Below are 72089 nucleotides of genomic sequence, written 5' to 3'. Positions count from 1 at the left end.
CCATTCTAAAAGATATTATGGGATATGCATTACTTCATGACAATAAAGAAATTAGTGTGGTGTGAACCAAGGACAAATATTCTTTCACAAACATATGATCTCTCAAATCCCATGTACATGTTGCTCACGCATAGGTGGAGGTGCCCTCCCTCACTCCCCAATGAAGCCCGCCCACATGGTAAAAAAGGTTAGACTTAAGCATGCCTCACATTATCTGAGAATCTTTTTTTCCTTATAAATACTCTCCTTTGCTATTGAAGAGGCACAATTTATACGCACTAGTTTCTGTTGTTGTTATTTGCCTGAATTTTAGTCTCAGAGCCACAGAACCCTTTACCTTTCCCAGTATACGTGATGACTCTATTGTTAAGCTCTCTAGCTAATTCATACTATTGTCTTACTAAATCATTGTTACATTGAGAAAGAGAAACATATGTAACCCCAACACCCAAACCGATCATAAAGCTACCCAATAATATGTAAAGACGCATTGCTGCCATTTCATCAAAATTGATAAAGTTGGTTTTATTTGGTAATAAAAAGGAACAATTAAGTAGTCATCAACTTCATATTAAGTTAAAACATATATAAGAAAATAAAATAGACATTTCATCAGATAGCTAGATAAAGTTCTTCCTATACAATACGAATAAAATTAGAAGCAAGGATTCTAAAGAAATTATGCTGTGATCGTGGTCGAAGAGAAAGTTCTTAGCCCTTTGCTTCATGAGAAAGTTAGCTCCCAACAACGCAACAAGTAAAATTAATGTCGGGTTGAGTGGGTAAAACTGCAGACAACATATTCCGCTAAGTTGAAAATAGAGGGAAGAGTGATTTGAAGCGGGACACATTTTGATAATAAATGTATCCATCTGCGGAAACAACAGATAGGGCGGTCCCTTTTTCTTCATTTGAATGGTCCAGTAGTCTTCTTTTCACATTTAGAGGTGCCCAAGTCTTCCAATCATTCTAAACACTAGACGGGAGAAAGCCATTCTGGATTAGTATGAGTTGCCTTCGCTAAATTGATGTTACATATGATGGAGATGGTCCACCTTTTCTTCACCGAATGCCGCCGCCGCCACCCATTACCCGCGCGCGCATATATATATATATATATATATATATATATATATATATATATATATATAGATAGATATAGGATGGTCTATCTTTATCTTTGACACTGTATCTGATATAGTCGTTACATCAAAAAAGATCAATGGTTCGTTAGATAGAAAAAGATCAATGGTATCATAGGCTTACAAATCAGAGTCGTTGATCTTTTTAATCTAACGATTATCAGATGAGGTGTCAAATTTAAAATTTAACGTGTCAAGGGATTCTACCTCATATATATATATATATATATATATATATATATATATATATATATATATATATATAAACTCAAAATTTAATAATAAAGTTTAAATATAATAATTGATGCACTTTTAACGTAGAATCTAGTGACAACAAAATATAATATAGCTTTAACAACTTTATCTCTCCCTAATTTTAAATATAAGAATTGAAACATGAGAATAACTAATGTTAAAAGCTTCTTCAAGTGATTTTTTAGTGATAATTCTTTAACAGCGCCCGGGAATGCAAATAAATATAAGGATGTACATTATTTAGCCCAAAAAATTTCATAGATCCACCACCGATAGGAAATATATGAATATGATATTCTTTTAGCATGGGTTTTGTTGCCTTGCTAACATTTGTGTATGCACGCAAGTATACGCGACAACAAGTAATATAGGACTTTTTATGGTTTCCGGTTATCGTTCCCACAAGGATCTTTGGCGTTTTTGACTTTGAATAAACTTTTAATTGCTAATCAGAACCAAAAATAAAATCAAATTAAACGTTACTGCTATTCTAACTCAAGTATACTGAAAATATTTTTGTGGAAATTTTCTCTTTTTAAAACAGTGATTTTGGTTGGTGAAAGAATCTTTACTTACTGACTATAAAATTAAGTAAATGGAAAACTTGTAAAATTTTTATGATTTTCTTTTAAGCTTTAAAAACAGAAAGTTAACTCAGATTTGGACGAAAATACAGAAGGATAACAAAAATCGGTTTTGAAAACAGAATTTGGAAGCAAGTTGGGTGTCAATTTCCCCTTCCTTCATTTGCCATTAGGATGCTTTGACAGAAAATAGTTATTGCTTCCAGCTTAACGAAAATACTAAAATAACTATTGCTTCCCAACAACAGTTTTCTTCCACTAACAACAGATGACATATCCCTATGTCACTGTTATCATAGGACCTTGAAGTACCATTTTCTCAAGTTACATGGGGGTAACTTCATCCCTGGAGTCATACCCATTGAGAGATCTCTCTCTCAACTTTCCATGTGCTCACAGTGGGGTCTAGTGTGAGTTATTTCCCAATAATCTCACACCACTAGGAGTACCCTATGTGTGATCATCACATAATAAACTCAGCATATAAAAACGCACAGTAAACAAACTGGAATCAACACTTCAAACTTCAAAACATCACTAATAACAAACGAGTTCCGGGTACACTTTCAACCCAACTCTAAGAAAGTTAACTCATCACCACAGGTTGAAGAGCTAACATACAACAAAGGTTCATAATAAAAAAAAAACAAATTATAACGTACAACTAACAAAAACAAACGCAGGAACTATCAACAGCAGATAGCCCTGAAGCAGTGCTTACAAAAAATTACAAATAAAAATACTCAAAATAAAAATAGAAAACAGTAAAATGAAAATATCCAAAGAGCAACAATAAACTCAGCGAAGGAAAGAGAAGAGAGAGTCCTACAAATGCTTTTATCTCCTCCTTTATAGCTGAACCCAAATCACCTCCTCAAAACGTACGTATGCTCCTCGCTCCACTCGATCGTGGGTGTCCCTTGCACGATTAGCAACGCACCACAAAAGCATCTCCAGCCACCACTACTAACAACCTCCAGCTCATCAAGTCGATTGAGGGACTTGTTTGGATGTTTTTGTGTCGCACAAAAATCGGGTAGGGTTTGTGTTGTGGTTGGTTCGATTCAAGAAATGAACCGTGAGTACGGTTAGGGTTCTGTGTCTTGAGCGAAAAATCAGAGGGTGTTTCGGTTTGTTGGTTCGATTCCAAGAAAGAACCGTGATGGAGGGCTTGAGATGGAGGTATGATGGAGATGGGTTCACTTGAACGGTCTGTGTGCTAGGGTTTTTTTTTCTTTCAACTCTTTCTTCACGATTCTGAATTTCTCTTTTGTTTCCCTTCTTTTCTTTCTTTTCTTTCTTGGGCCACTGGTTGGTTTTGTTTCATCTGGCCCATTCTTTTCTTTTCTTCTTTTCTTCAATTCTAATTTGGATTCTCCCCAATTTGCTTCTTTCTTTCTTCATGTTGGGCTTCTGATCAAGGAAGGATCGGCCCAATTTTTTCTTTATTCTTTTTGCTTGTAGAAATAACACCAATTGGGCCTGAAACATACAAAACCAGCCCATTAGCACTCAAAATCAGAATCCTTCATTTCTATGCAATATTTGGGGTTTTTATTAACAAAAGATATCCCTTTCATTTTCATTTTAACATCAAACCACATGTTCTAAGTCACAAATTATGGACTTATCAGGTTTAATGCATAGACTTCGAAAAATTATGTGAAATAAAAAAATATCTTATTTAGATATTTGAGTCAAAAGTTATAGCCTTACAAAATTTTACGGTAACAAAACTGTCTACGGGTAATGAGATTGTGCCACTTGGCACAATCGTGTGAATGCCCCAGGGAGTTGTGACACTTAATGCCCCCGAGGGAATTTGCGAAACTAAAAAACCCTTATTGATAAATATCAGAAATAAAATATCAAATTAGAAAATCAAATGGGTAAAAAACCCTAATGGTCAAAGAGCCGAGTTATTGAGGTTACAGCCAACATTGAGTCAGTGCTATCTTTCTACTCCCTTAACCACCACTAATGACTATGTCGTTTATTCACAAAGATCCTTTTTTTCTATAATTTCAGAACCATAAAACATGTAATAGATTCAAATTAGGTAATAAATTTTGTCTCCTCTTCATCTTTCTACGTGGAGCTTACTGAGAGCTCTAGGCCCAAGTTACAAGTCATCAGCAAAACAATTGTACTAGAGCAAATCTTGGAAAGAATTGCTCAGTTAATGTGCATTGGAAAAGATTTTTCAATATAATGCATAGTCAAAGCATGTGTCTCCAGTCTCGTATCTAACCAATATGGTAACCATTGCCACATCATTGATCCCACACTTGAGTTGTGGTCACTAGTCTTGCATGATATACAGCCATACAGGCAGAGGAAGTCTTGCACCAAAATTATGCGTGACTTGTTTTCTAAATGAAAAAAGTGAAACATGTCATGTTTTGAGGCTTGCATGAATTGAATGTATTTCTAGATCACACCATGTCTTCTTTGTTACTATAGTTGCATTAAATATTGGATACGAGTATTGTTCTAAATAAAATTACAAATTATGTATTCTACGAAATATGTAAATATAAATTTTTTTTTTGTAAATAAATATAATTTTTTTTATTCCCCTCTCTTCAGGAAACATATTACCATATTTGTTATATTTTTATTGGGCGTATATAAATAGGACGATAATATATTAGAAATTTAGCACCTGCGTGATCCTTTGAGAAGAACCACTGTGTATAGCCGGTGCTACTTGATTTTATTATGACTTTTTGAGTTCCAAGATATTTCCACCCTCTGTTATTGGCTATAGGTATTCATCAACAATCCAAATCGATTCAAACTGTTATGATCGAATCGAAAAATCGATAACCGAATTAATCAAAAATCTAAAAATTGAAAAACAAAACTGCATATTTTAATTGGATTGGATCGATTTTCGGTTTGGTTGGTGAAAACTGATCTAATCCAAACCGATACAATATATAATAACCCCCTGTAACACCCCGTTCTAGAACCGGTTTGTTAACATCGCATTATGATATTAAGCGCAGTTACAATCACAATGGTTCAATTAGAAATTCGGATAAATTTTTCTTTTTGAACAAAGCCGAATTTAAAATACTCAATTGCGTGATCATAACCATATTACGTTGCGGAATAAAATAAACTAAGCTTAACATCATATTCTTATTTCATTAGACCACGCGTTGTTAAATGTCTTAATCTCTTTTATTATTATATGAATAAAATAATTCCTATATAGTTCTCATCTTCTACAATGTTGTAGATCTCTTTGTTAGCTTCGAGTGGTTGTTAGCTTCGAGTGGGTTCAAACTGCGCTCAAATCGGAGCTCTGTAGCTCGAGTTATGCTAGTTTTACTAAACTAAGTTTTTGCTGATTTTTCGAATTGAGCGTTTTGGCACCCAACTGAGCGTTTAAATGCCCAGAGGCAGAAAAATTTGCCTTCTCCAGGTCTCCAAAGCGTTTTGGGCGCTAAAACGCTCAGCCCCACCTTCCCTCATTTCTTATTCTTCCATGCATGAAACAGAGAGAGGGAGAAGGGAGTGAAATCCATTGATGAGCAAACCCTACCTTTCCCATTTCTTGGCCAAATTCATCCGTTCCAAAGCCAAAAACGTAGAGAATCCTTCCCTCATTCCAAATCCTAGCTTAGTTTTGAGTGAGAAGCTGTGTGGAGAGAGATTTCTCCCTCCAAAGATTTTGACCCTTTGAAGATTTGAGGAGTTTTGTGGCATCTTCACCCATGGGAGCTTAGGAGACCTCTATTGCTTGGTTGTGTGACCTATTGTGGTAAGTTTCCACTTCTCCAATCTTGTGTTCATGGAGTTTTCTAGAGGTTGAATACAATCATGTAACATCCTGAGCGCTGACAAGGGCGGGGAGTGATCGCCTGTGCAAAGAAGCACGAACAAGGAGCGGCTCCTGACAGGCTTCCAGTGGGGGGTTACATGCATGAATGAATCGAATTGACACCCGAAAGAGAGGGATTCCAAAGACTGTGCAGGTATGAGACTGCACAGTTTGGGATAGCTTATAAGAATTAATTGGTACTACCTATACTAACAAGATGCATCTGCTTTTCGGTAGCCCGGATCGGAAGAACTCAACAGTTAAGCGTGCTTGTCTTGGAGCAATTCTGGGATGGGTGACCTCCTGGGAAGTTTTCCTGAGAAGTGTGCGAGTGAGGAAAAAGCACACTGAAAAGTCTCGTGTAAGTATGTGGGGATAATCATTGATTCTTGAAGCGGTCGGGCGTTACACCCCTTCTCTATCTACTTGGACCTATACCTCAATCATACTCCAAAATATTCTAAACCCAAGACCTATTTACCCATCAGCTAAACCCAAGAAAATTCATTGGTACATTCTAGCAAGTTTTCGTTATTACCGTCATTGTAATTTCAACCTTTGGACAAGATACTACATAAGTATGAATTTTTTCGCTACATAAATATAGCATTTGAATTGAGTTAAGGATTTATTTTTATTTAGTTTTATAATTTTCACGTGAATGTAATATTACTATAAACTTATGCGCCAAAATCTGAAATAAAAAATTGTTTTAAGATCTCTCTGTATTAGTAATTGAGATTAATTTTTCTTACTTTGTTGTTGTCTAATTTTCTTTCGTATCCAATAGGTGATAAATACTTGAAACCGAGTTTACCCAGTTTCAACTTTTCGTTGTACTATATTGAAAATTAAATTATCATTTACTGATATTTCTAGATCGCACCGTAATCATATACAAATTTTGCAAAGCCAATACATATAAAAGATATGTTATTTGCACAATAATTATCATACAAATTTTAGATTTTTCAAAAAATCAAAAACTGATTCAATACAAATCGAATAAAATTGGAACGGATTGGATCAGATTTGAAAAAAAAAAAATTGAATAGATGATTATATGATCAAACCGAAGGGATTAGATCAGATGATTTTTGCTTTCAAAATCGATCCAATCCAAACCACAAACACCCCTATCATTGGGAAATATTTTTTATGGTCTAGGACCATCCTATAACTTGGTGCTCGCGCTCACAACACTAATTTTTTCTTTCCCTTTTTATCCATGCTATTTTTTCTCTTTTTCAATTTTTCTCTCCCATTTACATTAAGGGACCATCTAAAAAATGGTGATCTCGAAGCATAATAAATGGCAGTGTTATTATACTCGACCCGGTCGGGGTACTGGGTCACTGGTCGGACCGGTGGGTCACTGGTCAGACCGGTTGACCCGGATATATATAGATATATAAGAATATATATAAATATGAACGTATAAATTCAATTATATTCTATATATCTAAAATGAATTAAACAAGGTTCATTAAATAAGTTCAAAAACATGAAGTATAAATAAATAAAAATGCATTCTATTACTATGTCAATTTAAATTGCAACCTAGAATCCCCATAAACATATCTCTCAACGACATTGAACTCATATTTTTGAAATTCGACTACATTAAAAATGACATATGTCACATTTTCTTAATTTATTATTCCGCAAATCGCTTCAGTATTAGAAGCTGAAATTTGAGGTAATGGTAGAAGAGTATACTAGCAAATAAAATTACAAAAAATAATTAAAATGAGTTATACATTTTTTTTGACAAGATGAAACAATTTTGGTATTTTAGTTTTTTTTTTAAATGCATGACCCGACCGGGTCACTGGGTTATCGAGTGACCGGTTTTGATCGAGTTTGACTGGTTTTGTCTGGGCTTGACCTGATCGATGCATGACCGGTCCAAAGCTTGACCCGATCCGGTCCGATGACCGGGTTCCGGGTCGACCCGACTGGGTTGGGCCGGATTTTACAATTACGATAAATGCTCTCCTATCATTGACTACCGCATTAAGTGAGCTGGAAAATAGGCCGAACAATTAAGAATAAAGTACTATTTAATAGCATATATTTCTTTTCTCCATGAGTTAAATAAAAGGTAACTGAAAATATAACCATACTTAGTTAAAAACAGTTACAGCTCAAAGATAATTATTTTAATACTTTCTGGTACAGACATTATCTCAGAATATTTGGAAGCAAAAGTTTAAAACACTTTAACTAATTTTCAACTAATTGGCTACCCTTTAAACGTTCAGAGTTCATAATCAAGCCTTCAGAAGATACAACCCACATTATCCTGTGTTTTTGGACCAACTTTTATCCTCATATGGATAAAATAATTCACACAAAAAGATCATTCCAAAATCATTATGGAAAAAACAATTATAAAATGATGGGCATATGAAGTATATTGATAAAGGTAAAAAGATATAAGTCCCGCACTGTTTCACTTTTCCATTTAGAAAAAAAAGTCACGCACAATATTGGTGCGGGACTTCTGACACATTGACTACAGTACATTGAAAAGTCTTTTTCAATGCTATTTAACTGAACAGTTTGTTCTAGTACGGTGTTTTGCCATAAGTCCTCCCTTAAACTTAAAACAAAAAAATAAAAATGAGAGAAAAAAAGAGAAAGAAAAAAAATGAACAATCTTGGGCAGCAAGTTTGCTACAGTTCTGGTTTCGCGTCCCTTACCTTCTTTCTATTTATAAAAACCTCACTCAAATCTCCGCTTCACTGGAATCACTTACATTAAAACTCCAAAGGTTCTTATTCTTACTTTCTGATTTTCGTTGCATCTTTCAAAGTTTTTCTTTCCCAAGCCCTGACCTTTTTATCTCTATTCAATTCCCCTTCCTTCGCTCACTTTTTTCTTCGAACCCATTTCACTGCCAATGGATCTAAGAGAAGACAAACCGAAGGGCAAATCCACACGGATGATCCCTCCGAGGAGAGGGCAAATCAAGATTAGAATATTCAAGACCATTGCGGCGGCGATGTCGTGTTCCGGTGGTGGGAAGCACAAAGGAGATGCTACTACTCCTGCTCCTTTCAGTTCCACTTCCACAACCCCACCAATTCCAAGTGGATACAGTTCAGAAACATAACACCAGGTCCTGGTCCTGTTTTGGATTCTATGGACTCGAAAAGCTGTTTTTTTCCCCTTTGTTTAATTTTTTTTTTTTTGTTTTGTTCAGTGATATTAGTATACACAGAAGGCCATAGAGAAAAGGGGAAAGTAAATAATGTCGATTTAAGAGTTTTGGTGTGATTTTTGCTTAGGGGAATTTGCAGAACCCTGGTTGTATATATATATATATATGTATGCCTATAATTGTTCCCTATTAACATGTAATCTTAAACATGATCCCTTTCTATAACAACTTCTTTCCCATTTTCCGATATAAAATTTGGAATGTAAATTTTCGTTGTTTCCCGGCATCTCTATTTTGTGACCCTACTAATTGTTGACTATCGGGGCATGCTAATTAGCATACACTAGTTTGTTGTTACTTGAACTATCTTCGTTCCGTCTTCGAGGAAGCAAAGCAAAGCTCTGACGAAGTAGGAACATCAATTAATTAGCTATTAAGGAAGTATTAATGCAGATTCCAGACTTATGGTTATCTTATTGACCCGTAGATCGTCGAATAAATCTCATTTGTATATCAGTGTTTTGCAACATTAATTAAAAAAATTTATCTTTAAATTTTACTTTTAAAGTTATAAAATATTTGTTTTTATGAAATGATGATTTGGATAATTAATTTATGTTTTTTAAAAATTAATCTAGATGAACTTTTAAAAAAATGTGATAGTTACATGTTAGTATTAAGTATATATTTTAATATTATTTTACTTAGCATAAACGGGTCAGCTGGAATTAAAATAAAAAGTAATTAGCGAAACTCATAATTTTTTACCAAAATAAAATTAAATCAAGAAATTGCCAACAAAAATCGAAATGGTTCCAATTCCAACTAGGGGTGTTCGCGGTCTGGATTGGATCGATTTTGGAAGCAAAAATCATCTGATCCAATCCCTTCGGTTTGATAATGTAATTATCCATTCGGTTTGAATTTTTTTTCAAATCCGATCCGATCCAATCCAATTTTTTTCGGTTTGGATTGGATCGATTTTCGGTTTTTTGAAAATCCTAAAATTTGTTTCATGATTATCGTACAAATAACATCTTTTGTATATATTGGCTTTGTAATTTCTTTTTTTGAAATACAAAATCATTAGGAAACAACAATATAGTTTTTTTTTTTGACAATGAGATATGAAGCTTTTCATATATGAAATTTTGTTAATGAGATGTGACTAAGTTTTTTCTTGAATTTAGTTGATGGGTTAGGGTTTAGAATTTTTTAGGTTATGATTGGAAAAAGACCCAATTAGGAAGAGAGAAATTAATATATTGGATCGGTTTGGATTTGATCGATTTTCATCAACCAATCCGAAGTCCGATCCAATCCAATTAAAATTTGCGATTTTTTTCGGTTTTCGATTTTTCAATTTTAGATTTATTCGGTTATCGGTTTTTCGGTTCGGTTATTGCGGTTTGAATCGGTTTGGATTGGTTGATGAACACCCCTAATTCCAACCATCTTTTATGTATTCATGAAAAAGACAGGTCCATGCAAGTTGTTTCTTCGACCAATTATTATTGCGCATTGTTGACGACAAAACACAGAAAAGTGCACAGCCTTTATTAGAAGTTTACCAATAATTTGTTTTTAATTTAATTTGTCTAGATTCCCCTTTGATTGCTTTTTATTTTTATTTTTACTTTTTAAAAAGTTAACCTTTTTATCTATTTAATCTTTATACATTCTATCACGTGTTCTCAAATCAGCAATATGATTGTACTTTAACCCATATCCTCTTTGCGCTTTATTTGATTAATTATGCATGCCATTTGTTTTTGGGAAAAATTATTTTTATGATACATAAGATAAGTTTTGCTTCTTACACTTTTTCATAATTGTGTCACTTTTTTTTTTTTTTTTCAGGAGGTGGAGCTCATAAGTCTATCTCTATGACATGAGATAACTTATCTCCTTTAACATTAGATTAATAAAATCTTTTATTTTTACAATAAAAATGAGAATGTAACATGACAAAAAAAAAACAAATTTCTTACTGATTTATGGATAAACGTGTAGACATTTCTTTTGTTTTTTATTTTTCTTTGGGGATTTGTATTTGTCATTTAACATGACACAACAAACTTTTTACACACACAATATTTTGTGGGGCTCACACTTTTTGAAAAAAAAAAGAAAAAGAAAAAATTATGACGAATGTCTATAATATTACACAATCACTTTTCCTATAACATAACTCTTATAAAACTCTTTTCTTTTATAGTAGAATCCACAAAAATCTTTTTGTCCAGAAAAAAAAGTTTACTAAAGTTTACTATCATGTTACATGACATATATATTCCCCAATAAAGATAATCTCCGCCAGGTTGTTAAATTAACGATTAAGTTTTTTCCTTAACAACTTTGAACGTATTCTCATGTTTTTTTTTTTTTTTTTTTTAAAGAAAATGATTATTTCTCTCGTATTGATTAAAGTACGATTTTGAATATGTCATAGCTAAAAAAATACATTTAATTCAACATTATATTAACCTTTTAGAATATTTATGTCTGACTTTGAAATTAAACTAGATAAAAATTTGAAAATGAAAGTCATTAAAGTTTCGTCTTAGGTATACGTGTCACATATCTGATTTTAACTAGCAGTACAACTGTATAAGTCAATTGAATTGACGCTGTCATTATATGAAATAATGAGAATAGATACGTTGGAATAATAAAAATAATAAAAAAGACAGTTGTTACTTGTTACATTAACGATTAAGTTTTTTCCTTAACAACTAACTTTGAACGTATTTTCATGTTTTTAAAAGAAATTGATTATTTCTCTCGTATTGATTAAAGTACGTTTTTGAATAAGTCATAGCTAAAAAAATACATTTAATTACACTTTAGATTAACCTTTTAGAATATTTATGTCTGACTTTAAAATTAAACTAGATAAAAACTGGAAAATGAAAGTCATCAAAGTTCCATCTTAGGTTCACGTGTCACATACCTGTTTTAATTAGCAGTACAGCTGTATAAGTCAATTGAATTGACGCTGTCATCGTATAAAATAATGAACATAGATACGTCGGAATAATAAAAAAGACAGTTATTACATTAACGATTAAGTTTTTTCCTTAACATCTTTGAACGTATGCTCATGTTTTTTTAAAGAAATTGATTATTTCTCTCGTATTGATTAAAGTACGATTTTGAATAAGTCATAGCTAAAAAAATACATTTAATCACACATTAGATTAATTAACCTTTTAGAATATTTATCCCTGACTTTGAAATTAAACTAGATAAAAATTGGAAAATGAAAGTCATCAAAGTTCCATCTTATGTTCACGTGTCAGATACCTTTTTTTTTAGTAGGTTCAGATACCTGTTTTTAACTAGCAGTACAACTGTATAAGTCAATTGAATTGACGCTGTCATTGTATAAAATAATGAACATAGATACGTCGGAATAATAAAAATAATAAAAAGACAGTTGTTATATTAACGATTAAGTTTTTTCCTTAACATCTTTGAACGTATTCTCATGTTTTTTAAAGAAATTGATTATTTTCTCGTATTGATTAAAGTACGATTTTTAATAAAACGTTAGATTAACCTTTTAGAATATTTCTGTCTGACTTTCTAATTAAACGAGATAAAAATTGGAAAATGAAAGTCATCAGAGTTCCATCTCTGGTTTACGTGTCACATACCTGTTTCTAATAGCAGCACAACTATACAAGTCAATTGAATTGACGTTGTCATTATAGAAAATAAGTTTAATTAACATAAGTTTTGAGGTTACCAAAACATGACCTTTCAAGTATAATAATTGGCCTAGCACGAATTTCATCCAGGTGAATTCTAATTGTTTTTTTTTTTTTTTTTAATAATAATAACGATCCTATTTTGAGTGAACACCAACTAGGTTAATGGGTAAGTGTTTAGGTCAATGTTATGGTGAACATATTTGACATGAGTGCTTCATATTTCCAGTTCTTCGTAATGAGTTCCCTTTATCATAATGTGTGTGTATTTATAACAGCCATTATAAACAATTACGGGATAAGATCGTGGGTGGAGAACAATTATTCAGCAATGTTTGTGACAATTACAAGTAGTTGCCGATGATGTGTGTTGGGCACAAAGTTGGGCTCCACGCTAGATATGGGCAAGTTCAACCATATTTAGATCGGAAGCAACTACAAGTCCAAGAAGTAAAACAGGTTGAACTCAGAACATATCATAATTATTTCTTTGAGACGAATTGATTTTAAATATTTTTACAACTTTAATTCTTTGAGTCGATTATGATATAAATTCCAAATCAGGACTAAATTAAAATTAAAAGTTTTCTTTTACCCAAAAAAAAAAAAAAAAAAATTAAAAGTTTTCACTCCAAGGATGTATTGCCTTCTCTTTCTTATTATGCGGAAAACTTAGTCAGATGCAGAGAGTTCCTCGTATTTCCTTGGTGTGAACATAAACTCCTACTTTACCTCAATATAATGCCAATTATAGGCTGCAATCGTCGACGTGTATACCTTGCCTAGCTATCCTCCTTCTAGATCGAGCGTAGGCATATGCTATTTGACCTTCAATCACTTCCTTCTTCCCTAAGCATTTGCGTTTTCACGTGAGGGTCGTAATCACTCAATGATATTATTAAGTTGGTGAGGGTAGTAGGACTCGTGTGAACTTGACTTTGTAAATAATATGTGTATGATGATGTGTCGGCCGGCCAAGTTTTATTAATCGTTCCTTAATAATATATCATGTTTTTTGGGTTACATATTTCTCTGTTAAACTTCTATTTATTTAATTTTAATTCTAGTGGATGTCAAAACCGCTTAGTAAAATTAATTCATTCTTCCTCTCCCCAAATTTATATGTAATTGCAGTGCTATTGAGAAGCCAATTTGGGCCTGGTATGATGGGCTAATTCATTTTGAATTACACTTTTATGGGCCAAGCCCAACACAATCTTCCATTTATGGGCCAACCCATATGACACACCTGGCCACAACCGCAAGAGCAACTCTAACTAGCTATTGGAGGGTAAGCCAGAAATTATGAGGAAGTGAGTACCAAACTTTTGCTCTCGTTCTCCGCTGATTCTGAAGTTGCGAAAAAAATCACTGAAACGATGAGCTTTCATCTCATAACCAAAGCTTGGCGGCAGAGCCAAGCTAGAAAGCCAACCACGTTTTCCTATCTAATTTTACGCTCATTTTCTCAGCGTTCGGAACGGTTTGTGATTCGTGAAACCTCATATTTCTCATTATTATTATTTTATTTTATTTATTTTTTTGCATTGGATGATTACACTCGGCTTCGATTTTGATAACTGATCTAGCACTAACAGGCCTTCATTCGGCATTGCTTTCGACATCGACGGTGTCATTCTGCTCGGAAACACTCCCGTCGGTGGTTCTCCGGTAGCCCTGAGAAGATTATACGACGCCACTGGTGAAAAAAAAAAAAACTCTGTATCCATTTCCGTCATTTCTTTTTCGCCATCAGTGACTCATGATTATTATTTTATCTGTTTACGTTGTCAGGTAGACTGAAAATCCCTTACGTTTTCCTCACCAATGGCGAGTTCTTCCTCCAATTTTATTTGTTCCTTTTACGTTTGCTCGAAATTTCCCCGTTCTGTGCCATTAGTTTGAGATGGATCTTTGAAATTTCCTTATTTTGTTTTGAAATAATACGGTACTTATTTTAATGTTGATTTCATTTTACCTTTCACTCAGGTGGTGGCTTTCCTGAAGCTAAAAGAGCCTTTGAGCTAAGTCAACTTTTGGGTATAAACGTCTCACCTTCACAGGTATGATGGTAGAGTTTTGCTATATCGTCCTAAAACATCACCCGGATACTTAATAAAGAACGCATTAAATGAAAAGAAAATAGATACATTTAATATTTTAAGAACGTAAAAAGCATTCGATACTTTCTTCATTTTGTGATTGGGAGGATAGTTTAGGACCAAGGAGGATTTCAATTATTGATTTTGGAAATATGCAGTAATCTACAGTACCTGACAATTCTCTTGCCCTGTATAATGATCTATACGTGTGTGGTTCTATTTTCTGGTATGTTTGCTGCAAGCACGTCTCTCTCTCAAAAGCCACGTGTGACTGCATTTTTCACATTGTTTCCCTAAATTCTCTTTTGACATTGCTGAGGTTCTTCCCTTAACCAAATTGTGATCTTTATGCAGGTTTTACAGGGTCATTCACCATTTAAACAATTGGTCAATAGGTATGCATATGCATCTTATCTGAGCTGGTTGCGAGTGAATTTATACGCTGAAACCAATATGGTTAACATGCATTTCTTCAGGCCTAATTTATAGTATTATATTTATCTTATAGAATTTTCAGTTCACAGATTTGAGAATGAACTCATTGTTGCTGTGGGAAAAGGGGAACCTGCTTCTGTGATGTCTGAATATGGTTTTAAGTAAGGTTTTTGAGATATTTGTCTGGTCTTATATTTCATGAAAATGTTGAATAAGCAATCCATCATCATCTTTAATGTCTTGTTTTTTTGTTCATGTTGATTTTTATCTTCAGAAATGTTCTTTCAATTGATGAATATGCATCATGCTTTGAAGATATTGATCCACTAGCACCATACAAGAAATGGACAACCAAGTTGGCTGCTACTCAGAATGCAAAGTTTAATGAGAGTGCTCCAAGGAATGATGTCTTCTCTGAAAGGGTTCGAGCAGCATTCATAGTTAGTGACCCTGTTGACTGGAGCAGGGACATACAGGTTACAATGATTCTATGGTTATTTGTATGAATCACAGGTTATAAAGAACAATAATATAATTAAACAGCTTGTACTGTAAGCATTGAAAAGTTAATGGAAAGCTTAACCATTGTGCATCCATTTCTTTCCCACAAAGAAGCATGATTAGGTGGTATTGGTCTCTCCCTTGATTGGGATCTAAACTGTTCATAGCTTTTGGTTCAGGGCTCAAGGTCATCTACTTTGGTGGATGTTCAGTAGAGCAAAATGAGCAGTGTTAGGTTACTTCTATGTTTAGATTTCAGTATATTAGATATAATGTCATAAAAATATGTCGTTCGGTGTGAGAATAATAGCGAGTGGTCTATGTTTGGGCTACTTGAGATCCATACCTCTGTCTTCATAGCAAGATCAAAAGAAATGAAGTGAAATAAAAAGAAGAAAATAGAAAGAAGAGAAACAGGAAAAGGAAATGCTATAATATATACAAGGATCCAGAGTTGAGAACAGAAGCATTCAACTAAGTTTGACACTTCATGCTTTCAAGCAGCTGTCTACTTTACTAGTTTTAGTTTAATCATATTTGAATTATAACTTGGCTTGTGTTTCTGAGAAGTGAGAAAAAAACAAAATACATTCTCTACTTCTCTGTGTTTTTGAAAAGTTCTTAGATTTGATGTTCTTAGCATGGTATTGGTAGATCTGTGAACTGATCAAGGCATTTCATTCAGGTTCTCTGTGACATCTTTAAAACAGGAGGCCTTCCTGGAAGAAATGTTGGACCACAACCGCATTTATATTTTGCAAATGATGACCTTGAATACCAGGTTGGTTGATATTTGCTACAGATAAGTCTTGCAGAAAGATAGGAACCCTTTTGATGTACTATACTATTATACTTACTAACAAGGTCCCACAAAAGGTAGACTAAATTTCCTTCTGAACGTCTGGGCATGGGAGCTTTCAGGATTGCATTAGAATCCATCTTCAATAGGTAAGGGTGCCTATTATCTACATACATACATGGAAACATGAGAAGCTAATTAAGCATAATACCAAAACTGCAGTAAAATTAATTTAGTGGCTTGGTGCTGATTTAATTCATATTTAGGCTTTTAAAACCTTACCTTTATGCAGGATTCACCCTCATTCCCTGGAGTACACTTGTTTTGGCAAACCACATCCATCTGTTTTCAAGAATGCAGAAATTGTGTTACAGCAACTTGCGTCACCTCTTTATGATGATTTCTATGATATAAATCACAATAATGCTCAATATTTTAAAACACTTTACATGATTGGAGATAATCCTGTAGTTGATATTAAAGGTGCACGGCAGGTATGTCTCTTGGAGTTAGATTTCAAAAGTGTGATAAGTAAAGTTGTCTGCTGACAAATTATACTATTAATGAAAATATTGCATTTCAGACTGGGCATCCTTGGTTTTCCATTCTTACGAGAACTGGGGTTTTCAAGGGGAGGGAAAATCATGACAAATTTCCAGCAGATCTGGTAATTCCTTTCACATTCCTCTGGTAGAATCTAACAAGTGGTTATTCCTTGTTTCCTCTCACTTTCTTAAAATTCTTTGGAATTGGCAGTCATGAATAGTTGGAGACTATGATAGAGAAATGCATCTTTTTCTTTTCTTCCACTGTTAGTGCTATCATGGGAACTAGTGGTAGCCTGATCAAAACTAAAATGGGTTAGCAATCCTTAAGTTGGACATATATAATAAAGAACCAGAATGATCTATACTTTTTATATTATTATTATTTGTTTTGAAAAAAGGACGGAGGACACGTGGTTATTACACACTTACATTATGTCGCCATATCCATGGAGTGTACCTGTTTTAAGGAAATGTGGCCATGGTTATAACGCAGCTTGGATTCAATTGTACAAATCGTAATTTTGTGTGAAAATTGTGGGGGGTTGTAATCAAGGCAACACCACCCTATATCGTAGCCTTATTACTATTTAGATTTAGCGACCAATGTTACCATTCTGAAGTGAAATAGGGTGATTATAATTAATTAACTTCGCTTGTGCAGGTTGTTGACACTGTAGAAGAAGCTGTGGACTACATCTTGGCAAAGGAGAGTGCTTAATGGGTCCCGTCCGCTTTACATGGCGAAGGCTCTATTTCTTCAAGGAAAGGGTTCTCAAAAGAACATTTTGAAAGTTAGAAGGTGATTCTGCGATCAATAAAACAATGTAATAATTAATGGCTTTGTCCTGCACTCCTGCCATTCATTTGAAGCACATATAAGTTACGTGATACACTGGGTGAAATGTTTTTTTTTTTTCATATATATTTTCACCCGAGAATGTTTGCTTGCGTTTCGGATAGGTTGAGAGCTTTAAGTCAGTAGCTTTTTCCAACCTTGTTGAACGTAGACATTCTTGAGCTAGTAAATTCATTTCAAGATTGGACGGGAATTTCACTATTAAATAGTAAATACCTCAGCATTACTTCGGCTAAAAAAAATTATGAATAAAAATGTAGTAACTAATGCAAATTTACAAAATATGGGTGCATATAAGTATAACCGTCCCCATTCAGTTAATAGAAAAAAAGTGAAGAATAATATTACAAGGACGTTCTTAATAAAAATTATTTCGGGTTTAAAATACCTTGCGGTTATGGATATTATGGATATTTATCAACCAATTCAAATCGATTTAAACCGCGATGACTAAATCGAAATACCGATAAGAAAACCGAAAAACTAAAAACAGTAAAAAAAATTCGTAAAATTTAATTAGATTGGATCAGATTTCGGCTCGATTGGTGAAAACCAATCCAATACAAACCGATCTAATGATTTCCTAACCTTACACTCTACTTATTTGGGTCTTTCTCCAATTATAGCCCAAAAATCATATAATAAAATTCTAAATCCAAGACCTATTAACCTATCATATTGAAGAAAGTGGATTGTACTTGATCTATGTTATGATTTTTTTTTATAAGATATATCACATTTTTATTGCATGGGTTATTGTTTTACAGCAACTCCTCTATAGAATGAAAATTTGGACTGCTTCATATCTCAGACAACCACATTCTAAATTTTTTATTGGAAGTAAAAGATGATAATTCAACTTTTTGTTGTACTGTATTGAAAATTAAATTATCGTTTACTGATACTTCTAGATTACACATTAATCATCATACAAACTTTACAAAATCAATACATACAAAAGATATATTATTTGCACAAAAATTACCATATAAATTTTAGACTTTTCAAAAAATCAAAAACCGATCCAATCCAAACTGAAAAAATTGAATTGGATTGGATAAGATTTGAAAAAAAATCCAAACCGAATGGATGATTACATGATCAAACCGAATGGATGATTACATGATCAAACCGAAGGGACTGGATCAGATGATTTTTACCTTCAAAATCGATTCAATCCACACCGCGAATATCCCTAATTGCGTCTTTGACAAAAATAGCAAATAAAATTAGGACAAAATATTTTAGGAGACAATAATAGTTTTACCTGAATAAATACAGATACACACCGCGTTTCATGACAAGGGCTTCAATTCGAGTTTCTGAAAAACAAAAATATATTGGTTGTATCTAAGAGGTAGGATCCTTTGACACCAGTGTCAAATTTTAAATTTGACACCTCATCTAAGAGCCGTTAAATCAGAAAAGATCAACGGTGTCACATGCTTGCAAATCAGAGTCGTTGATCTTTTTTGATCTAACAGCTCTCAGATGAGGTGTCAAAAGATCCTAGCTGTGCATCTAATGAAAGCTATACATTGACGTAAATGTGCATAAGGTTTCAGGCAATATTTTTGCTTCAAACGCATTCTTCACTCTGCAAAATCTATACCAAACATGCCCGTGCGTAGCTTAGCCGAATTCCGATAACAATTATTTGGGGATTATTCTTTTTGTGTATTTTACAAATGGGGTTCTACATGATATGTGATACTTAAGAGTGAGACAGAAGTAAAAGATAAAATACAGAACACCCTCTCCACAAAAAAGATATAGGGAATACTATTTCTACAGTGACGGCACATATTGTTATCTACAGTGACCGCCAAAATGTCACCGTTTCATGCTTAAACAATTAAAAACATCTAATTGTGGTTTTCATTCTCTCTCCACTACTAATCACCATCCCTAATTGTTCCACAATCCATAACATCGAAGAAGGCAGCGGCAACGGTAAAAAGAACCAATTAGATGGTACTTGTACCAACAACATTTGACTAATGTCAATGCCTGGTTTATTGGGAAGGAATGCATGCATTGCAGATACTGATCAAGTACCAACATAATTGTTATATAAAACGGGCGAAATTATTCAAATGTGTTAGGTACAAGTACCATCTAATTGGTTCTTTCTACAATTGTCGCTGCCTTCGTCGATGTTATGAATTGTGGAACAATTAGGGATGGTGATTAGTAGTAGAGAGAGAATGAAAACCCCAATTAGATGTTTTTAATTGTTTAAGCATGAAACGGTGACGTTTTGGCAGCCACCGTAGATAACAATAGGTGCAGTCACTGTAGAAATAGTAATCCCAAAGATATAATTCCAACAACCACATGCCTTAAAGCCATAACCCACATATTTAGAATTTGATCACTTGCTTAGGTTGGCTCCCGAGTTTTCCCAGAGCTTTATCCAATGCTGTGTTGAAATCGTTAAAGGGAGCCAATTCCATTCTGCAAACATGGTGACCAGTACATGAAATCAACTGAGAAACAAAGATGAAAGGATATATAACAAATTTTACAATTTCATGATAGGTAGAAGACATACTTGTATTTCAACTTTCCATCTTGTGCAAGACCCAAAAGCCTGTCTATCATTCTTCTGCTCTCTTCAGCTTTGTCTGTGCTCAACCACTTCTGCAACCAGAATCCCCTCAAGCAAAGTTCCTGCGAATACATGGATCTAACCTATGGTTACATTTAATAAACCAGACAAAATACTATTCTAGTACGAATAGAGGCACATCGCATTTGGAAGGTTATGCCACAAATAAATTATGATATTAAGAGATCCCAAGGGTCATGGTCCAACATGATTATTTTTTCTTGCCGTTTCCCCATTCATTTTCTAATTTGTTTGATTAAACATTAAGTTATAGAGATGCCATTCCAAACAAAGGGTACTGATATTCTGAAATCCTCTGCACTACATTCGGATTATATTACCCAAAAAAAAAAAAAGCTATTTGGTCATCCAAGCAGGCAAGTGAAGATACGTTGGGAGAATTCATAACTCATTTAGTAATTTTCACCCATTCATGCAAATATCTGGGCATCTTGATATCTATATTCATTAATTCTTCAATAAGCGACACCACACCAGTACAGAATATCAGCACTATGAAAGGACTACAACTCTAGAATTATGTCTTAAAGTTATTTACACAACTTCAATAACATTGAGTCTGCTAGACAGAGTTTTATATCACTCAAACAAATAATAAAGTACCCAGTGGATAGATAGCTGTGTTGACAAACATGACTTATATGCCCTTGGAACTCTGGAGAGAAGCTGCAGGCACCTATAATTCATTTTTTTATTTTCTTTTTACTGCTAGGTTATCTTGTTCTTGAACAACAAAGGTTTATAAGCTAAAAATAGGGACCTATAAGAAGGTTCGTCAACTCACACTTATTTATTGAGCTAAGGCCTCCCTAGACCAAAGTTGATCTCCGGTAATCTTGCAAGACACCCAGGTTAAGTGGCCTGGACTACTTTACTAGAAACGTTTATACCCAACTTCTGCACATTCAGACAGAATATAATATATCATCAATTTTCAGGGAGCTGTGGTTAATTATCTTAGTAACTTCTTAAATTGAAACCTTTTTAATTTTAACCACTTCCAAGTTCCAACTATTGCCGTCATGTATATGAGTGGAAGGTACAAACTCCTCAGTCAGACAATCACCACTTTTACTGGCAATTTTAATTTGATTCGACTTTACATACCCATGATTTATTGTCTTTATTTTTCATGTAAGTCATTGTAAAAACCAAGATATATCAAAATTTTAACTAAAAACGATGCTGCATAATATCAATTTCGAGAGGGAAGAAAATGATCGGAAGTGACTGCCTGACCTTAAATATGAAGGATGAAGTTGATACAGTGACAGGTTTTTTAGACATTCCACCATATGTCACCATAGTTCCTCCATGTCTGCAAGGCATAAACTTGTTTAAATCTTCATAATAATGATACATAGTAATAGCAGAGAAACTTTCCACTCTTGAAGACTTTACCCAATATCTCATGTCATACCTCAAAAATTTGAGAACCAGAGAAGCAGCATTGCCACCAACACAGTTAAATCCTAGTGCAGGTTCAGGTATACCATCCTACCACGTCAAATTGATGCCAAATAAGTCATTTGAATTCAATATAGATAATAATTCTTCAGAACAATTTTGTTTTTTGTCAGCTTCCTTAGTATGCTATTGCTAGGAAAACAAGTGCAAAATTTCAAAAAATAAAGATAGAATCATATGCACATTACACTACCCAAATGCTTAACCAATGAAATGACTATCATCAACATTGGCCAAAACAACTATAACTAGTCAAGGTATATACCAGGAGACTCTTGACATTTTTCACTTCCAATTCGTTCTCAGTGAAAACTTCATCAGCACCCAAATTCTTAAGTCTTTCTTTTACTTCATCAACACCAGGCCTGCAGCACAATTTTTTATTTTTATTTTTGAGAGAAATTTGTATCATAATAAGAATAATAATAAAAAAACATAATCTAAAACAATATTCAGAAGCTCAATAAACTTGCAAAGAACCTTAAAATGAGTACCTGTCCCTTATAATATTAATGTTGTAAATGCCACGAGATTTTGCAAGCTGAATGACACATTGGCCAACCATGCTGGTGGCCCCATTTTGCACAATAGCATCTCCTGTTAATACCCAGAATTACACAGTTAAAACAAATACTCATAAGCATAAAAAAATCAGGAATTGTAGCAAAGGGGCAATGCCTGAGTTCAAAGTAATGCAATCTTCAAGCATTAGCAGAGCAGTCAATGGATTAACAGTAATTGTAGCAGCATATTCCATAGGTACACCCTTGTCTATTTTGTGCCACACATTATGATCCTTCACAATATATGTCTGCCATGTCCCTTACTTAGCCACAAAAATAAATAAATAAATAAATAAACAAATCAAATTTCCAAATATAATAAAAAAAAAAAAGTGAATTTTAGGAAATTTGAAGGTTTAGGAGAAAGTGGGCACCAAAAGAGGGTGGAGAGGGAATAACCCAATCACCGGGAGAGAGAGAGGTAACTGCAGAACCCACGGAGTGAACCTCTCCAATTCCTTCGTAGCCACCAACTGCAGGTGGTTCTGGCCGCACTGGATACACGCCTTGTATTCTATTGATATCAGAAGGGTTTATAGGTGAAGCCAACATTTTCACACACACGTCATTCTCTTTCACTTCAACAGGTGGAACCTCCACCAACCTTGTCACCGCGTCCGGTGGCCCGTGCACCTCGTATATAATAGCCTTCGACGGCGGCGACACGGCGGAGGAGAGTGCTCTTGTGATTAAGGACTGGCCTCCACCACCATCGTTAACTAACCTCAACTTGAAGTTGAACAACAAACGCGGTGCTTTCACACAGAACGATCGCAACATTGATGCCATCACTCTCTTTCTCACTCTCTTTTGTTTTTTCTCGATCTTTCTAGCTCTTGTTGTTGGGATTGTGCTTAGCACCCTTACTCACCGGTTCTTTCTTCCAAAACGACGTCGTCAGATGTAAAATGGGAGCTCATCATAAGTTCATAACTATATCTTTGTAGAACCAATTAATTAAAAAAAAAATGATATAATTTAATTTGTACTACACTAGCTATGAGGTTAAGAATAAGGTACAAGTTACTTTTAAGGTCAAGTTGAAAAAAATTTAAAAAATAAAGTTATAAACTATTCATTGATTATATAAAAAGGATTTTGAGTAAGGGAAGATTAAATAATTTGTTATTAGGTTAAATTATTAGGGTAAAATTTTTTTTGATAAATATAAATTTAGAATAAGAGTAAAATTAAAAAAACAATTATAAAAACTCTAAAATGTTAATGTATATTCTAAAAAAACTCATTTTTAGAACTTTTAGCTTTAGTTTTTTTATTCATTATAATAAAAAAATTATAATAAAAACTTCTATAAAAATATATTTAGTTAAACTACTATTTGTAAGGAGAAAAAAAAGCTAAAAATATATTTTTCAAACAGCACTAAAACTGTCATTAAATTAAGATGTTATAACAAAATCATTGAACTGAGGTGTTACTGTTACTAAGCAAGAGCTCATCTTTGTGCATAAATATGTAGTTATGCCCTGTTCATGGTAATGGCTTTCTTATACTTTATATTTTTGCTGAATTGATGGATTGTGAACATCATTAATGAATAACATAAATTTGACTAGTGTCAATGTGACAATTTATTCGAAGGATAGTGCTGTTTTTCTTTGGAGTTATTGTGAACACCATGTAGCGTACATAGGGAGGCGTTAGGGTGCGCCTCAATTTTTTATATATATATATATATATATATATATAGGGGCACGATATTCTTACACCGGTGTAAGAGTTAGAAGTCTTACACTCAATCTTGACCATTGATCAACTTGTATCCAATGGCTCACGTTACTAAAAAATTTGAGCCCTTAAATATAAATGAGATCAATGGACAAGATTAAGAGTGTAACTTACACTGGTGTAAAATGATCCTTACCCATATATATATATATATATATATGTATATATATATATATATGTATATATATATATACATATATATATATATAGGGGCATGATCATCTTACACTGGTGCATGTAAGAATAATAAGTCTTATATTAAATTTTAACCATAGATTTTCTGCATCTAACGGATAAGATTTATTAGGTTTCACTCATTAATTAATTTTTAATTTTCAATAAATCTCAACCGTTAGATGCACGAAAATCAACGGTTAAGTTTTGGTGTAAGATTTATTATTCTTACACCGGTGTAAGTTGATCTTATCCCATATATTTATAGGGGCAGAATATTCTTACACCGGTGTAAGAGTTAGAAGTCTTACACTCAATCTTGACCATTGATTCATTTGTATCCAATTGCTCACATTACTAAAAAAATTGAGTCGTTAGATATAAATGAAATCAATGGATAAGATTGAGAGTGTAACTTACACTGGTGTAAAATATTTCTGACCCATACATATATATATATATATATATATATATATATATATATGAGAGATCATTTGACTCCAAAGTAACCACATCTCAGCCGTTGATTGACAGAAATCAACAATTGTCATTTATAGTGTAATTAATAATTAATTAATATAACTTCTTAAACTATAACTGTTAGATAGACGAAAATCAATGGTTAGGATGTGGAGTAAGACTATCTCAGCCGTTGATTGACAGAAATCAACAGTTGTCATTTATAGTGTAATTAATAATTAATTAATTAATATAACTTCTTAAACTATAACCGTTCGATAAACGAAAATCAATGGTTAGGGTGAAGAGTACGACTTGTAAGTCTTACTCTGGAGTCAAAAGAACCCTATATATATATATATATGAAAAATAATTATCTCATGTTGCATGAGATAATTATCTCATGCAACACAGACAAGATAGCGGTGTCCACTATTTTTACTTTTTACTTTTTTAAAAATAATAGACCCCACTATCTTGTCTCTGTTGCATGAGATAATTACCTCATGCAACATGAGATATATATATATATATATATATATATATATATATATATACCCTAAAAAAAAAAGATATACTTGAGCTGAAAATCAGGTGTATTTGGGGTAAAAATAATTAGATACCTTGTGAGTATTATTAAAGTTCAGTTCTTTGCCAAGCTTTGTAACGAAAGTCTCAAGCTATATCAAATGCTTAACATCTAATTTCAACTATAAAAGAGCTATTTTGGAAATTAAGAAAGACATGTTGAGATGTTTTATTGGTTCAAGTTCAAGAATTTTGCATAAAACATGACATTAACACTTTAGATATGATTACAAAATATATTACAAAGAGAGATTGTACTCGAAATGAACATGATGATTTTTTTATAGAAAAATTTTATACGACAAATATCTCTTTTGCTATAATTGATTATCAAATTCAATGATAATACTCGAGTTACTTGCTTTGAGCATGAGTTTATATACAAGAAATGGTTAGAAGTTATTTAATAATGATGATATTTGCAAACTTGTAGATAAGTTGCACTTGAAGATGAAGTTATAACATTTTGAACTCGACATTCCTATACATTCAGATTTGAATAATTTATCAATTACATCTTATTTATGTTGAGGGCTGACAAAAACTGGATCATCAATCATTTATTTTTTTTTATTGATAGAGTGATTAGACTTATATTCATTCTTTCAATTTCTACCGCAGCTATTAAAAGAGCTTTATCAGCCATAAAGATAATCAAAAACAGACTTTAAAATTGAATGGAAGACTAATTGATGATTCTTTAATTACATATATTTAAAAAAAAGTTATTTTGAATTTTAGTACATATTCAATTGTAGAAGAGTTTAATAATTTGAAAAAAATAAAAACTAAACAAGAGTTGAATGAACTGATCTTAAATTTTGTAATAAATTTAGGTTCATATTTTATTATATGGACTTTTACTTATAATATAAAAAAGGTTTATTTTTATCCCCTAATATGAACTGAGTGACTATAAAGGATGTGCTTTATATAGTTGGTATAATAAAGGAGTCATGTCTATGTTATATATGGAATATTTGTGTCAAACCATGTTGTGCTGTTTTTTATTTTATGATTCTCAGGTAATTAATATTAGGGTTATATTTATTTCATTCAACTAAATCAAATTTTTACACATATATAATCAAGTTAAGTCCCACTTTTATTTTTTTTTTCTCCAATTATTTGTGAGTCTCTCTTATAATTTTATTTCACTAACATAAGATAAAACAACATAACTAAATTTTTTTGATTGCTATTAACACCAAGCTACTTCTTCCTCCACCTTAACACGCAAACAGAAAGCTGTCTTATTATTGGTCGCATACCAACAATTTTAAATTGCGCTGGAGCATAATGGGAAAACATTAATCATAAAACAATTATTATTATGGTAGTTCTCTTAGCTGGGATTGTATAAATTGTTTTATGATATAACTGTAAATGCCACCGCTTAAATTTTGGAGTTTCTGGAAGGGATGCAACATCTTTAGTGGTTTTTTCTTTTTCTCTTTCTGGATTTAAACAATAATTGAAGCTACCCGCAGCATCTTTAGTGGTTTTTTCTTTTTCTCTTTGTCTTGTTCATATTGTATCGTGTCATGTCAATACACATAAAGTGACACAATTTGAATTTACTAATTATTCGTGTCATGTGATATTAACCCATAAAATAAATGAATCTTATTCATATCAAAGATTTTAACTTAATTTTAAATTGTGTTGATGTTAAATATATTTGTGTTGATATCAAATTTTTATTACATCGTATCGATTCGAATGGCTATACCACTACTACTTTAAGCCAACTTCCTTCAAGTCTTTAGTTCTAAGAGCTTAGTGCCTGGTGTCATAAATACAGTACACAATATTAAATTAAATTAGGTCGTTTTCAATATGGCGTGACAGTTCCTTTTTAGGACTAGAAAATAAGGTCAATACTCCATATTCGTCGTGGTGTACAGTGCAATAAATTTTTACTTTTTTTTTTTCATCTTTTGGCCCAACTCACAAAATTCTTGAATGTGGAGAATCTGTTCACTGATAGAGCAATGTTAATGTAGCCAAAAAGGTTTTTTCTTCTGCATCCAGCTAAGCACTATTATCAGGTGATGGATATTGAATGCAATTTGTCATTTCCAAAGAAAAAAAAAACCAGTCCGTGATCGTTTGTACTTGAAACCACAATTTCAAGTTGCAAATAATAAATGGGAAAATATTTTTCCTGCGTCAATAATTCCAAAAAATGTCATTTTGGGTTTATGAGTTGTGACTAAGGGTGTTCATCAACCGATTCAAACCGATTCAAACCGCGAAAACCGAACCGAAAAACCGATAACCGAATAAACCGAAAACCGAAAAATTAAAAACCGAAAAAAAACTGCAAATTTTAATTGGATTGGATCGGATTTCGAATGGGTTGATGAAAACCGATCCAATTCAAACCGATCCAATATATTAATTATCCTCTATGTACTTTATGATTTAAGTAATAAAGATAATCTATTATGATTTGTTAGGAGAATGGTGTTTCCTTTTATATTCCTCTAATTAATGATAGTCAGTAAAATCTCTTAGACGGTCATAACTCCTCTCTTGGGCTTTTAATTTTCATTTTTCATCATTTAATTGAGGAATTACTATTATTTTTATTTTGTGACACATGTTAACAAACCTATAACACTTTTTATATATGGGTTTTATGAGTATATATTACATCCTACTAGATGTGTCATGCCATATATATAAATAATCAGTGGGTTCCATTAAAAAAAAAAATAAATAAAATGAATCTCTCACTTTTTTAAGTCAGTAAGAAAAATATTCTGTGTCATGTAACATGACACTTATAAATTTTTATATATATATATATATATATATATATTGAAATGGATCATAAATTAGGAGATGTTTTCCACTTTTCCCTCATCTGCGCCACAGGCGGATTTCATGTTTTCCTTGCATATTTATACAATTTGTCTTTAATATATTCAAGCTTTCTCCTCTAATAAATGCATTATGTATATGTACGTGTTTCGTGATAATGCAAGTGCTAAATACACCCTACAAATGCCTTTACTCTTCGTTATAACTGACAATGATATTGTATCTTGACAGAGTTGTAATTTAATACCGAAGTCATTATTAATGATCAACGTTGTTTGGTTCATTTATTTCACCAAATATTTTGGTTTCAAAGCACACTATATGTACTTAAAAAACATTATTCCGTGTATACATGGAAACGAACAGATATGTAGTATACTTTTTATGATCTAATTCCTTCAGAAGAATTGGCTACAACCAATTATTAATTATACGGCAACATTATATTGAAATTAAAAAGCAAGAGTAGTCTAAAAAAAGAAAAGAGAGAGAGAGAGAGCAAGAGAAAACCCGTTTTCTTGTCCAAAAGGCCAAAACCACCGGCATCAATATATGTGATGTCATGATACTTTCGACGTATCATGGGAATCGAAAATCAAACGTATTATCAGGGTATTATTCAACGGCATTAACATGGATGATGTAAGGCAAAAAACACACATTAGCAAATTATTAAGTCATAGACCATGGTCGTAGAGAAATGAAATAAATATGAATAACCGCTGTATTGTATGAATAAATTAATTCACTTATATGTTATCCTTTGAGAATACGTGTGTAGAGAGTATTTGTTGGAATTTATATATATATATATATAAATTGTATAGACAATCTATTGGTTATGAATAAGAAGTTTGGTAGTGAAAATGTGTGCCTTTTCGTCGACAAACAGATGTATCTTTTCATCCTAAAAGATGTGTTGTTTCATCCTAACGGACATGTTGTTTCCTCCTTGAATGGGTGTCTTTTCGTGTTGAACGAATGTGTCTTTTCGTGTCGAACGAATGTATCTTTTCGTGTCCAACGGATGTGTTGTTTCGTCGTCGAATAGGTGCCTTTTGGAACGTGACTTTACGTTGTCTATAAATAGACAATGACACCTTCAGAAAATGGATCCAATTTTTCCTGCACCGAAACTCTGCCGGAATTTTTCTCCTTCCGGTTTTTTGCATATTCCTGTTCATACTCCGGTGTGATTTCCTCTGGCATATTGTTGTGTTCGTTTGGGCTGTTGACTGGTAGTGCCGCCACTCTTCAGACGAAATCCGTTCTATCCTGGGAGACAAGTGTCCATCAACCTTTGGCATCAGTGAGGGGGCAAATTGTCTTAAGGAGACACGTTCTGTGGGCTCAGATTTAATTCCTCTACTGCATACATTAATCTGTTCTGATTCTTTATACTGACTACAAGTAAGTCTGTTCTTATATTTTTTATAATTGCACAGTGATAATTCTGATCATCTACCTCATCTACCTTATACATGAGTTCAAATCTCTTAGTGATATAATATCACCCACTGTCTTCTATAACAATCTTAAGACAATTTGGTGTTTTGAACCTGTGATCAGTATATATATATAGGGGCAGGATATTCTTACACCGGTGTAAGAGTTAGAAGTCTTACACTCAATCTTGACCATTGATCAACTTGTATCCAATGGCTCACGTTACTAAAAAATTTGAGCCCTTAAATATAAATGAGATCAATGGACAAGATTAAGAGTGTAACTTACACTGGTGTAAAATGATCCTTACCCATATATATATATATATATATATATATATGTATATATATATATATATATGTATATATATATATATACATATATATATATATAGGGGCATGATCATCTTACACTGGTGCATGTAAGAATAATAAGTCTTATATTAAATTTTAACCATAGATTTTCTGCATCTAACGGATAAGATTTATTAGGTTTCACTCATTAATTAATTTTTAATTTTCAATAAATCTCAACCGTTAGATGCACGAAAATCAACGGTTAAGTTTTGGTGTAAGATTTATTATTCTTACACCGGTGTAAGTTGATCTTATCCCATATATTTATAGGGGCAGAATATTCTTACACCGGTGTAAGAGTTAGAAGTCTTACACTCAATCTTGACCATTGATTCATTTGTATCCAATTGCTCACATTACTAAAAAAATTGAGTCGTTAGATATAAATGAAATCAATGGATAAGATTGAGAGTGTAACTTACACTGGTGTAAAATATTTCTGACCCATACATATATATATATATATATATATATATATATATATATATATATATGAGAGATCATTTGACTCCAAAGTAACCACATCTCAGCCGTTGATTGACAGAAATCAACAATTGTCATTTATAGTGTAATTAATAATTAATTAATATAACTTCTTAAACTATAACTGTTAGATAGACGAAAATCAATGGTTAGGATGTGGAGTAAGACTATCTCAGCCGTTGATTGACAGAAATCAACAGTTGTCATTTATAGTGTAATTAATAATTAATTAATTAATATAACTTCTTAAACTATAACCGTTCGATAAACGAAAATCAATGGTTAGGGTGAAGAGTACGACTTGTAAGTCTTACTCTGGAGTCAAAAGAACCCTATATATATATATATATGAAAAATAATTATCTCATGTTGCATGAGATAATTATCTCATGCAACACAGACAAGATAGCGGTGTCCACTATTTTTACTTTTTACTTTTTTAAAAATAATAGACCCCACTATCTTGTCTCTGTTGCATGAGATAATTACCTCATGCAACATGAGATATATATATATATATATATATATATATATATATATATATATATATATATATATATATATATATATATATATACCCTAAAAAAAAAAAGATATACTTGAGCTGAAAATCAGGTGTATTTGGGGTAAAAATAATTAGATACCTTGTGAGTATTATTAAAGTTCAGTTCTTTGCCAAGCTTTGTAACGAAAGTCTCAAGCTATATCAAATGCTTAACATCTAATTTCAACTATAAAAGAGCTATTTTGGAAATTAAGAAAGACATGTTGAGATGTTTTATTGGTTCAAGTTCAAGAATTTTGCATAAAACATGACATTAACACTTTAGATATGATTACAAAATATATTACAAAGAGAGATTGTACTCGAAATGAACATGATGATTTTTTTATAGAAAAATTTTATACGACAAATATCTCTTTTGCTATAATTGATTATCAAATTCAATGATAATACTCGAGTTACTTGCTTTGAGCATGAGTTTATATACAAGAAATGGTTAGAAGTTATTTAATAATGATGATATTTGCAAACTTGTAGATAAGTTGCACTTGAAGATGAAGTTATAACATTTTGAACTCGACATTCCTATACATTCAGATTTGAATAATTTATCAATTACATCTTATTTATGTTGAGGGCTGACAAAAACTGGATCATCAATCATTTATTTTTTTTTATTGATAGAGTGATTAGACTTATATTCATTCTTTCAATTTCTACCGCAGCTATTAAAAGAGCTTTATCAGCCATAAAGATAATCAAAAACAGACTTTAAAATTGAATGGAAGACTAATTGATGATTCTTTAATTACATATATTTAAAAAAAAGTTATTTTGAATTTTAGTACATATTCAATTGTAGAAGAGTTTAATAATTTGAAAAAAATAAAAACTAAACAAGAGTTGAATGAACTGATCTTAAATTTTGTAATAAATTTAGGTTCATATTTTATTATATGGACTTTTACTTATAATATAAAAAAGGTTTATTTTTATCCCCTAATATGAACTGAGTGACTATAAAGGATGTGCTTTATATAGTTGGTATAATAAAGGAGTCATGTCTATGTTATATATGGAATATTTGTGTCAAACCATGTTGTGCTGTTTTTTATTTTATGATTCTCAGGTAATTAATATTAGGGTTATATTTATTTCATTCAACTAAATCAAATTTTTACACATATATAATCAAGTTAAGTCCCACTTTTATTTTTTTTTTCTCCAATTATTTGTGAGTCTCTCTTATAATTTTATTTCACTAACATAAGATAAAACAACATAACTAAATTTTTTTGATTGCTATTAACACCAAGCTACTTCTTCCTCCACCTTAACACGCAAACAGAAAGCTGTCTTATTATTGGTCGCATACCAACAATTTTAAATTGCGCTGGAGCATAATGGGAAAACATTAATCATAAAACAATTATTATTATGGTAGTTCTCTTAGCTGGGATTGTATAAATTGTTTTATGATATAACTGTAAATGCCACCGCTTAAATTTTGGAGTTTCTGGAAGGGATGCAACATCTTTAGTGGTTTTTTCTTTTTCTCTTTCTGGATTTAAACAATAATTGAAGCTACCCGCAGCATCTTTAGTGGTTTTTTCTTTTTCTCTTTGTCTTGTTCATATTGTATCGTGTCATGTCAATACACATAAAGTGACACAATTTGAATTTACTAATTATTCGTGTCATGTGATATTAACCCATAAAATAAATGAATCTTATTCATATCAAAGATTTTAACTTAATTTTAAATTGTGTTGATGTTAAATATATTTGTGTTGATATCAAATTTTTATTACATCGTATCGATTCGAATGGCTATACCACTACTACTTTAAGCCAACTTCCTTCAAGTCTTTAGTTCTAAGAGCTTAGTGCCTGGTGTCATAAATACAGTACACAATATTAAATTAAATTAGGTCGTTTTCAATATGGCGTGACAGTTCCTTTTTAGGACTAGAAAATAAGGTCAATACTCCATATTCGTCGTGGTGTACAGTGCAATAAATTTTTACTTTTTTTTTTTCATCTTTTGGCCCAACTCACAAAATTCTTGAATGTGGAGAATCTGTTCACTGATAGAGCAATGTTAATGTAGCCAAAAAGGTTTTTTCTTCTGCATCCAGCTAAGCACTATTATCAGGTGATGGATATTGAATGCAATTTGTCATTTCCAAAGAAAAAAAAAACCAGTCCGTGATCGTTTGTACTTGAAACCACAATTTCAAGTTGCAAATAATAAATGGGAAAATATTTTTCCTGCGTCAATAATTCCAAAAAATGTCATTTTGGGTTTATGAGTTGTGACTAAGGGTGTTCATCAACCGATTCAAACCGATTCAAACCGCGAAAACCGAACCGAAAAACCGATAACCGAATAAACCGAAAACCGAAAAATTAAAAACCGAAAAAAAACTGCAAATTTTAATTGGATTGGATCGGATTTCGAATGGGTTGATGAAAACCGATCCAATTCAAACCGATCCAATATATTAATTATCCTCTATGTACTTTATGATTTAAGTAATAAAGATAATCTATTATGATTTGTTAGGAGAATGGTGTTTCCTTTTATATTCCTCTAATTAATGATAGTCAGTAAAATCTCTTAGACGGTCATAACTCCTCTCTTGGGCTTTTAATTTTCATTTTTCATCATTTAATTGAGGAATTACTATTATTTTTATTTTGTGACACATGTTAACAAACCTATAACACTTTTTATATATGGGTTTTATGAGTATATATTACATCCTACTAGATGTGTCATGCCATATATATAAATAATCAGTGGGTTCCATTAAAAAAAAAAATAAATAAAATGAATCTCTCACTTTTTTAAGTCAGTAAGAAAAATATTCTGTGTCATGTAACATGACACTTATAAATTTTTATATATATATATATATATATATATATTGAAATGGATCATAAATTAGGAGATGTTTTCCACTTTTCCCTCATCTGCGCCACAGGCGGATTTCATGTTTTCCTTGCATATTTATACAATTTGTCTTTAATATATTCAAGCTTTCTCCTCTAATAAATGCATTATGTATATGTACGTGTTTCGTGATAATGCAAGTGCTAAATACACCCTACAAATGCCTTTACTCTTCGTTATAACTGACAATGATATTGTATCTTGACAGAGTTGTAATTTAATACCGAAGTCATTATTAATGATCAACGTTGTTTGGTTCATTTATTTCACCAAATATTTTGGTTTCAAAGCACACTATATGTACTTAAAAAACATTATTCCGTGTATACATGGAAACGAACAGATATGTAGTATACTTTTTATGATCTAATTCCTTCAGAAGAATTGGCTACAACCAATTATTAATTATACGGCAACATTATATTGAAATTAAAAAGCAAGAGTAGTCTAAAAAAAGAAAAGAGAGAGAGAGAGAGCAAGAGAAAACCCGTTTTCTTGTCCAAAAGGCCAAAACCACCGGCATCAATATATGTGATGTCATGATACTTTCGACGTATCATGGGAATCGAAAATCAAACGTATTATCAGGGTATTATTCAACGGCATTAACATGGATGATGTAAGGCAAAAAACACACATTAGCAAATTATTAAGTCATAGACCATGGTCGTAGAGAAATGAAATAAATATGAATAACCGCTGTATTGTATGAATAAATTAATTCACTTATATGTTATCCTTTGAGAATACGTGTGTAGAGAGTATTTGTTGGAATTTATATATATATATATATAAATTGTATAGACAATCTATTGGTTATGAATAAGAAGTTTGGTAGTGAAAATGTGTGCCTTTTCGTCGACAAACAGATGTATCTTTTCATCCTAAAAGATGTGTTGTTTCATCCTAACGGACATGTTGTTTCCTCCTTGAATGGGTGTCTTTTCGTGTTGAACGAATGTGTCTTTTCGTGTCGAACGAATGTATCTTTTCGTGTCCAACGGATGTGTTGTTTCGTCGTCGAATAGGTGCCTTTTGGAACGTGACTTTACGTTGTCTATAAATAGACAATGACACCTTCAGAAAATGGATCCAATTTTTCCTGCACCGAAACTCTGCCGGAATTTTTCTCCTTCCGGTTTTTTGCATATTCCTGTTCATACTCCGGTGTGATTTCCTCTGGCATATTGTTGTGTTCGTTTGGGCTGTTGACTGGTAGTGCCGCCACTCTTCAGACGAAATCCGTTCTATCCTGGGAGACAAGTGTCCATCAACCTTTGGCATCAGTGAGGGGGCAAATTGTCTTAAGGAGACACGTTCTGTGGGCTCAGATTTAATTCCTCTACTGCATACATTAATCTGTTCTGATTCTTTATACTGACTACAAGTAAGTCTGTTCTTATATTTTTTATAATTGCACAGTGATAATTCTGATCATCTACCTCATCTACCTTATACATGAGTTCAAATCTCTTAGTGATATAATATCACCCACTGTCTTCTATAACAATCTTAAGACAATTTGGTGTTTTGAACCTGTGATCAGTATATTTTGTTTCTTATTTTATATACTGTTTTTAGTTTTATTTATTGTATGATTAATCTGTGTTATTAATCCGTGTGATAAATTAATCTGTGTGATTAATTGTAATTTCTGTTTGTGTAACAGAAACAGAATTTCTAATCTGTGTTTAATGTTTTGATATGTGAACATTCAGACGGTATTTTCAATTTACGAAATTCGGAAACAATTTTATCTTCAAATATTGTTTTCGTAAGATTAATCTGTTGCATTCATGATTCTGATTGATCATGAAATGTGCATTGCACTTGTTTTTTATTTTATTCATGAAATGTCCGTACCACTGTTGGGGTGCATGAAAGTATTATACATTTGAATAATATATATATATATATATATATATATATATATATATAAATATAAAGACAACTTTTTTTTTTATCATCGTGCCAACATATTGATTTTGTCCACTTACTGTTACGGGATGCATTTTTATTGTCCTTTTTCAAATGCATGGAATGCATTGTGCCTGCGATTTGCATCTCGGTGTTCGTGACTCGTGTGACAAATTTTTCTCAGACAATATTTGAATCTGAGTTTACGATTTCCATCAGTAACAATTTTTTTTAAAAGAAAAAAAAAACTGACACCCAGCAGTCCCTATTCTCGTGTTTTCATTCCGTATAATTCTACAGTGAATTATTGCATCGGTTGAAATGAACAAAAAATGGGAATTCTGGATCTATTTTTTTTATACATGGCATGATGTAATTTTAATGCATATAGACATTCATTTGAAAGCATCGTTTTATATTCTGTAAATCAAGAATGAAATGTTGGGGATAGTGGTTACCTTTTACTCGGTGGTTTCTAAAGGAAACGTTACATTGTTTAAATTTTAAAATAATGTAATGCAACCCATGAATAACAGTATACTAAAGTTGATGCATTGATTAAATTTCATGATGACATATATTGAGGTATATGCCAGAAATGACATATATTTGTTGGCATTTAATTGTATATGGTGCACTTAATAGATTTGATGGTATATTATTGCATTTGATATCCATTAAGTTGTAACTTATAAATTTGAGAAGATTGAAATTCATTTTTGATGAAAATGGGTGGGTCTGTGAAGAGCTTTGTGACCGTTGACATGGTTAAATTGGAATTTATATATATATTGGAATTTATTCATAGAACCCATTTTTTTTTTTTGATAGTTTTATGGCTTTAAATTTTCAATATGACATCAATCATCAGATTGATTTGTTGGGTTTAATTTTGTGTAAATTAAACCGGATTAAATTTCTGATTGTAGAACAGAAATGACACGAGAAATGAAAGAAAAAAAAAATTGAAATGGGTATGAGAATGAGTCTCATCCCATATTACCGATTGGCTTTCAATGGGTGATTGCAAGAGGACCATAATGGAAATTGAAATGTTTCTATTGATGGTTATGATTTGTGAATTAATGTTTACATACATATTGGGTTATTGGCTTTTGACCGTTCATGGCCTTTTACTATTTTTATTGCTCCTTGTCGTGGTATTAAATACATGACCAACGTGACGACTTTGATTTGTATATATATACAATCGATTGATGCATTACAGCTTTGGGAATTAAAGTGTGGTAATCTTGTTGATGATCAAAGTGATTAAATTATTGAATTGATTTAATTCCAAATTGTATGTTTTTATGTCAATTGCTGGTGATTTTGATGTCATAAATTATATGATAATTATGTTTTGCATGAAAGAAAAATAACTTTGGAATGCAAAATGTGAAATCTAAAATTCTGTGTGTTTGCAAAATATTTGCATTTTGGAATTAAAGTATGATAAATTTCTTGATGACCAAAGTGGTCAAATATTTGAGTTGATTTAATTCAAAATTATATGTTTTATTTCAAATGTCATAAATGATGAGATGATTGTGTATCATTTTAGGGTTAAAATTGGAATTTATTATTTGATATATTTGTTATAATCAAATAATGTTAAATTGAAAGTTAAAGGCATTAAGGAGCAATAGAGGGGAAGATTACAATGACCCTTCGAGGAGTTCAGTTTGGAGTGTGATATTATATAACAAATGATTGCTCCTTATGCTTCACAATCCAATAGGATTGCTGAAAAAAAAAAAAAAACCAGACATTAAATGATATGATCTTATTGATGTCTGGTTTGTGGGGGGAAAGTCATTTAATGACAAATCATATGTAATCAGTAAAGTACCCCATAAGAAAATTAAGAATATCCCCTATGAAAAATGGAAAGGTAAGGGAGCCTACCTTGAATTATCTTGAAATGTGGGGGTGTTTGACAAAGAGTATACCATATGACATATGGAAAGGAAAGAAGCCATCCTTGAAATATTTTAGAGTGTGGGGGTGCTTGGCTAAGGTTGCGGTTCCTAAACCTAAGAGGTTGAAAATCGGACCTAAAACCGTGGATTGTGTATTCATCGGTTATGCACTTAATAATAGTGCTTATCGGTTTCTAGTTTATAAATCTGATGTCTCAGACATACAAGTTAATACGGTTATTGAGTCAAGGGAAGTTACTTTCTTTGAAGACGTATTTCCGTATAAGAAAATACAAGAATCAAATGGTAATAATGATGACCAGGTTGTGATACCTTGGGATGCTACAACTAATATTGATCATGTAGAGGATGTAAAAGATGAACCTAGACGTAGCAAGAGGCAAATGACCGCCACATTCTTTGGACATGATTTTATGACATATTTATTAGAAAATGAGCCTCGAACGTCTAAGGAAGCTATAACGTCCCCGGAAGGACCATTTTGGGAAGAGGCTATCAATAGTGAGATAGAGTCTATCTTGTCCAACCACACTTGGGAATTGGTAAATCTTCCTCCTGGCAATAAGATTTTAGGAAGTAAATGGGTTTTCAAAAGAAAAATGAAAGAGAATGGCACTATTGATAAATATAAAACAAGGCTTGTGGTAAAAGGTTACAGGCAACGTGAAGGTCTCGATTATTTTGATACTTATTCACTGGTTACAAGGATCACATCCATTAGGATGTTGATCGCGGTAGCTGCATTGAATGGATTACAAATACATCAAATGGATGTTAAGACCGCCTTCTTAAACAGCGACCTGGAAGAAGAGATATATTTAGAACAACCTGAAGGTTTTGTTGTTCCAGGACAAGAACGGAAAGTTTGTCGCTTAATAAAATCCCTTTACGGGTTAAAATATGCTCCAAAGCAATGGCATGAGAAATTTGACAAAGTTATGTTGTCAAATGGATTTCGAATTAATGAATGGGACAAATGTGTCTATGTTCGAAATACTGAAAAAGGTTTTGCCATTGTCTGTCTTTATGTAGACGACATGTTAATCATGGGTAGTAATAATCAAATGATTAATGCTACTAAACAATTACTTAAAAGTAAGTTTGATATGAAAGATATGGGGATAGCAGACGTTATCCTAGGTATTAAAATCCATAGAACATCTACAGGGTTGGCCTTATCACAGGCTCACTATGTAGCTAAGGTTCTTGAAAAATTCAAGAGTTTGAAAATAACTCCTGTGAGGAACCCTGTAGATTCTAATCTGAGTTTATTAAAGAACACTGGTAAAGCTACAGCACAAAAGCTATATACTCAAGTGTTGGGAAGCTTTATGTATGTTATGAACTGCACCAGACCTGATATTGCTTATGCAGTAAGTCTGTTAAGTCGCTTTACCAGTAATCCAAATGAGAATCATTGGAAAGCTATGGTAAGAGTTTTGGGATACTCGAAGTATACTCAGAATTATGCTTTGCATTACGAGAAATACTCCGCGGTTATAGAAAGGTATTGTGATGCAAATTGGATCATCGACTCTAACGACACTAGATCCACAAGTGGATATGTGTTCACCCTTGGTGGAGGTGCTGTGTCTTGGAAATCGACCAAGCAAACTTGCATTGCAAGGTCAACCATGGAAGCAGAATTTATTGCTTTAGATAAGGCCGGTGAAGAAGCCGAATGGCTTCATAATTTTATTGAGGATGTTCCTAATTGGCCAAGACCGGTACCATCTGTATGCATACATTGTGATAGCCAAGCAGCTATTGGAAGGGCCAAGAACGTCATGTATAACGGTAAGTCTAGACACATACGTCGTAGACATGATACCGTAAGACAACTACTCTCGAATGGAATCATTTCAATTGACTATGTTAAGTCTAAGGAAAACATAGCGGATCCGTTAACCAAAGGGATTCCAAGAGAGTTGGTTGAAAATTTGTCGAAATGAATGGGTTTAAGGCCTATCAATTGTTGAGCATTGCGGTAACTCTACCTAGAAGAGTGGAGATCCCATGAACTAGGTTCAAAGAGACAACTAAGTGATGGTCGACTGTTTAAACACTGAGGAGTTTTTAAACTCATACTCATTCCTAAGACAAGACAGTGTATTTATGAGGGTAAGCACTAAGGCTTTTAATGATTTCTTAATCTGTTGTGTTCAGATGATGTATAAGTGAGTTACATCGCAAGAAATCACCTATGTGAGTGTGAAGTGAGGGCCGCTTCTATGAGAATTTTTCAAAGGCCGATTCTCTAAAACACTCGCAGAACCAGGCAGGTGTCCCACGGCCAAAATGGGCGCAACAAAGGACCAACAATGCTAGAGAAGCAATTGTGTAACTCCTATTGTCTAGGTATACACTAAAGGTTGACGGTTCAAGTCGACCTAGACCACCGATTGACCGAGTATATCCGATAGGTTTCCACTAGAGAAGGTTCAAAGGTAACTCCACCTATCTCGATGCAGTTGTTTCTCGTTGAGGAAATTACACTTTGCATTTATACTCTTGTGCATTTTTTGTCACGATGATTTGACTTCTTATCCATGTGGGGGATTGTTGGAATTTATATATATATATATATATATATAAATTGTATAGACAATCTATTGGTTATGAATAAGAAGTTTGGTAGTGAAAAGGTGTGCCTTTTCGTCGACAAACAGATGTATCTTTTCATCCTAAATGATGTGTTGTTTCATCCTAACGGACATGTTGTTTCATCCTTGAATGGGTGTCTTTTCGTGTTGAACGAATGTGTCTTTTCGTGTCGAACGAATGTGTCTTTTCGTGTCCAACGGATGTGTTGTTTCGTCGTCGAATAGGTGCCTTTTGGAACGTGACTTTACGTTGTCTATAAATAGACACTGACACCTTCAGAAAATGGATCCAATTTTTCCTGCACCGAAACTCTGCCGGAATTTTTGTCCTTCCGATTTTTTGCATATTCCTGTTCATACTCCGGTGTGATTTCCTCTGGCATATTGTTGTGTTCGTTTGGGCTGTTGACTGGTAGTGCCGCCACTCTTCAGACGAAATTCGTTCTATCCTGGGAGACAAGTGTCCATCAACCTTTGACATCAGTGAGGGGGCAAATTGTCTTAAGGAGACACGTTCTGTGGGCTCGGATTTAATTCCTCTACTGCATACATTAATCTGTTCTGATTCTTTATACTGACTACAAGTAAGTCTGTTCTTATATTTTTTATAATTGCACAGTGATAATTCTGATTATCTACCTCATCTACCTTATACATGAGTTCAAATCTCTTAGTGATATAATATCACTCACTTTCTTCTATAACAGTATTTACTCTCAAGTGTTACTTGAAAGGATATTTGACACCATCGTCCTTGATATTTCATGTATTTCAATCGGTGATTTCCCAACACGAAAGAAAGATGGGAGGGATGCTACTATAAAGGGTCATATATCCCACAATAAACGAGGAATGATAACTTGTAAGACAAATAACATGATGGGCAACATGTTATGTAATTAACAATTTTACCATATAAATTGTATAAGACACTTCACATAAATCCCTGCCGGGGACACATTTCTTGATACCATGAAAAATGTGATAATTTGGGTAATAATAAAGAAGAAGAAAGGCAGGCAGAAAATATAATTAAAGTGTTGGAGGTTATAGTTATAGGTTTGAGAGAGAAGGGTTTAGAGGTAGGTTGATACATAAAATATTACACTAAGAGACATCAAATTTGAAATGTTCAATAGTGTTACCTCCAGTTTAGGAAACCCTAAAGATAATATGAGCTATTGAACTTCAGTCCACATGGATTCAAATAATCATATCCTCACTTATTAGCCTTGTATGTGAACATATTATTAAATTATATTATTAATATATCCAACATAAAGTCCCCAAAAAAATGAAAAATAAATAAATAAATAAATAAATAAATAAATAATAATAATAATAGTAATAATAATAAATACTTAATAAAATAATATACAGAAAAATATTTCTGCAGTTAATGCAGATAAGTTATCTGCATTTACTTCTAAAACGAGTCGTTTTGGGATTGAAAAATTAGAAAATTATAATTATAAAGACTATAATAACCCTGAAATAAATTAAAATTATAAAAACACCATGACTTCCGCCCCAAAACGACGTCGTATTGGACTTACTGGAGATAACTTATCTACATTAACTGCAGAAAAAGCGAACACAATAATATAACATTCGATCTAATTATATACCATCATGGTAGCAATATTTTCAGTGTTGTAATAATAGGCTAACAATTAACCAAAATTTCCTGGGATATATATGCAGCATCCAGAAGCGTTTTCAAAGTTAATAATATAGCAGCCGAGCATAAAAAATGTTTATACTATTCGAAAAACAAAAAGCCTCACATCTCCCATCCATAAACAATAAATGTTTACAATAATACACATGTATGATATACTTATTTCTTAAAAGAAAAAATAAAAATTAAGTTCCGAAGATACGAATGTAGACTAGTTACAGTATATATCATAGGACAGTATGTGAATTAGTAAATTCAGTATGATATATGGAAGCAATAGAGATGAGTAAAACTAATGAGTTTGGTAGCCGTCATTCGTTGCTCACCATCAACTCTCACAAGGGCAAAAAAAAAATTACACTAAAAAAAAAGTGTCTCTCTCTCTCTAGCAATTACACCTCTTAGCCCGCCATTAAATGCAATTGCACCATCTCAATACCCTCAGCAATAACTCATCGCTGCCACATTTTTCTCCATCCGTTTCCCTCTTTTTTCTTTCCTTCCAGTTTCTTTGTCTTCTCTTATTCTCCATCATCTTCTTTCTCTCGTTCCAGTATTTTTAAACTTGTCCTTACTCTAATCATAGCCCAAAAATTTCTAAACTCAAGACGCATTAACTTGTCAACTAAACCCAAGAAAAAACTTAGTCACGTCTCATCAACTATAGTATTGTTTACTGATATTTTTGTATTTCAATTTTTTTTTTACAAAATCAATATATACAAAAGATGTTTTTGCACAATAATCATGAAACTAATTTTAGGATATTAAAAAAACCGAAAACCGATCCAATCCAAACCGAAAAAAATTGGATTGGATCGGATCAGATTTGAAAAAAAATCTAAACCGAATGGATGATTACATGATCAAACCGAAGGGATTGGATCAGATGAGTTTTGCTTCCAAAACCGATCCAATCCAGACCGCGAACACCCTTAGTTGTGCCTAGGGGTGAAACTGGGTCGGGCCGGCTTACAGGGGCCTACGGCTCGGCCTGTATCAGGCTAGATCTGATCTAGTATATTTTATATAATAGGTCAGGTTCGGGCCTTAAAATAGCCTGTTTAATAAAAAGGCGGTAGGCCCACTTTCAAAAGGCCGAGCCTATAAGCCAGGCCGGCCTATATTGTACTATTTATTTTAAATAAAATAAAATAAAATAGAGTAAGTATGCCTTGAAGGAAAAAAAAAGATATAAATTTAATCAATTGCAATTATTTATAACTTAATCATATTCAATTATATTTTAATAAAAATCTTACTTTATTTCTTATATAGGAGGAACTAACATCTTAACATATTAGATTGTGTATATGAATATATTAAAAAAAATTTGGCAGAGGTTATACTTACTACAAGCATCTTGATATGTTTGTTGGATTCATGTAGTTATTTTAATTTACATAGTATAGATTTGTTTGTTGGATATGATGAAATATATGTTATTTAATTTGAGCATTTTGCTTTTGAAAATGACTTAAATGCATATTGAATTAGTTTTGTTATGATTCATGATTCTGTTTGGATGTTGAAATTATGATTTTTGGTGTAGCAACAGAATTTGAGTACTTTGTAAAGTTGATTCATGGTTCTGTTTGGAAGTTAAAAATTAACAGGCTAACGGGCCAAGCCAGGCCATTTTTTTTTCATAAACGGGTCAAATCAGGCTAACAGTTAGACTCATACTAGGCTTGGGCCGGGCCAAATTGAAATTTTTTGGCGTAGACTTGGGCTTTTCGGGGCAAAGCTCGGCCCAGCCCACTTTCACCCCTAGTTGTGCCTAAAGAGCCATATTGCTTCAGGAGATGAAACCTATATTGCACCGACATCACATGAAATACGAGATACGACACGATACGATATTTTGACACGTTAATTTTTAAAAAATGTTAAATTTTGATATATTAGGACAAATTTTGATATTAAATAATATTTGTAATTTATGTAATGTATATTATATTTAAGGTTAAGTAATTTAACAAAAAAATAAGTTAAACTTACAATACCTATCAATTTTACAAAAAAACATAAGATATCACAAATATTTATATTAAACTTAATAAAATAGTAAATGTAATACAACAAATTTAATAGTTAGAACTAATAATACAATACAACACAACTTTTGAATCCTTTTTTAAGTTTCTACAATACATGTTAGAGTGCCGAAAAGTGTCAAAAAATATCGGACACGACACGTTAATTTTTTTAAAGTGTCAGTGTGTTTCTTTACTGGTTAGCAATAACTACAGTAAATTTGTACTAATTTAACGAATTCTAAATAATTTATAATCAAAATTTTAGTAATAACTTTTTAAAATGATTATTTTAAAAAAGTAATCAAAACTGAACTTTTAGTTAGAAGCTCAAGTAAAACAAAATGACTTAACTCGTGAAAGAATAGAAGCTAGCTGAAGAAGTGTAACGCAAGTAATTAAATTGAGATTTTACGTAAAATTAGGAGATAAAAAATCATAAAATATAAAATCATAATGTTAAAAAATTGTAAGAATATAAAAGTATTTGAAATATTAATAAAATTATTTTAATAAAAGAAAATAGTAAAAACATAAAATCATATTCATAAATTAAGATTTTAACTAACATGGTATAATCCCAATGACAACATATTGTTTTACAGCTCGTTTGTATAATTGTTTTGTCTCGGTATAGTCAGGGAAAGATGCTACAGATGCAATAATAGATTGCGAAGGATCTAATACGTTAGAAGTGATGTTAGTCATGTAAAAGTATACAAGGTGGTGGAGTATATATATATATATATATATATATATATATATATATATATATATATATAGGGACAGGATCATCTTACACCGGTGTAAGAATAATAAGTCTTACACCAGATCTTAACCGTTGATTTACATGCATCTAACGGTTAAGATTTATTGTGTCTCATTAATTAATCAATCATTAATTCCCATTACATTTTAACCGTTAGATGCACAGAAATCAACGGTTAAGATTTGGTGTAAGAATTATTATTCTTACACCGGTGTAAATTGATCATATCCCATATATATATATAGAGTTTTATATTTCTCCTTCAGCATGAGAATTGAATTCTCATGTTGTAGAGACAAAAAATATGTGGGACTTGTATGTAAGAAAAAATTATGTGTAGGACTTACGTTGGCACGGAAATCGAAGGGTGTGTAGGAAAATTCAAATTCTCATGTTAAATGAGAATTATAAAACCCATATATATATATATATGAGAAAAGCATTTCTCAAGCAGTTTGAGATAAATTTATCTCCGGCCATTCCAAAACTATGTCGTTTTGTTTATTTATTTTCTAATATTAATTGATTTACCTTTGAATGGTTATGATTCCTCTTTTCTCTCTCTTCCTTTATCACTATTGATCTATCTTTGTACGATTATGATTTAGTAGTCGAAAATAAAATTATTTCAAACAACTTAAAAAATGATAACTCCTATATATATATATTATATAATTTTTCTGATATATGAGAAAGATTGTGTCTCCTGCAGATATAATTAAGGGAGAAAGAAAATAAAAAGAGTAAAGAAAAAAATGCAAATGGATCCCAGTTTTTAATTCTGTCTGCAAGAGACATAATCATTTTCCTGTACAGAAAAATTATATGCATATATACAAGGGAAATTCGAACGTCAGGATCAACAAGTAACTTCTAGTAAATATATAAAAAGTGAGTCCCACATATTTTTCTTTTTTAATTTAGGTGGGCTCGTTAAATTTCATCGTGTAGCATTATGCTCCATGTGCATATTTATATATGTATATACGAGTTATATAATTTTTTTGAAGGGAAATATTAGTCTCTTTTTACATGAGGTAATTTATCTCATTTTCTCTCACTTCGATTTTCGCACTTCACTTTTTTTTTTCTTGTAATGGTGGGACCCACGTAATTTCTCTCTACAACATAAGATATTTATCTTATGTAAAAGGAGATTAATAAAACCCTTTTTTGAAATATGAGAAAGATTGTGTCTCCTGCAAATATAATTAAGGGAGAAAGAAAATAAAAAGAGTAAAGAAAAAAAATACAAATGGATACCACTTTTTAATTGTATTTGCAAAAGACATAATCATTTTCCTGTACAAAAAAATTATATGTATATGTAAGAGGAATTCGAACGTCAAGTTGCAAGATCAACAAGTAACTTCTAGTAAACATATAAAAAGTGAGTCCCATATATATATTTTTTAATTTAAGTGGTCCCGTTAAATTTCATCCTCTAGCATTATGCTCCATTTGCATATATATATATATATATATATATATATATATATATATATATATATATATATATATATATATGTATATGTATATGTATGTGTGTGTGTGAACTTGCTTCATTATAGATGTCATTACAATAAGGGGCATGAAATATGATTCTCGCAGGTAATTAGGCTCTTTGACCCATTGGGATTTTCATCCCTTTAAATTTTTAATCTGATATTTGATTCATGATATTTATAAATGAGGAACATTGAGTGACGCAAGGAGGGATCAGCGACACTGAGTAGAGGTAGCAATATGAGTTAAACCTAACAGGTAAATTTGCCAAAACAGGATGAGTTGGGTTATACCTTTCAACCCACCAACCCGCCTCAACCCGTCCTGTTTAGTTGTAGGTCAAAATGGATTGGTGGCGGGTTGGTCAGTGGGAAAGTTTTTATTTATTTTATTATTAGTAGTGTTTTATTTGTTACTAAGCTTTTGTGATACGCATTTTATTTTTATTTTAGTACTCCCTAGAAAAATAAAGAAGAAAAACTGTATTTATGACAAAGATTATCCATATATAGAGGCAAAAATAAGTTTATAAAAAATATCTGACTGAATATTAGCTTATATTTAGGCTTGAGATTGAAAATAAATTAAAGGGAGTGTGAAATAAAAATAAGTAGTATTATAAAATTAATAAAATATAATTTATTATTATTTTTTAATTATTTTTTGTTTTTTAGGCGAGTTGACTCGCCAACCCACTTCAAAACGGGGGTGGGTTGATGTTTCCAACCCACAATCAAACGTCGGGTCACCCCCCCTTTTGGCAAGTCGGGGCAGGTTGGTTCGTTTTGGCACCTCTAGCACTGAGTGTCGCGACCCTCCCCTCGTGTTACACACATTCTTTTATTTTTATTTATTTTTTTCAATTGAGTGACGCTCTCCTCTCATGGGGCACTCATAGGATTGTGCAAGTGTCATAATCTCATTAGTCTCGTTACCGTAAAGCTTAGGAAAACCATAACTTTTGATTCGAGTATCCAAATTACATGATTTTTTTTTCATATAACTATTCGAGATCTACGCAATGACACCTCTCTTGACATATTTTATCTCACAAACATAGTTCAAATTTATAAAAAGTGGAACTATTATTGCAAATTTGAACTATGTTAATGGAAGATAAAATACGTCAAATGAGGTGTCATTGCGTAGATCTCGAAAAGTTATATACGTGAAATAAAAAAAATAAAAATTATTTGATTTGGTTATCCTAGTCAAAAGTTATGGTCTTCCGAAATTTTATGGTAACAAGATTAACGAGGTTGTGCCACTTGGCGCATTCCTATGAATGCCCTAGAGGAGGGGGCGTCACTCAATTAAAAGAAAAAAAAAATGAATGTGAGAGTGACGCAAGAGGAGGGTTGCGACACTTAGTGATGTTGGTCCCCCTCGCATCATTAAATGACCTCCACTGATAAATATGGTAAATCAAATATCAGATTAATAAATTAAAACATCAAAAAATCCCAATGCATCAAAGAGACCAGGTAATTAAACTGGTTAATTGGAAGGCGGAGATAGATTTCAATCTGGAGTAGTTATAAGGGATTAGTTGAAAACATAATCAACTTTAGTTAATAATTATGAAGCGAGAGAGATTTTGTAAGCAGTGGCGGAGCCAGACTCCAATCGGAGCTCGGGTCAAAAAATTATATGTATATTTATTATTAATTAATTCATATTATAATATATTTAAATTATATTAAATATAAAATACCTGAATAGACACTATCAAAAAGGTTATAATTTTATTACATATTTTTTAATTTTATTAAATAAATAAAAATGGAACACATAACTTAATACAACTTACCCAAATCTCTCATCAAATATATTTTATTTTTTTGATAGGGCCAAATTATAAATTTTAGCCCGGGCCAAATTATAATTTTAAACGGAGTCAAATGATAATTAATTATATGATTATACATGATAAATATAATTTGTTAAAATTTAACCCGGTCGAAATCACCAGGTAACACGTGGCTCCGCCACTGTTTGTAAGGCTATTGAAGTTTAAGAATAATAAAAAATTAAATAGGAGTCAAACAAAATCTTGTACTTTACTTCACATAAATGCTAGATTTTAATTCTCGAGTCATTCTTTAAATATATGATATAAGAGTTAGACCTAGATCTTTCTTTTTAATATATAACCTCTAACCACTATACACATGCAAATATATATAGATTAATATTAATAATCTTTATAACAAGTTCAATCGGAAATAATCCACCTGCTTTTTTTATGACAAATATGCCCCTCCCTCACCCTCACCCTCACCGTAAGCGCGTTCAACCAAGGTATTACATATCCACACTGCTACCAAGCTCAGCAGGAACTTCCGTTTTCAATTCGTAAGCTTCGTTGGGAATCCGAGCTGGAACGCGTGGATCACCGTTATAACAAACTAAAGTATAATCCGTATATGCGACACGCGTGGGATACGGTTACCGCTCCATACGTCATCGTTTGGGCCCTAGGTGAACTGTTCGAGACGTTCCCGTTTTCCTTTTTTATGAAGCCGTGTATTTCGATTGGTGCACCACCGGCGCGTTGTTCAAAAGACAGAAAGATCCGTTTGCGAACCGGCTCACACCAAATCGTTGAACCTCAATTAAAACTAAAGTCACCACGTCATTGGAAAACAATGTTTGTTAATTGTTATAACGAGTATCATTAAAGATGTTATGTTAGAGTGAACGCAAACACAACTACCCAAACAGCCCCGGACTCCGTGTCAGCAGCACCTGATTATAACCCACCACGGCTTGTGCTTGAAATGACAGAAAAATCCTCTTATATTTTATCGTGGCTTCTTATTATTGGTCAGCTAATCATTTATGTTACAATTCATGTCCACCATGTATAGAACCAGAATATATAAAAGCGACCAGAAAGGCCAAAACATATGAATCATCTCTCTCCCTCCCTCTCTCTTCCTCTTCCTCTTCCTCTCACACACAGTTCGTGACACTGCTTTTGCGGTGTTTTATTTATATTTTGTTGTGATCCTCTGTTCTGGGATTTTTCTTGGTTTAGCTGAGACAAAGATAAAAAAAACATGGGTTGCTTTCGTCTTAAAGGAAAATCACGCAAAAAATCGGACAGCAACCTCTCTAATAGCCGTGTCGAGAAGCCTATCATTCTCACTGTTGCTGGTAAATTTTGCAAATGCATTTTAATTAAGGAAGAGATAAAACATGCTTACTCATTATTTTGTTTGTGATCGTATTCAATCTTATGTCTCCTTGTTTCATGAGCAATTGTTAATATTCTATTTTTTTTTTATTTAAAAAAAAAAAACAAAATTATGGAAGTGGGTATGTCCTAAATGATCAAAGGTCGTTGTTCTTTTCGGTGTCATCGTGTACCATGTTTCATTGAGTTTCTTTTCTTCGATGCAAATTGTTGAATGCTTCTGTTTTGTTCCGTTTTGGAATTCATGTTTCCCAGGAAAAATTTGTAACTTTCTGGCACGTGAAAAAAATATTATGAATTTGTTTTTTGTTTGATTTCTGTTTATTGTCGCATTATAATTTTGGCGGTTAGCGATAATGTTCCCGTCTGGCAGTTCCTTATATTCTAAATCCTTCTCTCTCTCTCTGGAAATCGTAGGATAAGTTTTGAACATGGATGGAATAGTTTTGAAGGCTGAAACTATTTGTATTCCAAAGTATTCTTGTCATTTTGTGCTTTTGTTTGTTTTTACTTTTGATGGATGTCGGATTTTGTTAACGTTCTCCTTGGATTAATACATATATGTCGTTTTGTTTGATCTCTCTCCCTGATCAATTGTTCTTTGTTTTGTATGTTTTATATAGAAAAAGTCAAAGTTGATTTGAATGTAAATGGAGAAGGAGAAGATAATTCTAAGGATGATAAACTTTATCTGGACGTGAAGAATTTGAATTTAAATGAGGTTTCCAAGGATGGAAAACCAAACGGTTGCCGGGCACAGACGTTTACGTTCGATGAGCTTGTAGCTGCCACAGGGAATTTTAGGTCAGATTGCTTTGTGGGCGAAGGAGGGTTCGGCAAGGTTTATAAGGGGCACATAGAGAAAATAAACCAGGTTGGTTAAAAATGGATTCATAAAAAGGAAAATAATGAAATTATCGAAGCATTCTAATTCAGCTCTTGTCATGTGTTGCACATTTATGCTCTTTCATGTTGCATCATGTTAATTTCGCATGTTTATGGTTATGTTTGGTGAGATTGAGGCTTGTTTTTGTCTGTGTAGGCTGTAGCTATAAAGCAACTCGACCCTCATGGGCTTCAAGGAATTAGGGAATTTGGTGTTGAAGTTTTGACACTGAGTTTGGCAGACCACCATAATCTTGTCAAATTAATTGGGTTTTGTGTGGAGGGAGAGCAGAGGCTATTGGTTTATGAGTACATGCCATTGGGATCTTTGGAGAACCATTTGCATGGTATATACTGTAATCCTGATATCTTATTTTTATTCATATAGAATAGAATATACTGGCAACAGCATGGCTTATCTTTTCTTCGTTCCTTCATTCTGTCAGATCTTTGGCCCGGAAGAAAACCACTTGATTGGAATACTAGAATGAGAATAGCAGCTGGTGCAGCTAGAGGTTTGGAGTATATGCATGATAAAATGAAGCCTCCCATCATATACCGTGACCTGAAATGCTCCAACATTTTGTTAGGCGAGGGATATCATCCCAAGTTATCTGATTTTGGCTTGGCAAAATTAGGCCCAAGTGGTGATAAGACTCATGTTTCAACAAGGGTTATGGGGACATATGGGTACTGTGCACCAGATTATGCAATGACTGGCCAATTGACATTCAAGTCTGATATTTATAGCTTCGGGGTTGTTCTTTTGGAGATAATCACAGGCAGGAAGGCCTTCGACCAAACAAAATCTGCTAAAGAAAAATATCTAGTTGTATGGGTATGTCTATTTTACACTTTTTCTTTTTCAGTGATTGTTCCTGTCAAAAGTTTATAGGGAATTTGAATTGCAAGTGTCGTTACTTGTGAGTTTGTTGTAGTGATTGTACTTTCACTTCTCAATCATTGCAGAGCAGTTAAGCCTACTTTTATTTTGATTTTATTTGGGGGTGCTATAGAGTATTGAAGGTGTTAAGCTGGAAATTACCTTCCCTTTTCTAGTCACTGAAAGTAAGACAATAATTGGTGGGGTGCTTCATGCACAAAGCATATTGATTTTGCTTCTTTTGTGTTATAAGCGAACTGGCATTGTAGGTAACATGATGCCTCAATAGTCGTCAAAATTGTATGCTTGTGGTCTAAAGTTGTTGCAGATCTTCATACAAGGCTTAATTTGTTGTGCAGGCATTGTCTTGAAGTTCATGATATTGACATCTTCAATATACTGTTCATTTAAATGCAAAATTTTCTAGTACAGAAACCTGAAAAGCTCTAGGCATGACATATAATCCCAAATTGTTCTTCTGAGCTTTTTTATTTTGTTTGCAACAGTCTGCTGCATTAATGCTGCTTATTTACAATGGTTATTTCTATTTTTCAATAATGTCGTATAGCTAGAGTACGAGTAGTTTTCAGTTAGCTTTTATATCCTTAGAATTAGAAACATGTTAATTCACTGAACTCCTTGTACATTTTTTTAAGAGCTGGACACATTACCTTATGATTGCATTTATATTTGTTTACAGGCAAAGTCCTTACTCAAAGACCGGAGAAGATTCTCAGAGATGGCTGATCCATTGCTTCAAGGTCAATATCCAGTCAGAGGTTTGTATCAAGCTCTTGCTATTGCTGCTATGTGTGTTCAAGAGCAGCCTAATATGCGGCCTCCTATAGCTGATGTGGTTACAGCTCTAAATTACCTTGCTTCCCAGAAATATGATCCCCAAATTCACCCAATACAAAGCTCTACAAGAGGTCCATCTTCACCAAGAGGGAGATGTAGTCGTCATAGACGTATTAGTAGTTGTGGTTCTGAGACAGACAGATCTGGAAGTGGAGATTAGAAAAATGGAGTTTTTTTTTGGATATTCATATTGTAATCTGCCTAGTTATCAAATTTTGCTTCATAGTTGTTGATAGCAGGTGTCTAGTTATCAAATTTGCTTTATAGAAAATATGTTAAGGAGGATCAATATCTAAGTCACACACACAGAGAGAGAGAGAGAGAGAGAGAGAGAGAGAGAGAGAGAGAGAGAGAGAGAGAGAGAGAGAGAGAGAGAGAGAGAGAGAGAGAGAGAGAGAGAGAGAGAGTGTGTGTGTGATTTTAATTATAATACTACTTGTTGAAGTATGGTAATAGGATAGAAAGGAATATGTACTTTCATTCTATTTTTTATATAATTGCATAATATATATTATGAAAAATTATTTTTTCATACAATATGAGAAAATTTTATCATATTGTCATACATCGAAATTTGTGATATTTTTTATTTTTTAATTAAGTGATAATCTCATCACTTATTGTGTCTATAATATAAAACATGTTATCTTATATGACATGAGAAAAGAAAAATCCACATATTATATAATATATAGTATAAAATGAGGCTTTAATTTTCTACGGTGATTGTAATAAGTTATTTATATCCATTCTCAAAATGACGTTTTTGGTTGAAAGATTAAAAATGTATAAGGATAAAGACTATTATAATCTGGAAATAAATTATAATTATAAAAACACATTGATTTTCATCTAAAATGACAGAAAATATTTAATAAAAATAAGTATTGAAAAAAGAGAAACCCACATATTATATAATATATAGTATAAAATGAGGCTTTAATTTTCTACAGTGATTGCAATAAGTTATTTATATCCATTCTCAAGATGACGTTTTGGGTTGAAAGATTAAAAATGTATAATGATAAATACTATTATAATTTAAAAATAAATTATAATTATAAAAATACATTATTTCCATCTAAAATGACAGAAAATATTTAATAAAAATAAGTATTAAATCATTTCGGCCACTTTATGAAAAATCATTTTTTGGATATTAAAAATATTTAGAATATATATTATTAGGAAAAAAAAAGTATCTTTTAAAAGGACACAAACTTGTTATGTTTTTTAGGTAATTTACTCAAAGTTTGACCCGTCAGATTTTGTATAAATATAAAAAGTTGTTTTTTTTTTTCTCTTTCCAGTCACATGACTATGTGTAAAATAAAAAAGACAACTTTTCATATTTATACAAAATCTGACAAGTTAAACTTTATATAAGTCATTAAAAAAGACACAACTTGTGTCTTTTTAACGTACTTGACAATAATATGAATGTGAATCTTGTTCTATTCTTAATAAAATGTTGGGTTTAGAATTTGTGTCGCTAAGTTTTATAACCTGATCTTAGCGTGAGCAAACACTTCAAGTTCTGCCCTGAAGTTTTGCAAAGTGAACGTTAACTTCACACTTTGAGTTACGAATAAAAAAGCAATTAAAGCGAGAGGAAAGGGGTACGAGTGTAAAATTCATTGATTCTTTTGTTTGCAACCACTTAAACTAATACGAATATTTTGTGAAAAGAAAGGCCTATGACGTATAACCTTCTTTGATCATTTTAAATAATAAAAGTGATCCTTGCACCCACAAAGTGATTTACAAGTTATTCGATAACACCTTAATTCCTTATAAATCCATTCCACCTTAAAGAATAAATTCAGTACTAAGTTGTTTGTGTTAACGAGTTAGGTCTTTATATGTACCAAAAAAAAGAAAAAAAGAGTTAGGTCTTTATTATATAAAGGATGAAATATGTTATTATAGAGGTGTTTTTAGAGGCAACAGCATAAAAATAAGGGTATAGTTGAAAAATTAATGAGTTTTCCAAATCTTATAAGAAAAAACAATTCCTCGAGAGTTTTTAACTTTTAGTTTTTCTTTTCTTTATAAAAAAGCTCTTTTTATGATATTAATTTTTGTAAAATTATATTTGTCTAAACTTATGTTTAGAGCCTCAAGACTGGTATCTTCAGAACCTACTCTTCTTATCTTCTCAAACAATAGGACAACAACAACCATCTCGAACGACAATTTATTAATGCCAGTACCGGTTAAAACAATGATGTGCTCCCATGAGTTTGACAGCGAACACAACAAGTTGCAAGCTTTATCTTCCTTATTCAGATTTATATCTATAGATGAGAGTTGCGCACAAACAGTGTTAAATTCATTTAAATGAGTAGAGAAAGAATCACATTTGCTCATTCGCAAATTATACAACTTCTTTCACAGGAACAACTTGTTCACGAGTGACTTGCTTTGATAGATGCTTCCTAGCTTTGTCCAAAGATCCTTCGCGGTCTTCTCAGAAGTTACATTCACGAGAATGTTATCTGCCAGGCATAACCAGATCAGACTTCGCGTCTTCTGATCGTCTCTGGTCCATGCCCTCAACTCCTTCGACTCACCTACCTTTGATTTTCCATCACCAGCAGGTGCAGATGGCTTTTCATCTTCGATCACGTATCATACATCCCTGTCGATGAGCAGGGCCTCCACCTTCAGTTTTCATAACTCGAACCCCCTTCTTTTGAACTTTTCAACCTCGATCCGTGATTGTTTAGTAGACATCCTTCACAGATCAATTTCACAGTTTTCTCTACGCCAAGAAAAAAACCCAAATCGCGAAACCCTAATCTGTCATAGAAACCCCGGTCGCAGAACCAAAGCTCTTGATACCAATTGTTGGAAATCGACACACACACAAATCAAAAAAGAAAAAAGAAAAAAAGGAAGAGAGAAATTGACACAATGATCTACCCTTGTTCACCCAATGTAGGCTACGTCCAGCTTGTTTGTACTATATATCACCTCAGTGCCCCTTATTACAAGTCACTTAGTTTACTAGGAAATATAAATAGAATTTAGAAAATCCCAACAGTAGCTATTCATGAACCCAAACCCAAACTACTAAGAAAAAGTAAATTACAATAAGTCAGAAGCCTATAATAGTACCAGGCCTCTACGGGGCCCTGGTTGCCTTTCTGCTGACCGCGCCAATAAGGGCCCTCATCAGGATGGGTAGTATGAGTCATACCCCGTAGAGGTCTGGTATTGTTGTGGGCCTTTGTCTTATTGTAATTTTCTTTTTCTTAGTAGTTTGAATTTAGGCCCATGAATAGTTAATGTTAGGATTTTCTAAATCCTATTTATATTCCCTTGTAAATTGAGTGACTTGTAATGAGTGACAGTGAGATGAATATAGTACAGACGTAGCTACATTGGGTGAACCAGGGTCAATCACTATGTCAATTTTTCTCTTCCTTTTTTTTTTTCGATTTGTGTGTGCATCGATTTCCAACAGCTTGAACTTCAAAAAGAACAAGATAGAAAGGTTCTCTGCTTGGTTTAGAAACAAGATTGCCCGAAGGAGGAATTCTGAAGCTTCATCACAAATATATTTTTGTAAAGAATGAAAAGATTTGCAGTTGACATTTTAAGTGGATGAATAAACTGTATCAGGCTTCCCCCCACCCCCATAAAACTAGAATTAGATGTTAGCATCTCATAATATCACATTACCAGCGAGGACCTTACATCAGCCATCGAATTTGAACTCCCTATATGAGATATTGATGGGCCTGTAAATAAATATCCAAGCCCATTAGTTATCATTAGTTAGGAATAATATATATAGATATTTTGAGTGAGGTTTTCTTTATGCATGAATTCAGTATTGGCTTACGAGAAAATTCGGGATCTCTGGTAGTTGAGTTTCTAGGTTTATTTTCTGTATTTTATCATTGTAAGGAGCTTGTTTCCATTTATCTTTTCTGCAATTTTATATTAAAAAAAGTAGGATCCATCAATTTGGTATCAGAGCATCTTCGATCCTAGAGGTCTTTTCTGGTCCAGATTTGAATTAAAAAAAATGGAATACAGATCTACAGTGGTTCCAAAATTTTATAGAGAGGGAGACGATGCTTGGGGATGGAAAATTGCTATGGAACAACATTTTCAAGAAAAGAAAATAGATGAAGAAGATGATCAATTGGCACAAACACTGAGTAGGTTTAGAGGATGTGCGCTCCACTGGTATAAGTGTTGGAATGGTCTCAATCCTAATGCCAATTTGTGGGATTTTACCAAAGCGTTTATAAGTAAATATTTGCCTGAGATTTGTTTGGTAAACGAAGAAGAAGAATCGGAGCATCCAGAACCAGCAGAGAAAGAAGAAACAGAAGCAGAATCGAATGAAGAATAAGAAGACACAGAAGAAAGAAAAAAAAAGACAAAGAAGAATCAGAGAAAGAAGAAGACGAAACGAAAGATAAAGAAGAAGCTAGATCAAATAAAACTGGGAAAACAAATATCCAAGAAGAACAACAAGCGCAAGAAGATGAAGAATATCAAGAGGGAGATGAGGAGGTTGAGGCAGAGGTAAGGGAAAACTTTGAGGTGTTATCTGCCCCATTGAAACACGTAGATGACGAGCAATGGCGACAATTTTCTTGAACGATATGAGGGATGAGACTCTCATAGTGGCAAATCTGGGAAGAAGGAAGATGTGGGTGCAAAGGGTGGATCAATATGAAGTGGGCTATTGGAAAAGCAGGTTGGGAGGTAGAAACACACAGATGACGAGGTAATGACGGTAGTTTTCTTGAACGATATGGGGGAGGAGACTCTCACAGTGGTAGATGTGGGAAAAAGGAAGATGTGGGTGCAAAGGGTGGATCAACATAAAGTGGGCTGTTGGAAAAGAAGGCTATGAGGTAGAAAATTGGGCCGTAATGCATTAGGAATCAGATTTATGCAAGTTGGGCTAGGTCAAAATGAGCCTTAAATTAATAATCTGGGAACAAGAATCCAAAATAATGGAAACCCAACAGCTTGTGACCCAATGTCTATGGTTAGCATTATCGATACAAATCCTAATCAAAATGAAGGGGAGGCTCTGGGGAAAACGACAATGACAAACCCGGGAAAGGCTTCGACCATGAATAACAGCCAAGATTGGAAAGGGGGATCCCACTTCCAACGACTCAAGCAAGAAGAAAAGGATGACAAATCCATGGGTTTGCAGAGGACTACAATTTGTTTTTCCCGGTATGCCTATCATTCCAGACTTTTTCTTTTTCAATTTAGGAGGAATGGATGCTATTTTGGGGTATGTGTGGTTAGAGAGTTTAGGAGACATTCAAGTGAATTTTTGGGAATTGGTGTTACGTATACCATGGGATGAGGACATGGTGGAAATTAGGGGTAATCCTAAGTTGTCTAGGTATTGGATTTCTGCCAAGCGATTGGGTAAGGCATGGAAAAGTAGAACAAAAGGATATTATACTGAATTGGGGTACTTGACAGCTGAGTTAACAAAAGTTGCATCGTCGTCAACTGTTTTGAAAGTGCTACAAAAATTTCCAGGACTGTTCCAAATTCCAACAAGCTTGCCTACGAGTAGAAAATGTGACAATCGAATTTTGTAGAAAGAAGGAACAAATATACCCAATGACAAATCTTATGCCTTAAGCACAATGAGATCTATATGCATCAAACAATGGAACCTCGGTGGAAGTTCTATCACACCACCTATTATCACCTTGAGGACAATGTGAGTTTTAGAAAGGAAATATTGATGGGATGAAAATAAATATCCAAGCCTATTAGTTATCATTAGTTAGGATTAGTATATATAAATATTTTAGGTGAGGTTTTCGTTATGCATGAATTCAGTATTGGTTTATGGGGAAATTGAGGATCTCTGGTAGTTGAGATTTTTAAATTTTATTTTCTACATTTTATCCTTGTAAGGAGCTATCTCCATTTATCTATTCTGCAATTTCATATTAATAAGAGTAGGTTTGATCAGATACTAATATAATACTTAACCAATGGCCTGCATCAGACATTTTCAAGAATTGTAAATTAATATAACAAGAATACCATCTGTAATGCAAAATATATCTCGATCAGCATGCCATAAACTTAATACCGGTTTACTTTATTATCTGTACTGCCACGAGTACAAACCAAACCATGACTGACTAGTTTTGATTTATTTAAAGCCTTATTTCGTAGTAAATTCCTTCACAAGCATGAGCATCAGAAACCACGCCTCCCACTAAACAAGGTTCAGATTATAAATATTTACTCCACCAGGAGATATAACAAATTAAAACTTGGTAAACTTCTTTTCTTTCAAACTTTCAACAGTCTCCTTGAGGCTCACTTCCAAAGGAATAAATTCAATTCCCAAACTCTTCGCCTTTTCTTTGGAAACCTGATATGTTGGCACATACGACTTATCGTCCGCACACCTGGTAACAATGTTGACAAAGCGAAAATAGAATTAGAAAAATCAAAGTAAGAGAAACTTGAATTGTATTAAATTATATCTGTAAACACACATATTGACGAAATGATGAGTCATGTAGGGCCCATGTTACAGTAACCATTAACCTGTGATTTTTACATATGAAACAACATTTGGTGGACCTAGACATGCAAAGTTGTCATAATTAGCCTTAACTAAGGAATGCATAATTCAGTGATGAATTTCAAATGAAGAGTTCTTAATAAATTAGCATAACTGAAAGGAAGGGATGTTTTGACTCTGGTGTAAGACTTAGAAGTCTTACTTCTCATCTCAGCCGTTGATTTCCGTCCATTTAACGATTGTCATTTATTTGAAATTAATAACTAATTAATTAGTATAACTAAGTAAACTATAATCGTTTGACGGACGAAAATCAACAGTTAGGATAAGAAGTAAAACTTTTAAGTCTTACACCGGAGTTAAAAGATCTCTCCTTATATATATATATATATATATATATATATATATATATATATATATATATATATATGGTCAGTTGGTTCTAATTTATTAGATATTTGAGTCGGTAGATGCGAACAAATCAGTGATCAAGATTTGATGTAAGACTTCTTATTCTTACACTAGTGTAAGAATATCTTGCCATATATATATATATATATATATATTGGCAAAAATATTTCTACAGCAACTTTAGATAAACTTATCTAAAGCTGCCATTTTTAACAATATTCTTCCGAGAGAATATAGTTATAACGTTAAAGTTGCTCTTTTTTCTCTCTCTTCAATTACTTTTCAGAACTTTTTTGCTGACGTGGTGAGAGAGAAAAGAGCAACTTTAACGTTATAACTCTATTCTCCCGGTATAGTTAAAAATGGCAGCTGTAGATAAGCTTATATAAAGTTGCTGTAGAAATGTTTACCCCATATATATATATATATATATATATACATATATATATATATATATATATATATATATATATATATATATATATATATATATATAAGACATGAATTTTAGAACCTTCAATTTTAATGCTCTCTGACCCAGCATCAACCAAATTTCATTCCAAGAACCACCACCACTATCTTAATGTCACCACCGAATCATCAACCCACAACCTCTGTTACCCATCTTTACTTGGGATTGTAAGCTCCAACCAACTTTATCATGTTCAAAACTTTACTTTGTATTCATTTTTCAAATCCAAATAATGTTGTTTTATCTTATTTATTTATCATATATTGCTATTTGGATAGAAATCAAATCTATTTAAGACTGACTAGAAGACAAAACCAATTTTATCATGTCTTTTTATCCAATTTTTCAAATCCTAATTCAATTCTTCTTATCTTATTTATTTATTTTATATTGATATTTAGGTAGTCATCAAATATATTTGAGATTGATTATAACACAAAACCAACTTTATTATGATTAAATCTACTTTCTATTGAACTTTACTTTTTCTATATCTTTCCAATATATTTCAAATTTTTATATCTTCTAAAATAATTCAAACATTACCTTTCAACAAAATTAGGAGAAAACTATAAAATAACTCTCATAACATGATTGATGGTTTTAAGCAGGACTGCTCAATCACCATATGAACAAGGCTAGTAGCCATTTTTGAAAAGTGAAAATGGGGCAATCGCCCCCTAGCTCCATCAATGATAATGTTACTAACTGTGTGAAGGCTTTAAATGAAACATCAAGTTATCTCCTACTACAGTAGGTGTACATAAAGTAGAAGTAGGTGTACATCAAAGTTCTACTTTGAATCCTTATCTGTTTGATCTAGGTATAGATGAACTAACAAAAGATATCCAAGATGAGGTAATATGATGTATGCTCTTTGCATATGACATTGTGCTTATTGATGAGACCAAAGATGGTATTAACAAAAAAATAGAATTGTCGAGAGGCATGTTGTAGACTAAAGGATTTAGACTAAGTTGGAGTAAGACTCAGTATATAAAGTGTGAGTTTGCAACGACAAGAGATAGAGATCAAGATTCTATGTATTTGCTTGGAAAGAAGGTACCAAAGAAAGATGTTTTTAGATATCTTGGGATCAATTTTGTAAGAAGGGCGAAAGATTGATGAGGACAAAGAGTCATAAACCATAGAATCAAAGCTGGATGGATGAAACAGAGCAGGGAATCAAGATTTTTATATGATTGCAAAATTCCTCTCAAGCTAAAAGGAAAATTCTATAGAATAACAATAACGCTTACAATGTTATATGGAGCTAAATTTTGGCTAGCAAATAGGCCAGATGTTAGGGTAGATGTGTATAAGGGTGGATCCAGTTCGATTTAGTTCAACAATGGTTTGGTTTGAAAACCAAATTGGTTTTAGTGTTTCGTTTGGCAAACTGAACCAATTTTACTTTTTATGAACTAGTTTTGGAAGCAAATTGGTTTAGAACCGGTTTTGTTTCCGAACAAGATCTAAGATAGAAAGTAAAATAAAAAATATTAAAAATATTAAAATGCTAGTAGTTAAAGAAAAAAAACCTATTCGGTTCTTTTGATTTTCGAACCGGTTCAAACAAAGTGGTTTGGTTATTGAACCTATTCAACTATACTACATGTTTAATAATATATCCATCATCTAAGATGACAATATAGTGCAGAAAGCAATTACTAAAGCATAAACCAAAAAAAAGTTAAAAGTTATTCTTTGAAATAAAAAGGCACAAAATAATGAAGTATCTACTAGCTAGCTCAAAATCATACAATAAAATTTTACAAACATTCAGGGAAAATAACTTTTCCAACTATAAAACTCTTTCATTAATTTGCCAACTATAAAACTCTTCCGTTAATATGCCAACTACAATACTTGGCAAGAAAATGAGGAAAAAACAGAGAGAGGTGTGCTAAGAAAATATAATATAAACCATTAATCTAGCCTTCACCAAACAACATTTTTAAGTTCAGCACTGCATTTAGAGAGAGGAAAATTAAGTTCTCAATTTGTAGTCTTTGAAATATTTTTAAGTGCTTATATTGTAAATAAGGAAGATATTGAATTTAACATAATTAATAAGCCTATATTAAAGTGAATTAGTTTCATTAAATGATTTAAATAAGGAAATGGTTGTTTTCAAATTCATTCAGTGACCTCTCAATTGTTGACTATTTTCTGCACTTTTCTACTTGATTGCATTTTCTATAGAGGAAGGTTATACTTACAACTTTTTTTTTTACAACATCTTACAACCATATCTTATCACCGTTGATTTTCGTCAATCAACGGTTATCATTTGTTGTGAATTAATAATTAGTTAATGAGTTTAATTTGCTAAAATGATAACCGTTGATTGGCGGAAATCTAAAGGTGATAAGATATGATCATAAGAGGTTGTAAGAAAAAAAGGTTGTAAGTATAACCTTGCTCTTTTCTATATGCATTAAATAAACCACATTAATTCAATATCGATGCTGAGTTTTTTCATTGCAGCACTGAATTGAGTTTTCAAACAGGCAAGTAAAGCGTTAAAAGAATGGGGTAACAAATGGGGATTAGCATTCATATATATATATTTATATAAATTATATGCATTCTTGAAGATAAGGAAATAATTAAACTTACTTCTCTGGAAGCTGTAATGTCGGGTACAGATCACGTAAAATCTTCACAATTTCTGAGTAATGAACAACTCTCTCAACCAAACAATATCTTCCACTAGCTGAAGCAATCTCATAAGCCTGAATATGGGCGTTTGCAACATCTTTCACATTGATCCATCCAACAGAAGCATTTGGAAATGTTTGTGCACCTGCATTATGGCAGTGAAAGAGTTTCTTCTATTATGAAAGAGGACAAAATCTTGTCCAGTGGAAAAATGAATATATTTGAAGCACATAGGCACCGCTAATATTCATTAATATAACAGTTAAATACCTCAATAACCAACCAATGACATTGAAAATAATCGATGACATTTTAAAAAAATAGGGAAAAGTTCACCGATGCCCCTGTGGTTTACTTCAGAATCATTTATGCCCCTGTGGTTTTTTTTCTATCACATATGCCCCTGTGCTTTGTAAAAAATAAGAAACCACAGGGGTATATGTGATAAAAAACATACCCTTTTACAAACCACATGGGCATATGTGATAAGAAAAAAACCACAGGGGCATAAGTGATTCTAAAGTAAACCACAGGGGCATTGGTGAACTTTTTCCAAAAAAATATTAGACAATAATCAAGCTAGACATAAAAAGGGAGTATACTCTCTTCCAGATCAACAATAACTGTTACAATTTTAAAATGCGCATTTCTTCAATGTACTATTGGATTGTACTTATAATAACCCTCATTTTCTTGTTCTATTTTCATTTTCATTTTTATATTTTTTATTTCCCTTTTCATTTTGCTTGATACAGAAAAAGAAGTTGAGTTCAAAAACATGTAATCCAGATGCAGACAAAGCAGATAATAGACATCTGTACAATATAACATGTAAATAACAATTACCGTTAACTATGTTTAAAACTGAAGCAGCACTAGTGTTAAGGACTGGTTGCAAGAGAGGCCCGATTACCATTGCTGGGTTAATAGTAACCATGTCAATGTTGTTTTCTTTCGCAAATTTCCAGGCAGCATCTTCAGCCAGAGTCTTTGAAAGCACATACCACATCTGAAAACATAAATATGAAATGGCAAGAATGTTGACAAGGTAGCATAAAGCACAAAGGATAAGAGCCTTCATCAACAGTCTAGAAAAGCCCAAAGGTAGTTGCTCCATTGCATGCTCAGGTAAGTCTTCAGTCTCAATGGGACTAAGTGCCTCTAAGACAATCCTATCTAACTCCTGGATACTGGATCCAGGAATCATAGATCATATGAGTCATTTATCTTCCCATTTTTCTGAATATGTCCCTTGTCCTAGTAGTAGAAGAGAGTGTTATCTTAGTATTCCCATTTAGAGAGAAAAGTGTTATTTTGACTCCTACTATAAGAGAGAGTGATATTGGTCTCTCCTTGTATTGTAGAGAGGTGTAATTTCTTCCACATAGTGAAAATCTTCTTTGATCTTGTATGTAGTTTTTTCCAATTAGATTTTTCACGTAAATCTTGTGTTACTTCAATTGGCACATTTATTGCTCTCTTGACCCACAGAATCAAGATAAAATTAATTACATTGTTAATGTCTAGGAAAATGAGTTATTATTTAATTAATCACCGTCGTATAGTATGGAGAGACTTCTATTGGTTTTCAGTTACCTGGCCAATTAGTGTGGTTAATAGTATATTTAAATTTCGGTTTTTCTCAACTTTATTTTAGTTGCATGATAGGATTTGACTAGCATATAATAAGTAGACTCGGAAAAACGACCGTACTAGCAAGGAGACATATTCTTATGTATTGTACTAATTAATTAAATAATATATAGTAATTAATAATATATATTTTTTTGTCGAGATTATGGTTTATGGAAAATGAAGTTTATGATAGCGTTTCATCGAGCGAGGTATATAATTATGGAAAAACATTTTCTTATGTTACACGAGAATTCAATTCTCATGTTTTGACCTTTCGATTTGCGTGCAAAGTTTTTCTTTTCTCTTTTTCTTTTTAATAAATGTGGGGTCCACCACTTGTTGAGTCACAACATGAGAATTCAATTCTCATGCAACATGAGAAAATCAAACCCCTATAATTATACTTCTCATATTTATGACTTGTCAGTAGAGCAGAGAAGGAAAGCTGATGTAGGAAAAAATATAGAGATATATGATAATAGGTAATAAAATATTTAAAATAGTGGATGTGAATAAATGTCAAGAAAACTTGACTAAAAATATTGGGCTTTATATTTCTCATGTGATAGGAATCAAAAACTTTTCTTATGCACACTCAACCAAAGTGAGACCCATTATGAGAGAGAAAAAAACAAACCAAAAAAAGTAGAAGCACGTGGATCGATGAGTGAGTGGAAATTTATCCTCCTCTTATGCAATATGAGAAATTCATTACCCAAAAATGTTATTTGAAATGTTTCCATCAAATCTTCTTCTATACTTCTTTCTTAGGAGTAAAATTTTTTGGGCAAAACTAGTCCCATCAATACAACGAACGGGAGTAGTGCTAGAATAGTATCTTTCATATTAATTAATGTTGTTAATATTTTTGAGGGGACTGAACTGAAAATCTGACGTGAAAGCCAATTTTGTCATGCACACTAACGAGACTGATGTCGTAAGCTCAATTGACAGGATTAACTGCTCTACTTTAGCACAACTTTTCAAACATGTTTTTACTTGAAAAAACTTATGAAAAATATTGGTAGTACTATCGTTTTGCCAAGTAGACTCTGAACAAAAGAATGATTCTAAGGGAAAACGTAACAAACCTTTGATTCCTTACACAAATCAGGATTTGAAAACCAAGTCTCATCAACTACTAGATCGGGAGTTCGAGGCTTTCCACTATATGTAACTGCAGCAGTAGAAGAGGTTAAAACAACGCGTTTCAGAGAAGGCGATTTAACACATGATTGAAGAACATTCAGAGTTCCCTTCACAGCTGGATCTAATAATTCAACCTGAAATTTAATTTAAAAAAATAAGAAAAACAGTAAACTCCACTGTCGTGTCATGAAAAAAAAAAACAAAACACATACATCGAAGAATTATAAATAAAATGTAAACTAATGCGGAAATGAACCTGCGGGTCCTTGACATCATGATAAAAGGGAGATGCAGTATGAAAAACACCATGACAACCTTGAACAACGGAGTCAAAGGAACCTTCTTCTAGAAGATTTGCCTTAAACAAGTGCAATCTCTCCTTAGCACCATCAAGGTTAAGCAAGTGCTGGATCTTTTTGGGATCATCTGGACACAATTAATCTTTTAATTTTAGAAATCTAATCTAATAAGGGAAAAATGTGTATCATTTTAAAGGATGTAAAATTATGTCATTTTAAGTGAGAGAAAGAGATAGATAAAAGAGGAGAGAGAGTGAAAAAAAATTTAAAGACGTGAATCCCACCTAGTAAAATGATATAAGTTGTGTCATTTAAAATAGGATAAACACTTTTCCATATAATAATACACAAACGATTATGGCCAGAAGAACTATATCATATCAATCAATAATCACAAACAAGAGAACCAAATAATAATAATAATTAAAAGAAAGAAAACAGACTTGTGTCGCGAACAGTGGCTTTGACAGTGTAACCGCGATGAAGAAGAAATTTAACGATCCATGAAGCTATATAACCGGAAGCACCGGTTACACACACCACCTTTCCCGCGCTGCTGCTCATTTTTCACTTCTTTCTTTCTTTCTTTATTCCCTCTGCTTACGAAGCCAGTAATGACAACACTAGTCACTAGTCCCCAGTCACCACAAAGCGTTCGCATGCACATTATATATAATTGGGATATTTAAATATTATATTATTAGGCTCCTCAGTCCCCAGTCATCACCAACTCCCATCAATTCCTCCTTTATTAAATGAATAAACTCATTAAAGTTTGAAATTTCTTTGGGGCGGCGGCTACTTTGCTTGAAAAGAAAACCACTTTTTATTTTCTTGCAATTTTTATAAATTTTTTTATATAAATTTTACAATATTTTATTACACACTTTGTGTTATGAACTAAAAAAATTAAAGCGAGAGGAAAGGTGCATGAATGTAAAATTTATTGATTTTTTTACATGCAACCACTTAAACTAATAAGAATATTTTGTGAAGAGAAAGGTGTATGAACTATAAGCTTCTTTGATCGTATTAAATAAGAAAAGTACTTGCACCCGGTCCTTTACAAGTTATTGGATGGCACCTTAATTCCTCACGAATGCATTCCACCTTAAAGAATAAAATCAGTATTGAATTGTTTGTGTTAAAGAATTAGATTTGATAGAGGTGCTTCTAGAGGCAAGTTACGGTTTGAGTATCTAATGGTGACTCAATATTTGGCATAATAACAACTCATAATTGCAATGGATGCAAGGGACTCTGACGTCATTATTCCAAAAGCTAACTCAAAAGATGAGAGTATCTAAAACATTATAAAGACTACATTAATTGCTTATACAATCAATGTGGGACTCGTAACATTGTCACTATCTTCAAGGGCCGACATCCACGATGGTTTTCACTCTATTGACAATGATCCAATAGTAGTCTTTTCTCTTTTGGCGTGTAACACTCCAAATTTCTAACAATTTATAAAATATTCTTATAATAAATAAATTTCAAAATTCACGTTTTATATTAATTATGATAATAGAAATATTGCGGAAGCTAATCTAAAATTAATTTAGGGAAATGTAACCACCTCACCTGTACAGGGACAAGTGCAAGACTAACTCTATTACATTCAAATAAAATCTAAGACTACATTTTTATACATAATATTTATGACTAGCTAGAAATTCTGAGTCGTTATCCTTACTACCCACTGCTAGCCCGATCCTTTGGAACTTGTTTCACTGAAACTCTGCTCCCCCGAAGGATCATTGCAGTCAAACAAACACAAAAGTCAGCAAAGCTGGTAATCCCAATCAAAATACAATTAATGTAATTAATAATCAAATTAAATCAAATATCAATATATATAAGCAAATAGTGATCAAATCAATATCAATTCCACATTAATCAAATCAAATATCAATATATATAAAATAATAATCAAATTAATATCAATTCCATCATATATTATTTATCTTTATTAAGTTCATTTAGTGTACTTAGTGGGAAGAGAACCATGGTAGACCCGAGAAACCCTGCCAGTCTAATCTGTAACCCAGAAAATCCTGCCAGTTACAAATAATCAAATTGGCATAATCAAAACATCTCTTCCTAGTGTGCACACCTCTTCCCAAAGTTGCTACTAGTATCCCGAGAAATCCTGCCAGACACCACTTTGGGAAGAACAAATATTATCTGCTCACATCGTATAAATATAGCGGAGGCATAAAGTACAAAGGTTGTGTTCATCACTTTAGGAGGTACCATCCCAAAACTATCCTCCCACCGTTAATTTATTTCAATCACACACAATCAGGAAAAATTCAATCTTGTCGCAATTACTATATTTGAAATATTTATTCTTTAAGTATTATCTTTGTTGCTCAAGAGCATCATAATTTTTCAAATATCTATAATTTTCCAACATTTATAAAAATTAAGGTCTAAATCATATGAATTATACATCATCACAATTTTCCAACATCTATCATATCAATTATCCTTCATCATAATTTTTTCCAATTTATTCAAGAATATCATAACTCAAAATTCAACATCTATCACAGAAAGCCCAAATCCACTCATCACATCAATTATCATAATTTTTCAAGCTATCAAAATCATAATTTTCACAATTAAGGATCCATATCACACATATATGACACATAATTAATCTTCCCAAAGATACCATAATCATAATTTTCAAAAATTTGAATTATTCCCCAAAAATAATCATATAATTAATCATGTTATTTTCTAGGGGCTAAAACCCAATAAAATTTCCAATAAAATTCATATATAACTACCTTACGATTAACTAAAGGTTAGGACTATATATAATAAATTTCATATAAAACTAATATATTATTTCCTAAAGGTCAACATAACATTAAACAAAATATCATATAAAATTAATTTATTAAACCTAAAGGATTAGGACACACCCAATAAAATTTCATATAATAATTTTATATAAAACAAATCTATGGTGCCCTAAACATCGGGATTACATCAAACAAGACTCATATCAAGCTACCATATTACTCTCTAGGAATTAGGATTAATCTACCAAATTACATAAATATAACCTACAACTCTCTAGGGATTAGGATTATCTGGTCTCCGTTTGGTAACAAAGGAAGATAATAATAATAAAAAAAATTTGAAGTAAGGAGAGAGAGAGTAGAGGAGAAGAAGAGTAGAGGGGAAATGTTGAAAAGTGAATTGGTTTGGTTATGCTAGCCTCTATTTATAGTTAAAGTTTTGGGCTCGGATATGAGTTTCGTGCAATTGTTTCAATTGTTCCTTTTGAAAAGCAAACAGGAAATAGAAAAACAAAAAAAGAAACTAGGAACACCTCCTAGACCAAACTACTCCTACATAGTCCCTTTCAAGTTTGTCACGACAACCAGAAGGAGGCGAGTCAAACTCTTGTAAAGACCAATCAAAGGAGTAGGCAAAAGAGGCCATCCAATCGGCAACCCCATTCCCTTCCCTATGAATATGGGAAATTCTAACCCTCCAATTCCAATCCAGCATATTCCTTATGCGCAAGACCAAGTTAGAGGCTGGATGATCAGAGCTGCACCCTTCTCTTATGAAAAACTGGGCTACTAAGGAATCACCTTCAAGCCAGACAAAACGGAAACCTTTCCTCCATGCAATCTCAAGCCCAAGGAGACAACCCCAAAGTTCTGCTAACAAAACATTACCACAGCCAAGATTTTTACAAAAGCCAACAAGCCACCTTCCACTAGCATTCCTAAATACACCCCCACAAGCAGAAGCTTCTCCATTATTCATACTTGACCCATCCACATTGAGCTTAACCCAAGGGTCCGAAGGAAAAACCCAAGAAACTAATTTCTCTTTATTCGAGTTAGTCTCAAGACCAGCAACCCGAAGCGTGCTTTCTGACCAAGAAAAATCTTCACCATAGACCATAGCAGCTCTAAAAGTGCCATAAGCAGGAACAGAAGATCCCTGAAAAATTTTCTTATTCCTAGCTTGCCAAATGAAACAGGAAATGATACCAAACAGAAGAGGCCATGATGGCAAATTGGACCAATTACGATCCTCAGAGATATTGGACAACACCCATTGCTGAAGATTAAGAGAGAAAAAATCCTCCCAAGCCTCTCGCTTAACTGCAATCTCCCACACTTTTTTTGCTGCAATACAATCTCTAACCGCATGTAAGGAAGTTTCCGTAAAACAATTGCACAGATGACATATATCTGAACCCGCCATGTGCCGTCTGCAACGCCTTTCATTTGTCAAAATTTTATCTCCTAACAACAGCCAAAGGAACGTACGAATCCGTTCAGGTCCATGCCACTGCCAAACGCGATTCCAAGGTAAATTGGTAGATTCCTCGTTACCCCTGGATATGGCCATATAAGCGGACTTCAGCGAAAAACTCCCATCAGATGTCCTTGTCCACAAAATTCGGTCATGACCATTAACATCCGAAGGAGGAAGGATGTTATTAATACGAGCATTGACGTGATCGGGAAGACTATGCTGGAAAGCCCCCCACATCCAACTTCCGGAGGATGAGACAAGATCAGAGACCATTAGCTGATGATTTATCTGAGAGGGATCAGAAATAGCAGCATAGGATGAGAGTGCACCACAACCCGGAACCCACGGGTCATCCCAAAAATGAGTAGAATTTCCATTACCTAGCAAAATTCTGGAATGCTGTAATATCACAGGCCAAGACGAAACAATTGCTTTCCAAAGAGAGGAGCTATTCCGAGTAGCAGAAATATTAGGAACCAAATCAGACTGAACTTTATACTTGCTCTTTAAAACTCTAGCCCAAAGCGCGTCTGGATTAGAAAGGATCCCATAACCAATTTTCATAATAAAAGCCCTGTTAACTTCCTTCATTTTCCTCAGACCCAGCCCTCCATGATCTTTATCCATGCACAACTGATCCCACGCAACCAGATGAGGACGAGTAGATGCTCTATTAGAACCCCACAAAAACCTCCTAATATGTTTCTCAATATCATTGCAGATTCCGAGAGGAACAACAGAAACTTGCATTGTGTAGGCTGGAATAGCTGAGAGAACAGCTTTCGAAAGTGTAATTCTTCCTGCTAGAGAAAGACTGGTGTGGTTCCAGGCATTAATCCTAGATTGAACTCGATCGAGGATATGACTGAAAGCCGCCCTCCCAACTCTGCGATGATGAAGAGGAATACCCAAATACTTTCCAAGATCCACCGTCCTTGAGAAGCCCAACTCACCACTAAGTTCCTCTGCCAAAATATGATTCACATTGTGGGAGAAGAGAATTTTTGTTTTTTCATGGTTAACCTTTTGCCCAGAAGAAAGACAAAAATCATCTAGCACCTTGGAAATGGTTTGGGCCTGATCAAAGGATGCATCCGCACAAAGAATAAGATCATCCGCAAAAAGAGGTGAGAAATGGGAGGAGCATTTCTCCTCAACATGATCGGCTTCCAGCACTTTTGCCTAACTGCATGGGAAATGAGATGACCAAGTCGCTCCATACAAAGAATAAATAAATATGGGGACAAAGGGTCACCCTGTCTAAGCCCCCTGGATGGGAAAAACTCCTGAGTTGTGGAACCATTCCAAAGAACATTCATCGAACAAGAAGAAACACACCACATAACAAGATTAATGAGATTTGGGGGGAGTCCCACATCCTGAAGAGTATCTCGGAGAAAGTCCCAGCTAATTCTGTCATAAGCTTTCTCCAGATCCACCTTAATCATCATCCAACCTTTGGCGCCTTTCTTTGACCTCATAGAGTGAATAATTTCCTGAGCAATAATTACATTATCTGTCCCTTGCCTTCCTTTGATGAAACTACACTGGTTAGGCATAACAATTTTATCCATCTGCAATTTCAAACGGTTAGCAATAAGCTTAGTAATAGTCTTATAAATAACATTACAAAGGCTAATAGGCCGGAAATCTTTAAGGGATTGAGGTGAAGTTATCTTCGGGATCAGGCAAATAAGAGTTTGATTAATATCCCGAACTTTTTGGGGATTATTAAACACATCTTTCACCAGATCACAAACAGAGCTTCCTACAGTATCCCATTGAGATTGGAAAAATAGACTATGAAGACCGTCCACCCCTGGAGCTTTGTGAGGTCCCATGGAAAAAACTGTACTCCTAATCTCCTCATTCGAAGGAATGCTACCAATATGAATGTTGTGCTCTTGCACAAGGTGAGGAAAATAGCCTCTAATTGGAAGCCCAGGTCTAGCAGTATTATCCTCTTTAAACAAATTACGATAATACTCCACCGCCATATTCATCAGAATAGAGGGATCACCAATCCAATCACCAGCATCATTTTTCAGAGCATCAATACGATTTCTCCTCCTCCTAGCAGCTGTAGTAGAATGGAAGAATTTCGTATTCCGGTCACCATATTTCAACCAGCTAGCCCTAGACCGCTGAAACCAAGTAAGATCCTCCCGAATATAAATGAGATTCAACTGACACCA

The 72089-nt window shown here is 33.0% G+C and overlaps 4 protein-coding genes across 5 annotated transcripts; 2 read left to right on the top strand and 2 right to left on the bottom strand.

Moving 5' to 3' along the window:
- Window positions 1-14004: 14004 nt before the first annotated feature.
- On the top strand, window positions 14005-18092 carry LOC133297010 (mitochondrial hydrolase YKR070W). The gene is made up of 12 exons (XM_061496056.1): window positions 14005-14176; window positions 14292-14395; window positions 14488-14523; window positions 14683-14756; window positions 15150-15190; window positions 15320-15391; window positions 15505-15706; window positions 16417-16512; window positions 16612-16679; window positions 16823-17024; window positions 17114-17197; window positions 17740-18092. The coding sequence occupies exons 1-12, from the start codon at window positions 14073-14075 to the stop codon at window positions 17794-17796; spliced, it is 1140 nt and encodes a 379-aa protein (XP_061352040.1). The 5' UTR covers window positions 14005-14072; the 3' UTR covers window positions 17797-18092.
- A 934-nt stretch (window positions 18093-19026) lies between these two features.
- Window positions 19027-23463, bottom strand: LOC133297007 (enoyl-[acyl-carrier-protein] reductase, mitochondrial). Of its 2 annotated transcripts, XR_009749587.1 has the most exons (9): window positions 22971-23463; window positions 22712-22855; window positions 22528-22630; window positions 22299-22398; window positions 21987-22063; window positions 21806-21884; window positions 21351-21463; window positions 20489-20607; window positions 20380-20391 (listed from the first exon to the last, which is right to left on the bottom strand). XR_009749587.1 is itself a non-coding variant. In XM_061496053.1 (8 exons), exons 1-8 carry the CDS (start codon window positions 23383-23385, stop codon window positions 20298-20300), a joined length of 1131 nt encoding a protein of 376 aa, XP_061352037.1. In that variant the 5' UTR covers window positions 23386-23460; the 3' UTR covers window positions 19027-20297. The 2 variants fall into 2 exon arrangements, 1 of the variants encoding a protein (XP_061352037.1); XM_061496053.1 differs by lacking the exon at window positions 21351-21463 and having other exon boundaries at window positions 19027-20391; window positions 22971-23460.
- A 26156-nt stretch (window positions 23464-49619) lies between these two features.
- Window positions 49620-52594, top strand: LOC133297004 (probable serine/threonine-protein kinase PBL5). The gene is made up of 5 exons (XM_061496049.1): window positions 49620-49755; window positions 50419-50669; window positions 50838-51027; window positions 51127-51518; window positions 52264-52594. Exons 1-5 carry the CDS (start codon window positions 49659-49661, stop codon window positions 52579-52581), a joined length of 1248 nt encoding a protein of 415 aa, XP_061352033.1. The 5' UTR covers window positions 49620-49658; the 3' UTR covers window positions 52582-52594.
- A 5958-nt stretch (window positions 52595-58552) lies between these two features.
- LOC133297006 (cinnamoyl-CoA reductase CAD2-like) lies at window positions 58553-66174 on the bottom strand. The gene is made up of 6 exons (XM_061496052.1): window positions 66039-66174; window positions 65553-65722; window positions 65239-65430; window positions 63359-63521; window positions 62471-62657; window positions 58553-58846 (listed from the first exon to the last, which is right to left on the bottom strand). Exons 1-6 carry the CDS (start codon window positions 66157-66159, stop codon window positions 58702-58704), a joined length of 978 nt encoding a protein of 325 aa, XP_061352036.1. The 5' UTR covers window positions 66160-66174; the 3' UTR covers window positions 58553-58701.
- Window positions 66175-72089: the final 5915 nt, after the last annotated feature.

The sequence above is a fragment of the Gastrolobium bilobum genome, unplaced genomic scaffold (assembly GCF_033153095.1).
Source record: "Gastrolobium bilobum isolate Gb01-03AN ecotype WA unplaced genomic scaffold, APGP_CSIRO_Gbil_v1 utg70214, whole genome shotgun sequence".
In the NCBI taxonomy this organism is placed as follows: domain Eukaryota; kingdom Viridiplantae; phylum Streptophyta; class Magnoliopsida; order Fabales; family Fabaceae; genus Gastrolobium; species Gastrolobium bilobum.
This window is presented reverse-complemented; position numbering and strand designations above follow the sequence as displayed.

Excerpts from the sequence above, each read along its gene's own strand:
- LOC133297010 (XM_061496056.1), top strand. The coding sequence starts at position 14,073 with ATGAGCTTTCATCTCATAACCAAAGCTTGGCGGCAGAGCCAAGCTAGA. Across the intron at positions 15,392-15,504 it reads ATGTCTGAATATGGTTTTAA|AAATGTTCTTTCAATTGATG; the intron begins GTAAGGTTTTTG and ends TTTTATCTTCAG. Across the intron at positions 15,707-16,416 it reads ACTGGAGCAGGGACATACAG|GTTCTCTGTGACATCTTTAA; the intron begins GTTACAATGATT and ends CATTTCATTCAG.
- LOC133297007 (XM_061496053.1), bottom strand. The coding sequence starts at position 23,385 with ATGGCATCAATGTTGCGATCGTTCTGTGTGAAAGCACCGCGTTTGTTG. Across the intron at positions 21,885-21,986 it reads CTGGTTCTCAAATTTTTGAG|ACATGGAGGAACTATGGTGA; the intron begins GTATGACATGAG and ends TATGCCTTGCAG. Across the intron at positions 20,392-20,488 it reads GATGGAAAGTTGAAATACAA|AATGGAATTGGCTCCCTTTA; the intron begins GTATGTCTTCTA and ends CCATGTTTGCAG.
- LOC133297004 (XM_061496049.1), top strand. The coding sequence starts at position 49,659 with ATGGGTTGCTTTCGTCTTAAAGGAAAATCACGCAAAAAATCGGACAGC. Across the intron at positions 51,028-51,126 it reads TTTGGAGAACCATTTGCATG|ATCTTTGGCCCGGAAGAAAA; the intron begins GTATATACTGTA and ends TCATTCTGTCAG. Across the intron at positions 51,519-52,263 it reads AAAAATATCTAGTTGTATGG|GCAAAGTCCTTACTCAAAGA; the intron begins GTATGTCTATTT and ends ATTTGTTTACAG.
- LOC133297006 (XM_061496052.1), bottom strand. The coding sequence starts at position 66,159 with ATGAGCAGCAGCGCGGGAAAGGTGGTGTGTGTAACCGGTGCTTCCGGT. Across the intron at positions 65,723-66,038 it reads AGCCACTGTTCGCGACACAA|ATGATCCCAAAAAGATCCAG; the intron begins GTCTGTTTTCTT and ends AATTGTGTCCAG. Across the intron at positions 62,658-63,358 it reads AGTTTTAAACATAGTTAACG|GTGCACAAACATTTCCAAAT; the intron begins GTAATTGTTATT and ends GCCATAATGCAG.